This window comes from Lolium perenne, chromosome 3 (genome assembly GCF_019359855.2).
Source record: "Lolium perenne isolate Kyuss_39 chromosome 3, Kyuss_2.0, whole genome shotgun sequence".
Lineage (NCBI taxonomy): Eukaryota > Viridiplantae > Streptophyta > Magnoliopsida > Poales > Poaceae > Lolium > Lolium perenne.
In genome coordinates, this window is record NC_067246.2 from 192,143,612 (window position 1) to 192,215,218 (window position 71,607).

Here is a 71,607-nt window from a genome sequence, read left to right on the forward strand (position 1 = left end):
TAAGAATGCTCTTAGATATTATTTTTCCTAGATTTGGAGTACCTAGATACATTATGACTGATGGAGGTTCTCATTTTATTCATGGAGGTTTTAGAAAAACTCTTGCTAGGTATGGTATTAATCATAGAATTGCTTCTGCTTATCATCCTCAAACTAGTGGTCAAGTAGAATTATCAAATAGAGAGATTAAATCTATTTTGGGAAAGACCGTTAATAAAACTAGAAAGAATTGGGCTAGTAAATTGAAGGATGCACTTTGGGCTTATAGAACTGCTTATAAAAATCCCATGGGAATGTCACCTTATAAAATGGTTTATGGGAAAGCTTGTCATTTACCTTTAGAACTAGAGCACAAAGCTTATTGGGCTGTTAGAGAATTAAATAAAGATCCTAAACTTGCCGGTGATAAGAGGTTGTTGCAATTGAGTTCCCTAGATGAATGGAGAAGTGAAGCTTATGAAAATGCTAAACTCTTTAAAGAGAAAGTTAAAAAATGGCATGATAGGAGGATTATCAAAAGAGAATTTAATATTGGGGATAAAATCCTATTGTATCGGTCTCGTCTCAGATTCTTTGCAGGGAAATTACTCTCAAAATGGGAAGGACCATATGTTGTCGAGGAGGTGTATCGTTCAGGAGCAATCAAAATTAGCTCTCTCCAAGGCAATGCTACGCAAGTGGTGAATGGACAAAGACTCAAGCATTATATCTCAGGTGATTCCTATAATGTTGATGTTGATATTATTCAAGTGGAAACACCGGAGGATTTCATCAAAGGGCAAATTGACAGTCCGCGAACTTCGACTTTGAATAGGTAACGATCTTGGTAATGAAAAGTACGCAATTTACTTTCCGAACAATATTTTTGCTGTTTTTGGAAAATATGCGAAATTACGAGTTCGAAACGGAGTGGAAAAGGACGCACGAGGGGTGCCACCATAGGCGGCGCGGCCTGACCTGGGCCCGCGCCGGCCTATGGTTTGGCCGCCCGTCGCTCCTTTCCGACTACGGTTCGATCTGGTATTTTCCTTATTTCGCGAAAATATTTGCTATATAATCTCCGGACCCTGGAGGTCCGTATATCGTGTTTTCGACGTGTTTTGTTTCGAGCTGTTTCTGCCAGGGATCTGTTTCGGTTTAGAAGCACCATGGCCTCCAACAACAAGGGCAAGGGGCTTTCGGAGGAAGAGAAGGAGGTGCCATCCAGACACGATCAGCAAGCCGGAGGGAGCAAGCAAATCTTGCTGGGATCTGATGACACTCGACGTTATTTTTCTCATAACTTGCAGGGACCTCTACCACCCGCTCTCAGCCTCGACTCTTTCCCCATGATGGAAGAAGTTCTACGGGTTACCGATGAGTTTTGTGATCAATATCGGGCTATGAAAAGAGAAGTGGAGATACTCCGGAGGAGAACTCGCCGTCTCCGAAGATTGATTGAATACCACTCGATTCGCGTTACAAGGTCGTCATCGCCAACTTCGGATAACAATGAATCTCTTCGAATCTTAGTGCAGAATTATCAAGCTGAGAAACTGAAGACGAAGGAGCTTATTAAGAAGCTCGGGAGGAATTCATCACCACCATCTCCGCAGGAGTAATTCATCATCGGTATTGGCATCCCCTTGGTTTGTTCCAAGCTTGGGGAGTGCCGCGGTATCACATTATCACTACCTTTTACTTTTATTGTCAAGTAGTGTCATATCATGAGTAGGGAAGTTATCATATAAGATGGGTTGCGTTTGGAAGTATCTCTCCTTTAGTTGGTTGTCTATGTATCCCTTGGTGTGAGTTATCGTTATGGAATATTAATGAGAAGACTTATCATTTACATATTGCACATCTTATTTTAGTTTGCAATCTTTACTATATGATTCACCTTGTTGTTAGTATTGGTATCACTTTGGGAGCATTGAATAAATCTATTTGGTTTTGGCAAACTTAGCATGGGTCAATAGCAACAACACTTTAAGGTTTAAATAGAAAAGAGAAATACCTGTAAATGTTTCATTGTCTTTCTTGTTAGCTCATAGCTTACTATTCTGAAGTAAAATTGTTTGTGCTTACAAGGAAGATGCATGATTGTTTCTATCACATGTATATTAGTTTGTTTCCCTCGACTCTTATGCTTGCTAATTAACCTTGCTAGCCAAAGACCTGTACTGAGAGGGAATACTTCTCGTGCATCCAAACCTTAACCCAAACCTATGCCATTTGTGTCCACCATACCTACCTACTACATGGTATTTTCTGCCATTCCAAGTAAATACTTCATGTGCTACCTTTAAACAATTCAAAACTTAGTATCTCTTATTTGTGTTAATGTTTCATAGCTCATGAGGAAGTATGTGGTGTTTTATCTTTCAATCTTGTTGGGCAACTTTCACCAATGGACTAGTGGCTTCATCCGCTTATCCAATAATTCTGCAAAAAGAGCTGGCAATGGGATTCCCAGTCCCAAATTAATTAAACTAAATAGACACTCCTCCATGGTATGTGATTGATGGACGGCACCCGAAGGATTCGGTTAGCCATGGCTTGTGTAAGCAAAGGTTGGGGGGAGTGTCATCATCATAATAAAACTAAAATAAAAAGGCACTCCTTCATGGTATGAGATTGTTGGCAGGCACCCGAGGATTCGGTTAGCCATGGTTTGTGAAAGAAAGGTTGGAAGGAGTGCCACACAAAATGAAAATAATATGGGAGCCGCTCTTAGGAGGTTGTCTGGCAAGGGGTTAGAGTACCGCTACCAATGTCGTTGACAACAACAAACACCTCTCAAAATGTTACTTTTATTCTCTTTATATGATTGCAAAAACTGAAAAAGCTCTAGCACATGATTTAATCCCTGCTTCCCTCTGCGTAGGGCCTGTCTTTTACTTTATGTTGAGTCAGTAAACCTTTTTCCCTCCATCTCAAGCAAGCATTTGAGTAGTTGTGATCAAACCATTATATTGTGATTTGCTACATCATGTCTTTTATTCTTCTTTGTTTAGTACAAGTTTTATCTGAATGAATATAGCTTTGCAAGTTATCAATGATCATGAGAAGACCATTATGATTGAGTATGCAAGTTGTGCCTTATAAACTTTAACATGAGAGCGCTGCTCAATGAGATAAATATAATCTGTTAATTGTTCTCTGACCAAGAACGAAGTTTGCCATCACCAATTATGATTTCTCATGCACCTTTACTTGTGATTACCTTATACTTGTTTCAATATGAGTTATAAGAGGTTGTTTACTATAATGTCCTGTGTGAATGAATATGATGCTTCTTGTCCGTATTTTATTTATCGACTCTTCACTCCATAAACATGTGGTCATGTCTATCGAGCTCGCTCGCTTGGGGACAAGCGAAGTCTAAGCTTGGGGGGAGTTGATACGTCCAATTTGCATCACTATTTTATATCATAATTTGCTATTATTCATTGATATATTTCATATTGGGACACAATACTTATGTTATTTCATCTATTTTGCATGTTTCATCATTATTGGAGGATCGAACACCGGAGCCAGGATTCTGCTGGAAAAAGCACCGTCAGAACGCAATATTTCGGAAGATCAACTCTGGAAGGAAATTATACCAAAAATCCTATTTTTCAAGATGACGGAGGAAGCCAGAAGGAGGAGCCAGGAGGAGCCAGGGTGGGCCCACACCCTAGGGCGGCGCGGCCTAGGCCCTGGCCGCGCCGCCATGTGGTGTGGAGGGCCCACGGCCCCTTTCGCCTCCTTTTCTTCGCCAAACCCTTCGTCCCGAAGACCTAAGCCACAGAGGGTACCTCGCGAAGAGTTACAGCCGCCTCTGCGGGGCGGAGAACACCAGAGAGAAAAGAGCTCTCCGGCGGGCAGGAATCCGCCGGGGAAATTCCCTCCGGGAGGGGGAAATCGACGCCATCGTCACCGTCATCGAGCTGGACATCATCGCCATCACCATCATCATCATCTCCACCATCATCACCGTCGTCATCACCGCTGGACACCGTCACCACCATAGCAATTTGGGTTTGATCTTGATTGTTTGATAGGGGAAACTCTCCCGGTATCGATTTCTACTTGTTGTTGATGCTATTGAGTGAAACCATTGAACCAAGTTTATGTTCAGATTGTTATTCATCATCATATCACCTCTGATCATGTTCCGTATGATGTCTCGTGAGTAGTTCGTTTAGTTCTTGAGGACATGGGTGAAGTCTAAATGTTAGTAGTGAACTATGGATGAGTAATACTCAATGGTGTGATATTTATGTTGTGGTGTTATTCTTCTAGTGGTGTCATGTGAACGTCGACTACATGACACTTCACCATTTATGGGCCTAGGGGAATGCATCTTGTATTCGTTTGCCAATTGCGGGGTTGCCGGAGTGACAGAAACCTAAACCCCCGTTGGTATATCGATGCAGGAGGGATCGCAGGATCTCAGAGTTTAAGGCTGTGGTTAGATTTATTTCTTAATTACTTTCTTGTAGTTGTGGATGCTTGCAAGGGGTATAATCACAAGTATGTATTAGTCCTAGGAAGGGCGGTACATTAGCATAGGTTCACCCACACAACACTTATCACAACAATGAAGATTATTTAGCCGTATGTAGCGAAAGCACTAGACTAAAATCCCGTGTGTCCTCGAGAACGTTTGGTCATTATAAGTAAACAAACCGGCTTGTCCTTTGTGCTAAAAAGGATTGGGCCACTCGCTGCAATTATTACTCTCGCACTTTACATACTCGTACTTTATTCAACTGTTACATCAAACCCCCCTGAATACTTGTCTGTGAGCATTTACAGTGAATCCTTCATCGAAACTGCTTGTCAACACCTTCTGCTCCTCGTTGGGATCGACATTCTTACTTATCGAAGATACTACGATACACCCCCTATACTTGTGGGTCATCAGCTCGTCAAGGCCACCTTAGTATCCGCATGTGCAAAACTGGCTTGCACCCGTTGTATGCACTTGTTGATTCTATCACACCCGATCATCACGAGATGCTTCGAAACGACAAGTCTTGGCAACGGTGCTACTAAGGATGAACACTTTATTATCTTGAGATTTTAGTGATGGATCATCTTATAATGCTACCGTCGCGATCTAAGCAAAATAAGATGCATAAAAGGATTAACATCACATGCAGTTCATATGTGATATGATATGGCCCTTTTTGTCTTCGCGCCTTTGATCTTCATCTCCAAAGCACGGACATGATCTCCATCATCTTCGGGCATGCTCTCCATCATCGTCGGCGTAGCGTCAAGGTCAATGGCGCCGTCTTCATGATTGTCCTCCATGTAGCAACTATTACAACTACTTTATAATACTACTCAACATGAAATTTAAAGACAACCATAAGGCTCCTGCCAGTTGCCACAATACAATAATGATCATCTCATACATATTCATCATCGCATTATGGCCATATCACATCACCAAACCCTGCAAAAACAAGTTAGACGTCTCTAATTTGGTTTGCATATTTTACGTGGTTTAGGGTTTTCGAGAGAGATCTAATCTACCTACGAACATGAACCACAACGTTGATACTAATGTTGTCAATAGAAGAGTAAATTGAATCTTCACTATAGTAGGAGAGACAGACACCCGCAAAGCCTCTTATACAATACAAGTTGCATGTCGAACGAGGAACAAGTCTCATGAACGCGGTCATGTAAAGTTAGTCCGAGCCGCTTCATCCCACTATGCCACAAAGATGCAAAGTACTCAACTAAAGATAACAAGAGCATCAACACCCACAAAACCATTGTGTTCTACTCGTGCAACCATCTATGCATAGACACGGCTCTGATACCACTGTAGGGATTTGTTGCATAGAAAACAAAAATTTTCCTACCGCGAACACGCAATCCAAGACAAGATGCAATCTAGAAGACGGTAGCAACGAGGAGATTATCGAGTCTCACCCTTGAAGAGATTCCAAAGCCTACAAGATGAGGCTCTTGTTGCTGCGGTAGACGTTCACTTGCCGCTTGCAAAAGCGCGTAGAAGATCTTGATCACGGCGCCACGAACGGGCAGCACCTCCGTACTCGGTCACACGTTCGGTTGTTGATGAAGACGACGTCCACCTCCCCGTTCCAGCGGGCAGCGGAAGTAGTAGCTCCTCTTGAATCCGACAGCACGACGGCGTGGTGTCGGTGGTGGTGGAGAAACCCGGCGGAGCTTCGCTAAGCGTGCGGGAAGTGGAGGAGTGGGGCGGCTAGGCTTTGGGGAGAGGGGGGCGCCGGCCACTTGAGGTGGTACGGCCACCTTGTGCTTCTTGGGGTGGCCGGCCCCCTCCCCTTGGCCCTCATTATATAGGTGGAAGCCCCAAGTGTTGGACTACAAGTCTCCGAATAAGACCCGAACCCAAAACCTTCCATGTGATAGGGAAACCTACCCAAGGTGGGAATCCCACTTGGGGTGGGATTCCCCCCTTCCATGTGGGGGGGTGGCCGGCCCCCTTAGGGGAGTCCACTTGGGACTCCTCCCCCTCTAGGGTTGGCCGGCCATGGAGGTGGAGTCCCTTTGGGACTCGCCTTCCAAAGTGGTTTCTTCCGGACTTTTCTAGAACCTTCCATAGAACCTTCCGGATCATTTTAAATCTTATAAAATGACTTCCTATATATGAATCTTATTCTCCGAACCATTCCGGAACTCCTCGTGATGTCCGGGATCTCATCCGAGACTCCAAACAAATATTCGGACTCCATTCCATATTCAAGTTCTACCATTTCAACATCCAACTTTAAGTGTGTCACCCTACGGTTCGTGAACTATGCGGACATGGTTGAGTACTCACTCCGACCAATAACCAATAGCGGGATCTGGAGATCCATAATGGCTCCCACATATTCAACGATGACTTTAGTGATCGAATGAACCATTCACATACGATACCAATTCCCTTTGTCACGCGATATTTTACTTGTCCGAGGTTTGATCATCGGTATCACTCTATACCTTGTTCAACCTCGTCTCCTGACAAGTACTCTTTACTCGTACCGTGGTATGTGGTCTCTTATGAACTCATTCATATGCTTGCAAGACATTAGATGACATTCCACCGAGAGGGCCCAGAGTATATCTATCCGTCATCGGGATGGACAAATCCCACTGTTGATCCATATGCCTCAACTCATACTTTCCGGATACTTAATCCCACCTTTATAACCACCCATTTACGCAGTGGCGTTTGATGTAATCAAAGTACCTTTCCGGTATAAGTGATTTACATGATCTCATGGTCATAAGGACTAGGTAACTATGTATCGAAAGCTTATAGCAAATAACTTAATGACGTGATCTTATGCTACGCTTAATTGGGTGTGTCCATTACATCATTCATACAATGATATAACCTTGTTATTAATAACATCCAATGTTCATGATTATGAAACTAATCATCCATTAATCTACAAGCTAGATAAGAGGCATACTAGGGACTCTTTGTTGTTTACATATCACACATGTATCAATGTCTCGGTTAATACAATTATAGCATGGTATGTAAACATTTATCATAAACATAAAGATATATAATAACCACTTTTATTATTGCCTCTTGGGCATATCTCCTTCAATACCTGGGTCGCCCAACTTCTTTGGAACTTTGCCATTGAAAGAGTAAGTAGCAAGCATAGTGGAAATCTCCTCATTAGGAATTTTCCTTTTGTTAGAGACAATATCTTTCATATACTTTGAATAAGGAGGCAATTTAATAGCATCCGTCAAAGGGATTTGCAAGAATAAAGGTTTCATCCAATCGCAAAATTTATTATAGTGTTCTTTTTCCTTTGATTTTAGTTTCTTAGCAGGAAAATGCATTTGTTTTTGAACCCACGGTTCCCTTTCATTACCATGTTTCTTAGCAATAAAATCTTCTCTAGTATACTTTTTATTTTTAGCATGCTTTTCAGGTTCATCTTCAACCTCTTCTTTATCAGAAGCATCATTCTTATCATTATCTTTATGATGTTCATTACCACTTTTAGTTTCAGCATCAGAAATAGAAATACTATTAGGATCATTAACAGGCTTAGAGGATTCTACAACATTTTTATGTTTCTTCTTCTTTTTCTTAGAAGGAGCACTAGTTTCAATTCGTTGAGAATCTTGTTCAACTCTTTAGGGATGCCCCTCAGGATATAGAGGATCCTGGGTGGAAACACCGCCTCTAGTTGTTATTTCATAAGCATGTTTTTCTTTAGAACTATTTTTAATAAGTCATTTTGCACTTTAGTGAGTTGATCAATTTGAGTTTGAATCATATGAAAATGTTTAACAAGCATCTTAACATCATTGGAGGTTCTCCCCACAATATCATGCAAATTACTAATAGCTTGAGAATTTTCCATTAAATGATTCTCTACTCTCATATTAAAATTTTCTTGCTTAAAAATATAATTATCAAACTCATCTAAGCATTGAGCAGGAGGTTTTGAATACGGAATATCTTCCCTAGTAAAGCGTTGAAGAGAATTTACCTCAATCATGGATGAAGGGGGAATTATCTTGCATAAATCTTCTATGGGAGGTAAGTTCTTCACATCTTCAGATTTAATACCTTTCTCCTTAAGAGATTTCTTGGCTTCCCTCATATCTTCATCATTTAATTTAATCAAACCCCTCTTCTTCAATATCGGCGTCGGGGTTGGTTCATGTGTAGTCCAATCATCATGATTCCGGGCTATTTTAGCCAATAATTCTTCAGCTTCGTCTGGGGTTCTTTTCCTGAAAACACAACCAGCACAACTATCCAAATATGCTCTAGACTCAATGGTTAGTCCACTATAAAATATATCAAGTAAATCATGCTTTTCCAGATCATGTCCAGGTCGAGCTCTGATAAGAGAACAAAATCTTGCCCAAGCTTCAGGAAATTTCTCTCCATCTTCCTGGTCAAAGCTATAAATTTTCTGCAAAGCAATATGTTGAGCACTAGCAGGAAAATATTTCCGAAAGAAAACATCAAGCAAACCACTTGGACTATCAATAGAACCAGGAGGCAAACTATTATACCAAGTTTTAGCATCGTCCTTTAATGAGAAAGAAAAAATTTTAGCAACAAAATAAGTACGCATCTTGACATCATCAGAAAACAAGCTACTCAAAGTAGAAAGCTCATTCATGTGTTCTACAACACTTTCTTTTTCAGTACCACAAAAGGGTGTTTTCTCAACAATAGCTATATGAGATAGATCAAGAGAAAAATCATAATCCTTATCCTTAATGTTTATAGGAGATGTGGCAAATTTAGGATCAGGAGACAGCTTATATCTAACAGTATGTTGTGCAAGAAACTTTTTAATTTTTCTTGCATCAGTAGTAGCATTGCATCTATCAATAAAATCATCATCAAGTTCCACATAATCTTCATCAGGATCATCACTAGAGTATTCAACAGACTCAGGTGAATTAACAGGTGTAGCAGCATTTTCATTAGGAGTTTCAGTATTTTCAATTTGTCTAGACCTAGCAATTGTAGCATCTAGAAAAGATCCCAATTAACCACTATCATCAAGCACAGCAGAAACATCATCAATATTATAATAATTTTCAGATTCAGCAGAAGTACCAGCAAGTGAAGCTTGTGGTGGTGAAACAAGTTGACTTATCATAGATGGTGAATCAAAAGCAGCAGAGGTACTCAGAGTTGTACCTTTTCTTGTAGTGGATGGTAATATGGCGACTTTAGGATCGCGAGATTTACCCATGATGGAGAATTTACAGCGAACAATATCAATCCAAGTGAACTTCCAAATAAAGCTATGCTCCCCGGCAACGGCGCCAGAAAATAGTCTTAATGACCCACAAGTATAGGGGATCGCAACAGTCTTCGCGGGAAGTAAAACCTAATTTATTGATTCGACACAAGGGGAGCCAAAGAATACTTGAAAGCCTTAACAGCGGAGTTGTCAATTCAGCTGCACCTGGAAACAGACTTGCTCGCAAGAGTTTATCAGTAGTAACAGTTTTATAGCAGTAGCAGTAGTGAAATAATAGCAGCAGTGTAACAAAGACAGCACTAATGATTATAGCAAACAGCAGGATTAAAATACTGTAGGCACATGGATGGATGAACGTGCGTTGCATGGATGAGAGAAACTCATGTAACAATCAAAGCAGGGTATTTGCAGATAGTAATAAAACAGTATCCAAGTACTAAACAATCCATAGGCATGTGTTCCATATTTAGTCGTACGTGCTCGCAATGAGAAACATGCACAACATCTTTTGTCCTACCAGCCGGTGGCAGCCGGGCCTCTAGGGAATCTACTGGAAATTAAGGTACTCCTTTTAATAGAGTACCGGAGCAAAGCATTAACACTTCGTGAACACATGTGATCCTCACATCACTGCCTTCCCCTCCGGTTATCCCAATTTATGTCACTTTGGGGCCTCGGGTTCCGGACAGCGACATGCGTATACAACTTGCAGATAAGATCATAAAACAATGCATATCATCATGAAATAATAACATGTTAAGATCTGAGATCATGGCACTCGGGCCCTAGTGACAAGCTTTAAGCATAACAAGTTGCAACAATATCATCAAAGTACCAATTACGGACACTAGGCACTATGCCCTAACAATCTTATGCTATTACATGACCAATCTCATCCAATCCCTACCATCCCCTTCAAAGATACGGGGGAATTACTCACACATGGATGGGGGAAACATGGCTGGTCAATGGAGAGGCGTCGGTGGTGATGATGGCGATGATCTCCTCCAATTCCCCGTCCCGGCGGAGTGCCAGAACGGAGTTTCTGGTCCCGAGAGGGAGTTTCGCGATGGTGGCGGCGTTCTGGATGGTTTCTGGCGACTTCGACTTCTCGTCTCGCGTTTTTAGATCGAAACCATTAAATAGTCCAGAGGGGGGCGTCAGAGGATGGCCGAGGCGGCCTCACAGTAGGGCGGCGCGCCCCCCCTCCAGGCCGCGCCGGCCTAGTGTGTGGGGGGCCTGGGCCTCCCCCAGGCCTGCCCTTCTGGCTCCGTGAATCTTCTGGAAAAATAAGCCCTTTGACATAAATTCCGGGGATTTTCCTGAAAGTTGAATTTCTGCACAAAAACAAGACACCAGAGCAATTCTGCTGAAAACAACGTTAGTCCGTGTTAGTTGTATCCAAAATACACAAATTAGAGGCAAAACAATAGCAAAAGTGTTCGGGAAAGTAGATACGTTTTGGACGTATCAGGCCGCACCTCGCCGAGACGCTGTGCGCCTCCGCGCTGGCGGAGAAGGTCAGGAAGGCCCAGGAGAACGCCCAGGCGGAGGCGTGGGCCTTCCTCGAGATGGCGCGCCGGCAGGAGGAGGACACGCGCCAGGCGGTGCTCCGGGAGGAGGAGGAGGAGCGCCGTGCCGCGCTCCTGGCGGAGGAGGAGCGTCGGGCCGCGCTCCGGCAGGAGGCGAAGCTGCAGGCCGCAGCGGAGGAGCAGCTCCGCAAGGAGTCCGCGCGGAGGGCACGGCTGCGCAGGCCGGCGAGCCCGCTGAACCCGCACTCCGCCTGGGAAAGGGCGCAGTGGTCGCCCTGGCCAGAGTCCCCGGCGCCCTCCGGCGTTTCGAGCCGGAACAACGCCTCGCCGCTTGGGGGCGTCGTCGTCATCGACGGCAGACGGCACGGCAGTACTCTTTTGGGGAGTAATCTTGCCGGCGGCCACCGCGTGTTGGCAAACCCTGGCTAGGGTTTGCTTTTTTTTAGTTTAAAGCCCATATATGGCTAAGTTTAATTAACAACTAGTTTGAATTTATTTTTTGTTGTTTTTCTTTTTATTTTTCATTTCCATTTTTGTTTTTTCATTACATATGCACGTCCGCGCGTTGGGCGCAGCATGCGACCCAAACGGTCCAAAACAGACGGCCCAGCGCATCCTTTGGGTCGCTCGGTTGGAGATGCCCTCAAGACTGTTTCCATGTCGACATCCTATTGGCTAAGAAGGCTCACACTCGAAAATCGAGAAAATGAATTCTCCCACGCTTTAAAATATTTTTACGAAAACAAATGGTCAGATTTTTCAGCACGTTGGCCTCACTTAGATCAAAACCCAAAGCCAAAGTCCCGCAAAAAAAATCAAGAGAAGTATAGTTGCTGCCCTGTTCCAAAATATAAGACGTATAGTCAAAATTCGGCTTCCTCTATTTTTAACCGAACTTATAGATAAAAATATGAAATTCTAGGATAGAAAGTCCATATCAATAGGCTGACCAGTAAATATAATTATATGGTATACGTGTTAAATATTGTAGATTTCGCTATTTTTTTTCTTCTTATTTTTTATTAAACTTTGTAAATTGTAACTTTTAACTAAATTTATATGTCTTATATTCTAAAAATGAGCTAGTAAACAATAGTCCAATCTAGCCGTTTAACATAGCAGAGTCAGCGACTAGGTAATTTTCTTCTACTCCCTCCATCCTACATTATAGGATCAGGAAGCTCTCTAAAGCTTCTTGCATTTCGTATTGATGTTCCTAGCATTTACAAGTTGCTTGGAAAGTACGATAGTTACGAAGCTCGGAGTATACGGATTTAATTGAAATCTTCCTTTTTCTATAGGTTTTAGGCAGCAAAAAGTTCCTTTGTCCCACAATATAAAGCATATGTAACGTCTTATATGTGGCACAGAGGAAGTACTTTCAAAATAACACTTTTTGTACAACAACATCAAAGTGAATATTACAAATATCGAGCTCATTTCTACAAGGTAATATATGCTCCCTCACATTCAAATCATGACCACAATACTTGAAGGAACAAGATGATAATCCGGATGCGAGAGTCTTGATGTCAGCCACAAAATCACCATTGAGCCAACAACAGAAGAATTGTAGAATCCCTTCACAAAAAAAAACTAAATTGCCTTCTTATAGGGCGTGTTTGGTTGCCTGGGCCTAATTCGTGGCTCACTGGCGCAGCCATACAAGCATACCTACGCGTTCAGAACGAGCCAAATTGGCCTGTTGTTTGGTAGGTCAGGCTGCATCGGCTGGGCCAAAAAGGACTTTCTATTTTTTTGCCTGCAGCTAAACCCAAATCTGGATGGAGATGATATTAGGCATGTTTGGTACCATCCAGACATGTCTACGGTTACCTCTTATCTACTTTGGGTAGCCTTACCATGCTATCACCTCCCATCACACAGAAATCACAGTTCATGATAGTTGCAATGAGTTGACGAAATCATCCCTAGCTACTATGAATGGTAGTTCATAACACGAGGCTCCCTAGCTACTATGAATTGCAGTTTATCATAACGGGGTCGTTCAACAAACGGGGATCGAAAAGGGTTCGAGAAACAGGGGATCATAGGGGTTCTTCTTCTTCACATATTCTTCTTCACTTCTTCTTCTTCACTTCCACTTCTTCACTTCTTCACTTCTTCACTTCACTTCTTCTCAGATGGTGGTGTTGCCTCTGGCTTCTCACATTGTGTCTACCCACTCTTGTCTCTCACCTTCCAGGCATCATTGTCGCCTGCTTCCATGCCATGGTCGGTCTCTACTTCATCAAAAGTGACAACCTCTTCGAAGACCTCATCCTCGCCCCAACCTAGGATCCAGTTATGAAGAATGCATCAAGCAAGGACCTGCTTTACCTGAGTGTCAAACGTGTGGAATGGTTTCTGGTCATGGACCTTAAACCTGTTCTTCAATGCAGCAAAGGCCCTCTCAATGGTGACTCTAAGGCTTGATTGTCTGATATTGAACAACTCTCTCGCATTTAGAGGTCGGTGCTTCGCAGAGAACTCGTTGAGGTGGTACCTTGTTTTCCTGAAGAGAGGTAGAATTCCAGATCGGCATGCATATCCAGCATCTCCAAGGTAGAACTTACCGTCAGGGATTTGCAACCCATCAGGCCTTGACAAGCTGTCGGCCAGGATGCTCGCATCATGAGCTGAACCCTCCCACCCAGCAAGCACGTAGGTGAACCTCATATCGAGATCCACATCTGCTAGCACATTCTGGCTGGTGTAGTGCTTCCTCCCGCGGAATGCTGCAGACATTGATCTCGGTACCTTTGCAGTGACATGAGTACCATCAATATCCCCAATGCAATCCTGTAAAAAGATTAGCACACAATCATGTTTCTGAAAGTAGCACACATCTGATAGGTAGAAGGGCCATGATTTTGTACTCACCCAGAAATAGGGGAACCACCTGTAGCTGTTCTTGATCTTGGTTGGTGTGTTCATTGATGCTGGCTTGATCATTTCACCTCTAAGCTCCCCGATTGCGTACAACAACTGCTGGAAGTACCGAGAGATAGTCTCCGTGGATCACCCGGATGTGTTATGGATGACTCTGAACCTCTGGTTATGACCGACAACATGAAGAAACATTGCGACTTGTTCTTCGACAGAGGTGGATGCTACCAGTCAGTAGTCCTCTTTCCCTGAACGTTTTCACAAGTGCATAGAAAGGGGCTCTTCTCATCCATAGCATCTGGATGGCCTCTACGTCGTTGCAGTTGTAGATGTTATTTAGGTTGGCAATCATCTCCTGATCTCATTTTAACATAGGTCCGTAAGTCACACGAGGATAAACAGCATGCCTAACTGCTCTGAAAGTTCAGAGATGGTAAACCTAGAGGGGGGTGAATAGGTTTCTACAGATTTTAATTCTTTCTTTGCAATATTAGGCTTTGCGGAATATAAAGGTGAGCCTAATGCAAACTAGGTGAGACGACATATATGAGGATACAAGTAACTCAAGCACGAAGGCTCTCACAGGCAGTTATATCACAAGTAAGGAGTTCGGTTAGAGATAACCGATAGCACGTGGAGACGAGGGTTTATTCCCGTGTTCCCTTCCTTTGCAAGAAGGTACGTCACGTTTGGAGGGGTGGAGGTCCCACGAAGGATTCCCCACGCCACGAAGGCTCACCCTATTCTCCGGAGCCTATCCCACGAAGGAATAGCTCACTCACTTGTGGTAGACTTTGAGGTAGCCTCCAAACCTTCACAATCTTGTCAGGAGCAAATCCACAGCCCGGATGCTTCCGGACCACTCTTGCCCACCTAGGGTTTCCAAGGAACCCTAGAGAGCAAGCTTCTTGATGAATACAAGGGGGAATAAGATTTGGCTTGGTAGAACAGTAGATCGAGTCCTCTTTTATCGTTTCTCCGGAGGGATTTGAGTTTGGGTGGAGGAGGAGGGAGATCTGAGGCTTTTGGTGTTTCTAACAATGGAGTATGAGAGAGAGAGAGCTCAAGAACAGCTTGTAGTGTAGTGCCTACCCCTTCAGAGGTACAAGAAGGGGTATATATAGTGTCACTTGAAATGTGGTCGTTGTCAACTTGCCACCTCAGCTTTCTCCTCGAGAATCCTGGTCAACCGGGCCAGGGACCGAACCGTCCGGCACAGGGCCCGGTCCGACCGGGCCAGGGACCGGACCAGCCGGTCCAAACCGGGCGGCAGACCGGACCGAGACCGGAATGGTGAAGTGTCGCGCAGTACTCCTCCCGGATGGCATCAGCGCAGGAGCCGGTTGGCGCCGGGCGCCCGATCCTGCACCCGGTCCGACCGGGCGGCTGACCGGAAGTGCCCGGTCCAAACCGGACCGCTGACTGGGGCAGATCCGAGTCTTCTGGTAGCCTTCCCGGATAGCATCAGCGCAGGGGCCGGTTGGCGCCGGGGCGCCCGGCCCTGCACCCGGTCGACCGGGCGGCTGACCGGAACTTGTCGGCACAGGGGCCGGTCCGACTGGGTCTCTGACCGGCAGGATGCTGTAGACCCCTTTTTGATTGTTGTCGAAGTGGGGGGTCTCCTTTAGCCTTCTTGTTCCTTTGATACACCATTTATGCCTCTTTGGCTAATACCTGGGATTATCCTTACAAACATGTATTAGGCCAAATACTCTAGCACAGTGTCATTGTTACCAAAATAATGGATAAGGGTAAATACCCTTACATGCTCTCTTGTGCACCATCAGGATCCAGGATTGTACACAAATGATGAGTGTTGCGGCTTGATGCACAAGCTGGAGCTGGTCGGTCTACTCAAACAAGATCTATGCATTACGAACGGTCTTATCAAACCCAACTAGTTCTACGAACATGAATCGAACACTACAGTAGAGCAGAGGAGTTTCCCCTTACCTCCATCATGGCGGACGATGGACACGGCCGAAAGCCGCCGCAGATGTGCGCAGGCTCCGCCGCGGCTGGAGAAGAGGACCCTTGTCCGTCGCTGGAGACCGAACGTAGATGCGCGCTGCCAGATCTCGGTCGCCGCCGCCGCCGGTAAGGAAATTGGGGGAATGCAAAATTTGGGAGGGGGCTAATGTAGAGGGTAACCGAAGAGGGAGGTTACCCCTACCTTTGTCGCGCATTGCCACTGGGATTTCGGCTTCTCCCGCCATGCCGAGGCGGAGCTCCCGGGCGAACGGTGTTGTCGATTTTCGTCTCGCCAGGGCCTGGCCCTGGAGAAACTGTCAAATTGGGCGTTCCTCCGGGGCCTATCCCAGGAGTGCTTTAAAACCCGTGTTGTGCAAGAACGCGAGTGCGTCCAGGAAACCAAACAGCCCGAAATTTGTTGGACCGATGCGAGCCAAGGGACACCCAGGCTACCAAACGCGTCCATACCGACAGGTAATGGTTCAACGCATACAATGTTAAGCATACATATTTCGCCTTGGTGAGAAATAGTAGGAACAACCTGGGATTCAATACTGATAAGAGTGGGTACAATCATCTCCACCAATCATCCAAAGTTGAGGGATCTCGTCTAGTACTACATAGTTAAAAGGCAAATTATCAATGTTAACCGAAGTAAAATAAATAAAATTCTAAGCAACTAGCTATGGTCAACAAGTAGATGAGGAGCTAAAACTAAAAGTAAAGTCATGAAGGTCAAAAATAAAAATAAAAACACATACATGAGTTGGCTAGTGACTAGTCCAGCTCCAGCCTTCATTATGCATTGTCACGAGCTTCCTTACTTCACCACGGAGCATACGAGCTAGTTTTCCCTCCTCGTGCTTTGTCTCTCCCATTTGTCATTTTTTAGTGACCCATAGCCTACATGACACCAACACCCAATGGCATGTTGTCACACTTTCACTTGAATCAAACATAAGGGGATCAACCATGCCCCCTACAAGGGATTTGTAAGACTTGGTTGGGTATGGAAGTCTAGAGCCATGTAAGGCTCGGATTGGTTGGAGAAAGATAGTGTTGAGGTGGCATTGCCTTCTGATTCTAGTGTCTACTCGCGCACTCCTCTATTTGAAGGATCTTCGACTTGCTTCATACCCGAGCCACTTATCGAATGACTCAATCATCGCTCTCATGTAATGGAAGTAGGTTGCAGTCTAGGTGGGGACTCAACAAATTATGTTTAAAAATGCTGACATGCCAACCTTTTTGGTAGACCTTCACATAAGACCTCGATCGCACCACTATTTAAAAAAAAATAGTTCCACTATCTTCAAATACATCCAAATTTTGTATAGAGCATCCATAGTTCCAAACTGTATTTTTAGATTTATATGTTTTATGTTATATATACTTTAGCATGACATGGCATCTCTAACCTTATTTGGAAATAATTTTGGAAGACACGAATTGAAAACTTTGGGAGGCAACATAATGTATGAATTAAGGAAAACTCTATAATGTATGACATGGTTTGTGCTTTCTTCGCGTGCGTCTCCCTAGTGTCTCCTTTGTTGCTCGACCACTAGCCACTGCTCCATTGCAGCAGGCCGATATCCACCTCCTCTCTACACCCATCCGCCTCTCCCTCATAGGTCTCTCTCTCCCGCGCACGGCTCGAGTGCAGATCCTCATCATGTGAAGCGCTGCTACCGGAGGTCCTCTGCCCGTCCCTCGACGACGCCGCTGACCTGAAGGTGCACCCGTTGTAGCTTCTTTACGATCTCATGCCGTTGTTTCTTGTGGTCCTCCTCACGTGCTCCATTGTCATCTCCTCCCTGGCATCCTCTGTTCGCTGGCGGAGCCTCTTCCGGGCCACCGCTGTAACAAAACATCCACGTGGACGCCATGGTTGAGCTCGGCGTGGACATCATCGCTCTCGCGTGAGCAGATTGATCAAGACCTCGAGGGGTTCACTCGATCTAGCCCCGACTACCTCGGGTATGGCGTATTTCTCGTCGGCAAGCTTGAATCGCGCCTCCATGGTCAACGATGGGGAAGGTGGATTTGTGGGATTTTTGTCTATGTTGCGCACAGTGTTGCATTTTGCTACATGCAACCATCATTTTTATTGTGTTAGTATAGGCAAATCGCTACAATGATTTTGTACAAATTATACAGAGAGATTGCACCAGTGTTACATACACTACAAGAAAAAAGGCACGTAGAGACGTTCAATTTACATGATAACGACGGTTCATTTCATCTCTACACGGGCGTAGAGTCACTGCGGAAAAACGTCTCCTTATGCACCGTCTCAGGATATCTACAGAGGCTTTGTAAGCGTGTTTAGGAGAGACTAAGACGTATTATAAAGCATCATTTATCCCTGTAGAGACGTTTTAGTAGGTGCCCGTACTCATCGTCTCTACTCATGTTGAGCTGCTTTATTGCGTCTTAAATATTTGTTTCATATTTTATCTTTTTATTTGGTATTGCTGATAATTACTGATTAAAATCAAAAGTTATACGCTTTTTATTACAAACAACAAAACAGTATAAAAGTACAACTCACTGTTAGAAAAAATATATCTTTATTTCTCCAAAGCTACTGTATTTTACAATCGAACTATAGATTTATTACAAAAGGAAATCAGCCTAAACTGGACAAAATCCCTTGAATCCATCTACCTGTAAACGTTTTCATACAGTTAACCGTACATGAGCTCGCAGGCTGCAATCATAACGTCTCCTTAGACTTCCATGATATTTTTGTTGCCATTCAAGAGTCATCGGAAATGATACCCTGTACATAAAGCCAAATCAAATACAGATAGGTTAACTAGAAAACTTCACTAGTAAGTGTCACCAATAAGAGAAATTTATGATGTATATAAGCATATAAACATGAAGAGAAACCAGTGACTCGATAGAGCTATGCTTTGCTACCTTGTCAAGAAAAAAAACGGTCTCCTCACATATAGGAAAGTTTTAGGTCAATTGGCTCCTATAAAACCATCAAAATATCATGCTCTAGCTAAACAAGACAATTGGATCACTCATAACATAAATGGAACTGCAAGCACAAATATTTAGTTATTTCCACCCTCAATGACCAAGAATTAATACAGAGTAGCACAACCGACGTGTTTTACCATTAGGCGCAGTACCCATAGCAAAGGGAGTACCATCTCTTTGTTTTGAAGTGTATATGTGGATTGCCTAGCCCTTTCCATCAGTTCGGACTTTTGGTTCAAGTGGCTAGTGCATGAAGCTTAACATGGTATCAGAGCCCCAGGTCTCGAGTTCAAATCCTGGTTTTCGTAAGCCTAAAAATTGTTGTTGCCCCCCTCTTTAGCCACCGCTGTGTTTCGGTGTGCTCTTCTTCTTTCACGTGTTGACTCTCTTCTCACGTCACACGCGAGTGGGGGTGTTGTGAAGTGTATATGTGGATTGCCTAGCCCTTTCCATCAGTTCGGACTTTTGGTTCAAGTGGCTAGTGCATGAAGCTTAACACTCTTGACGTGATATTCTAGCTTCTTGTTTGCACAGTGCAGATCTAAAGAAAAAAATACGAAACAGCATGCAGACATTCTTTGAAATTTAGTGCTAATAATTATATTTCTTAACAAAAACAAAAGGGTGTAGTAGAACATGAGAGATTAAGTATGTGAAGTTAGTCCATCTACATAAAATACAATCCCGCATGGAGATGAGAGTTAGAAATCTTGCCGAGCATTGGTGTACTTCATCCACAGATAACAATCGATGCAGAACCAAATTTAATCAAGAACTTGTAAGACAGGCTGCAATACATGTGGCATAATCACAGTTCACAACAGGAGATAAATCTGGTGGAGGTTTGGTACCTTGTGCCATCATTTGTAATTTCGGACAGCAATAAAACTTCATAAAAATAGCAGTCTAACAGATACTAAGCCAAACTACCAAAAACCTATGCCATGTTGTGGCAGTTAACAGGAAACAAAAAGAAATTTCATCTTATTAAAATTATCAAACACCTTATCTGTATGTAGTATGTACACAGGATGGAAGGCAGCGGTGATCAACCTGTGGATGTCGCCCTGTGTGAACTAGCAATGCCGCAGGTGGTACAACGAGAACATATCTAGTGATACCACACCTTATTTGATGCCATGATACCATTCATCAAAATTTGAATTCTAAGTATCAAAAAATTCGGAAACAAAATTTTACATGTTCACAAGATGTGTGTTTGCATGTCCTGTAATTTGTATAACCAAATTCGAAACACCCTTAGAGAAACAAAAAAGAGAAATCCAACATGAATAGTGTCACATAAAGACAAAAGCACAAAATGGCACTATTCACATAGTATTTGTATTTTTTGTTTCTGTTTGTGTATTTTGAATTTGGGTCTGAAAATTCTGTAGAATGTAAACACACATCTTGTGAACAGCCACAAATTTATTTTCGATTTTTTGGACACATACAATTCAAATTTTGAAGTGTGGTATCATGGTATCATTTAAGGTGTGGTATCACTAGATATTTTCCCGTGGTACAATGTGAAGGAGAGGTTGGGTTTGTCGCTGGCAACCTCCGGATCGCAGTGACCGCTAGTGTGGGTGGAGAGAAAGAGTGCTGCCTTAGGGCATCTCCAGCGGCGCGACGCAAACGGACTCTGAGCGACCGTTTTCATCCGCCGTGACCGGAAATGCGTCTGGCACCACCTCCAGTGGGGCGACGCAAAGTGACCGGGCCGTCCGTGGAGACGCAAACCTAGCCCAAATATGCGCCTCGGATGCGTCTGTGCGGACGTCTGGAAAGTGTCCGCTCGCGTCTGGCGGACGTTTCGTCGGGCCCGCCTGACAGCGACCCTGCGTCGATACGTCTTCTCAAACGCGCCAGCGACAGCGCCGTTGCGTCGCTTCGGCACTCTGTGGCACGTTAATGGCGATGCCTCGGCTGCCAAGCGGCCGCCCACCTCCGCCAACCACGTTAATGGCGACGCCACGCGTCCCGCGGCCACCGCATGCCTCCGGCCTATATAAAGAGGGAGCGCGTTCTTCTTCCTCATCCACTCCTCCAAAGAAACCCTAGCCGCCACAAAGCTCGACCGTAGCGCCGCCTAGGTGTTCCTGCGACGCATCCAGGCCCGCGAGGAAGTCCATGTCCAGTCCTGGTGGCCGGCGAGGCGGTCGAGGCCGCGGCCCTGGGCGGCCCCGTGGCCGGGGCAGGGGCTGCCGTGGTGGAGCAGCTACGGCCCCACGCTCGCCATCGCCTGCGCCCTCCTCGTCCTCGCAGGAGGAGCGCTGCTTCGAGTTCCTCCTCCGCATCGACGACGACCCACTCGGCATCAAGCGGCTCCCGGACAAGTTCGCCGAGTTCGTCGACGGCATCGAGCCGGCGCAGTCGCAGCTACGGGAGGTCAGCTACAACTTCTACCGCTGGACCGTGGAGGTCCTGTTCGACGGGTAGGGCAAGATGTACCTGCACACGGGGTGGGACAAGTTCGCCCGTGACCTCGCGCTCGAGCCCGGCTGCCAGCTCACCTTCCTCTACGAGGGGGACGGCGAGATGATCATCAAGGTGTTCGACGACACAGCCTGCCGCAGGCACTACCACACCGGCGAATCCGGCTCAGACACCGATAGTTAGAACTTAGAGTGTTCTTTCTTTGCAGCGAATCTGGCTACGGGCCAGACGAAGCCAGTAGTCGAGGTTTCTGGATGTTCTTCCTCGGTAGAACCAACAAGGGCACCGTCTCCTCCCGCTGGATTTTCCAGTTTGGGTGATTGGGTGTGCCCTCGAATGTTCTTTCTTGGCAGCGAACATACGAAAATCAACAAAACTAGCTTCTTTAAAAAAAAAAAATATTTGTGTCCACCATGGTTCAAACTATGTGTTAGTTTGTGTAAACCATGTTCCAAACTATGTGTTAGTTTATGTAAAATCATGTTTCAAAATATAATATTTGAAACTATGTTTAAATGGAGAAGAGGAAAAAAAAGAAAAAAAATGTCGCCCCGCTGGAGCAGCCCCAGACGCAAACGGACGCGCAGACAAAAACGGTCATTTTAGCGTCCACGGTGCGACGCAAACGGACGCTCGCGAACATTAAAATGCGTCGCGCCGCTGGAGATGCCCTTATGACCTCACCTGGGCGTCCATGGAGAGAGAAGATGCAGATCGCAGAGGGTCGACCGAAGAACGCCGGCGGTGTGAACTGGCAATGCCAGTACATAGTATGGCAGCGAGAGGAGCAGTAGGAGGAGGGGGTACAGGGAGATTCTCTGTAGATCGGCGGTGTTGGGATGGGAACCGGCGGCGGCAGAGTAAGTTTTTCCAATCTAAGATCCAATCGGGGATAGATGAGGCCTTAGTTTTTTTCTAACTCATGGGATGGGGCGATGAGTCGCATATCATATTCAGTTTCTAAGCCTGATGCAGAAACACGTGCGACGATATGTGCACCGTCTCAAGAAACGTCTCTACATGCTAATTGGCAAACGTCTCTACGTGATCATTTTCTTGTAGTTGATATGTCGTTAAGTAATGTTGGATAAATTAGGCAAAAATGTTGCGTGTATTGTATAAAAATGTTGCAAACTATGTCACATTTTGAAAATTTTACATACGGGAGCACCATTGGCGGATTTTTTGCACCATAATTTCGTGACTTTACTGACTATAGGAAAAATGCTAGGAACTAATGTTACATACTTTTAAAAAATGAGGCATATAAACCGTTTTGGTGACCTGATCACACACGTGGGATTTGATCACTTAAGCGCATTGGACGGCTCCAATGGTGGCTTATGGTTGACCTTTTTACAGCCGGATGTAGGCTAGGTGTTGGCCGTTAATTATATAGTTGTTGATCATACTTCTACTTGGAAACACAGGAATAAAAAGTACAAATAGTTTGATGTTACCACATAAAATAGATAGTATTTGGCTGGCTTGCGGAAATTCAATTCGGCTCATGGGTGCGTATGCTCCATCTACCAAAAAAATTATATTTCAAAATGTTGGAAAATATTGACAAGAAATTCTACATGTACATCTCCACAATATATGTGAGTTCGTCAAGTTTCACGACGAACCAATAATTTTGTGGTCTATGCAAAAAGAGAAAATTTATCTTCTGAAAGGCTTGTTTTTTAGCATTGAATTTTGTCTTTTTTACACACGCCACATGCCAAGTCGATTTTTCATGAAACGACTTTGTGAGCATGTAACACATGAAGATGTACGTGCGAATTTTTCGTTCCAATTTTTTTTTTTTAAATGTCTAACGTGCGTTTCAAAATACAGAGAGTATATGCTCTCATGTGCCAAAACACCACTCTGAGTGAGTTGCACATCATCAAGCATTCAAGCCTATGTACCCAACTAACCGTTTTACACAAAGCAACATGCATCGACGACATGTCCTTTTCGACGAGTGCGCACACAGCTTAATCTCCATTTCCCTAGGATAACTTTTGACCTGCATAGGCATGTACCGTAATCCGGGCTGCAATGTTCGATCTGAAGCACCCATAATTGTGTGGGAATCGGATATACACGGTAAAGAAAAGGAACCGGCCAATGGGATCGTCGAGTATGATGATGATGAAGTAGGCATGCGTACTTTTCCATTGTTGCATCATTGCTCACTTAGATCACATGAACATACTACCACCAGTCCACCACAATACCTCACTCGAGAGCACCGATTGGATGTGCGAATTAGCGGAGGCCAATCGCTGAACTCGGATCGACTCGGGTGCCCAACACACACATTTCACAATCTATCCCCACCCTGGCGCCGCCGCGCCGCCGCCGACCTGCGGTGCGCGTATGCATGCATGCACGCACATGCCGACCTGATTTGCCTATGCGCAGCACGCCTCGTAGTGGCGGACACCGGCCGCCGCAAAGCTGCCTATCCAACACCGTCGGTCGAGGACTCATTCTCCGAGAGGGACGGCGATCGATCGAAATATCTCGCTCGTACATCCAGATTCAGTGATGGAAGCACCCAATGGCTGCCTAGCTTTGTCACTGGCGCCAGGAGTAGGAGACGAAATGGGCTGTGAACGGCCGGCCACTCGGTCGCTCCGGTCTCCGGATCTCCTGCCGACTCCGGTGATGGCTACTTTTCGTCAAAAACGACTGGCGCAGTGGCACTGACATGGAGCGTCTTTCTTCAAGTGCGCGGAGGCAAGGATAAAAGTAACCAGTAGGGCATCTCAGAGCCAGCCCGATCCTAATCTTGTCAGTAAATCGATCATGCCTTTGATCATGCATCAGCTTTTGTTCAACCGAACCAGTACGATGGTATATATCCTATTCTATATGTACACTACTGTACTAATTGGAGGAGTATGTAGAGTACTAGAAAAGAACATTCAATTTTGCAGGAAAAATAATAAGGACCTATTATTAGAAACAAACAACAGAAGAGCGTAGGAATTTTGGAGAATTGAACTCCTGAGAAAAAAATTCTATTTGGTGCCATTTGGAGTAAATATATGTGCTAGTTTCACAATAATTTTGGAGGAACACCGAGATCGATCCTACCTCTCTTCTCTTGTGAGCGGAGAAGAGGCAGTGGAGAAAGGAGGTGCACTGCAGATTCTTGTGTTTGCTTGCATAGCAAGCACACTCCACAATTCATTCAACCCGGGTGTTCCAGGCCAGCAGCAGCTCAAAGCCGGTTCAGAATGACCAACCATACAAAAAAAAAAGCTTCCATTTAGGAGGCGCCCAAGCATCCCACGATAGGGGCTTCATCGAAACGATGTTAACCCAAAGAACTGTGCGTAGTATGCAGGAGTGAAGGAAGCCATGTCCATAGGTCTACAAACTATGAAACCTTTATTTCCTCTCACACTTCCTTTTGTAGCGCGAAATATTCTTTCTTTTTTCTAGGTGTGAGATAGTAGAAACTTCCGCTAAGGGACCAATAGTGAGCACCATCAAGATTTTTCTTGAGGCATTGATACATAGGTTTGGTACTAAAGCTTCAACTTTTGCCAAGGGACCAATAAACAGTATCAGACTAATCAGATAGACTAACATTTGTCGAGATATTACTATATTAGTAACCTAATTCTATTGCTGAGGCACCCACCAAATTTCATCTAAAATCAAGCACAAATTTTTTCTACACTGCAATTTTCAGAGTACTCATTTTCATGGAAAATCTAAAAAAGCTCAGGAAACATCACATAAAGGAACAATCTCTGCAATAGGATCTTTCCCTACACCCCACATTCACTTGTCTACCAGCTAGATAATGCTCTCTCACACCTAGGATAGCTTTCCAACTAGGTGAATCAGACATTCTAAGTTTAACATAAGTAATTGTCTTAGTTCTGAGGTATTTAGCATTTACAATATCTTGCAATAAACTTTTTTGTGTCTCCAATTTCCATGTCCATTTACACAAGGGACTGATATTTTGCCTTCTCAGATTTTTAATACCCAAATCTCCTTTGTTTTTGTCAAAGGGTGCAAAAGCTTTGCTCCATTCATTCATTAATAAGAAAGTTTAAAGTTTGTTACAATCCCGAGCAAAGCTCGGCAGCTAAAAAATAATCACTCTCCCTGCATGATTGAACCCAAGTGATTAGCACCCACCATCCATGCTTTTCGAGGCAGTCATCCGTCCAAACATGGTTTTGGAGAATAAGCCAAGCGAAGTGCTTGCACTTTGGCAGAGCCCAAACTGAGCCTTAAGCCGACGGGTAAGATCCCAAATCGGTGAATTTCCATGTGATTTCTTTCTCAATGCCCTTGATGAGTTGCACCACATTAACTCTTGTCCAACTCAGTAAGGTCGTTAATTGGGATGCTTTCATTGGTCTTGATTTTGGCTATCCAAAAATCTTGGTTGATGTTCTTGTGCACTGCGAAGTTTCCGCGCTCAGAGATTGCGAAGATAGATGGCGCAATGTCCTTCGGTTTTCTCCCTTGGAGCCAAGCCGCATGTCAAAAGCTTCAATACGCGTATCGATTGGTGATGGTAGCGGTGGCATAGAAACGATCCACAAGGGTGATCATCACCAATCAATCAGAAATGTCTTGGTTACCGTTCGATTTACTTTGTTTCATGCGCTGTGATCTGTGTTACAAATAACATTAAGTTTTATTGTGTTTCCAAAATTTAAAAGGTAATGATTTGCAACGAGATGTAATGTTTTTGTGCACGGCACGTCATGTGCAAGGGAGAATCACCACTCTCACCAATCCATTCCTTGATCTACACACTATAGCCCGTCTCACCATATTATACCCTTTTTTGACATTTTTTAATCATTTGGATGGGCAAAAACTCTAAACGAATCTTTTTTCATTTTTTTTTTAAAAAAATTGCGTGAACAGAGACTTAAATTTGAGATATCTTGGCTCTGATATCATGAAAGATTGCTACACTAGCCAATTAAACCAAAGTCTGAACTGATAGAAACAGACTAGGCATTGTATTTATATATTCAACAAACTATTTTTCATGTTCTTATTACGGAGTAACCGATCCTAATTCAACGTGAGAAATCGGTAGGAGTAAAATACCATTATTTGGAGAGATGAGTCCGGTTTATTTTCGTGTCTGTCGCCTTCGCTGAGCGAACAAACTACCAACGAAATTGGACTCCTGTCAATTAACATCTGGACATTTGATCGAACAGTTTTCTCGCCAAGACAGATATAGATTAGGCATGTTCCCGACCTGCTGCCCGTACTTTTCATCACGGTCTCACCTCATATGACTGGCGATTTGGTCTTGCTTTTCTCAGCTACCTCTTGGCCACAAGCAAAAGATTTCCCTCAGAGTTGGGAAGAAACACGGCCAAAAAGGTAACCACTTTTTAAAACACAAACAATAAGTGACAGGAACTTCCTGATCATCATTTTTTTTCTTCAGAAAATGATCACCGACTTTATTTCTATATGTTAGCATAATCCATGGATTTCATTGTTGATACACCAGAATAACATCAACTGGAATATGAACTTGATCAATATCTTGCCCAATGTATATGTATACATATAATAATCTGATGGACCTAATCGAATCCAAGACTAAAATGTCTCAGAAAAATCACAGCAAAAAAATTGAAAAAAGATGGAATTTGGATAACCAATTACAGTTTGCATGCATGCAAATGCCAAACGGCAATGGCAATGGCATGCTTTGCCGTCTCATCACGCGCCTCCTCACCTCCTCATGCGGTGGCACCTGTACCAGAGGAAGACGAAGCAGAGCACCCTGTAGCCGACGACGAAGCCGAGCATGACTCCGAGGTTGCTCCACCTCATGCCCTCCCGCATCCCCTGCTGCCGCAGCAGCATCGTGCCATCCAGGACGCAGATGCCGCCGCCGGGGGCCTCGGCGAGGCACTTCTGGCCGCCGCGGGCGCCGCCGTACTCGTTGACGACGAGCGCCTCGAAGGGGTACTTGAAGAGGCTGATGTAATGCATGAACACCCAGTACTGCGGGATGTCCTTGCTGGCCACGAAGTAGCCGGAGAAGAGGAAGAAGCAGCCGATGAAGCCGGCGATGAGGGAGTTGCCGACGATGTAGTTGGGCGCCAGCGCGCTGAGGCATGCGGTGAAGGAGTTTGCGGTGAGCATGACGAGCCAGATGACGAGGGCGAAGTAGGCGAAGCTGGCTGGGTCGCGCGCGAGGCCGACGAGCCAGTAGACCGGCGTCGCGTAGAGGATCGCGGCGGCGAGGAGGAACGGGAGGAAGACGGCGGCGTTGGAGGCGACGTAGGAGGAGACGCGGTAGGCTCCCCGGGAGGTCTCCCGCTCCAGGATGCGGCGCTCCTGGAGGAAGACCGGGAGGCCCTCGGTGGTGGAGGAGAGCACGAAGGTGAGGTTGAATGCGAAGAAGCCCAGGCGGGACTGCAGGTCGGTGGTGCCCAGGAAGATGGTGCCGAGGAACACGCCGACGACCGCCGACTGCACCATCCGCGCCGCGAAGAGCTGCGGCGTCCGCAGCACCGTCTTGACGAACCGCCCCGAGAGGATGCACACCTCGGCCGCCGCCGAGTTGGCGTACGCGGCGCGGCGCGCGGACGAGCAGGACGACGCGGGCGCCGGCCCGGCGGCCTCCTGGTACGTGATGGCGGTGGCGACGACGACGTCCGGCTTGAGGGTGTCGATGGTCTCCATGGCGTACTCGAGGATGTTGACGTGGGCGGGGATGGAGTGGCCGGAGGCGGCGAGGCGGGCGTCGAGGAAGGGCAGGGAGCCGTGGTGCCGGACGACGCCGTCGGCGAGGAGGACGACGCGGTCGAGCAGCTCGAGGATGCGGAATCCGGGCTGGTGGATGGTGAGCACGACGGTCTTGCCGTGCACGGTGGCCATGTCCCTGAGCATCCTCACAATGTGGAGCGCGGAGCCGGAGTCGAGGCCGGAGGTGGGCTCGTCGAGCAGCAGCACGGCGGGGTCGTGCACGAGGTCGACGCCGATGGAGACCCGCCTCCGCTCCCCTCCCGACACGCTGGCGACCCTCGACCCCGCGACGTGGCTGAGCCCGAGCTCGGCCATGAGCTCCCGCGCCCGCGCCACGGCGGCGCCCGGCGCGGCGCGCAGCCTGAGGCGCGCGCTGTAGGTGAGCGACTCCTCGACGGTGAGCATGGGGAAGAGCGCGTCGTCCTGCGGCACGTGTCCGGAGGCCCGGCGGAAGCGCGCGGCGTCCATGGGGCAGCCGTTGACGAGCACGGCGCCGGAGACCACCCTGGCCGGGTCCGCCGACCCGGCCAGCACGGAGAGCAGCGTGGTCTTGCCCGCGCCGCTCGGCCCCACGATCGCCACCACCTCCCCCGGGGGCGCCTCGCAGGTGACGCTCCGGAGCAGCAGCCGCTCCCCAGACCCTCCTCCTCCCTTGCCGCCCAGCAGGAAGGACGACACCCCGACGCGGCGCGCGGGGAGGACGTAGGACAGCGCCCTGGTCTCGATCCGGTACCTGGGCCTCCGTCGGCCGCTGCCGTTCTTCTCCAGCGACATCGCCGGCGTCACCACCGTCTCCCTCGGAGACGCCATCGATCCCTAGCTATAAGGGTTTCCAAGATCGTCGACCCAGCAAGTAGTAGGAGAGAATCAGTGTTACAACTCGCAGGACAGTCAGGAGCGGTGAGAAGAGTTGAGCTAACCACACCAACCTCTCCCCTCTTATGTAGTCACCCTTTGTAGTATTTGTATTGATCTTGCTTGCTCTGTGGTTTCGCGCGCTCTCTTAACAACAAGAGGATTGCGATTGCGACGGCGTCAGTTTGGTGCCACCGCACGGGAGTTTTTGAGGGTTTTGTTTGCTCCGGTGCGGTGCGCGCTTGTGTTGCACTGACAGGCTTGCTTGTGGATGCGGCGGTCGTGCCGGTTCTGGGCTTAACGCCCAAGCTTGCAAGCTTGGCGAACCGGGACTGTTCAACTCATCTCACTATTTTTCTCTCTCTGTTCCTCGCTCACTGCTCACATGTTCAAATGCCGTACGTGAGGGGAGTTTGTTTGCCGGGTCTCAAATCATAGGAATAGGGAAAATACAGAAATTTGGATACCATATACCTTGAATTCCTGCATAAACAAAAATCATGAAAAATTTAAAATTGGGTTTTGTTAGTTCTCATCAGAACTAACTTAGTTCTCACTTGAGCCTACACCATCATATTTGCATCATGATTCATGTACTTGAGTCGTAAGTTAGATTGCAATTGAGATTTTTTTCGGTTGCAAGTTAGGCTGCAACCGAACTTTTTCAGTTCCAAGTAAGGTTGCAACTAGGGGAAAAATGCATCTAGACTGTTAGATTTGTTTCGCAGTTCGTGATAATGGTGAGTTTCAACTAAAATTTGATGACGTCATGTCACTGAGAACTAAACTAACTTTGTTCTCAGTCGACTGAAAACTAGTTACACACTTAAAAGTGTCATTTAGACTTCAGGCACAAAAAACACAGAAATTGTAGGCACGAGGAGATTAAAACATGAGGTGAGCTCACCTCATGTTAGTTTCCTCCAATTTTTCTATCAAATAGCTCATCCATAGGAATTTAAAAGGAATGTAGGATTCCTATCATTTGTTATAAATGACACCATAGAAAAATTTCTATATAAATATTATCCATTCAAAATTCATATTCCCTCTGATCCATATTAGTTGTGCCACATAATATTGATTGGAGTGGGTACGATTTTACTCTGTTTCAAACGGGGCCTAAGTTTATCAATACTGGTATGAATATAAGAAGCGAGTCTATCTCATTTGGTCAGGGAAGTGGATGTACAACCCAGCCACCCAGGTTTAAATCCTTAGGGACGAAGATTTTGGTTATCGTTATTTTGACCATTTTGCGAGATCTATATGGTCAGTCATCCAAGTAGCGTCTACCCTGTATCCCCCGACTAGTGTGGCCAATGTCTTTGGCAATTGGCTTCACGATATCATTCAAGGTTTAAGTTGCTTCTTAGGGTGGGGGCGCTAGCAGTCATCTGGGCGCTTTGGTTAAGTAGAAACGACAAGATTTTTAACGATAAAAATTGTTCTTTGTTGCAGATCATCTACAGATGTACAGGTATTCTCCGTTTCGTGGTTACCTCTTCAGCGAGTGGAGAACCGAGACCTATTTACGGAGGTTTGTACACGGTTGGAGGCTACGGTGAGGGATACTTTTTCCCTACATGGGTGGCAGCATAGTCTACGGATTGCAGCCCCACCCACACCTTAGGCGTTATATGATTCATCGCTTCGATATGTATTTCGCCTAGTCTTTTTTATCTTGTGACTTCAGATATTTAAACGGCTGTGTACATCATGGTTATGCAGAGGCTGGATGTAATTGCTTCTCAAAGTAATAAAGCATCTTTTATCGATTTTTTTTTAAAAAAATCACCATATGGGCTTCCCTTATAATATTCCTTTCAAAGAAAATACTTATACAAATACACCGTAACATGTTTCTGTCAAGTCCTTTGAAAACCCTAGACTCGCATTTGTGGGTTGATCTAATGGCGACCGAGAAATACTACTACCAATTTGAACCATTTATAACTGAGGATGGCTAGAAAATTACATTTTCGGAGGATAAGCGGCTGGGAAATATTGCACTCCAGTAACAATAATCTCCAATGCTCTATACAATATTGTCCCTCACAAAATTGATATCATTGCTACAGTATTAAAGTCATCACTGGGACATTGGCCACACACTTGCATCATTGAATGCTTTGCTACATTGGTTGAAAATAGTCCAACTATCGCAAGGGGGCGACGAATTTTGGTGGAATCTACACAAGAGTGGTACATTCTTTGTGGACTCCATGTATGTGCTTATAGAGCATTGGTTTAAAAGGTGCCGGTTGATTTTTTTTTTGAAAGAGGAAGAAACCACTAAGGATAAAAAAAATATTTGCGTGTGGTCTTCATAGAGGAGTAATCCCCCTCCCCTCCCACCAAAGAATACCTTATAAAACATAATTGACACAGAAGTACAAAATACACAATTTGTCATCATGATAAGACAACCAACAAACGCTTATTCTTTCTTTGGAAATTTTCTTGATGTACATGGTGAGTCACCCAAGTAGCTTCTGGATTGTATTCATCACATAGTGTGGAATATATTTGGCAATTGGTTACATGGTATTGATCACAAGTTTATAATTTTTATTAGGGTGTGAGTATTTGTTATTATTTGTTCGCGTTGTCTACGTAGAAATGATTAGATTTTAAAGGATTTTTCTCTAATAATGCAGGTTATCTATCGGTGCACCAGTTTGCTCCATTCACGGTCGTTTCTACAACTTGTGCAGAATTAAGACCTATTTACGGAGGTGGCTAAATTGTTGAAGGGCACGGCGAGGGATTTGTTTAATCAAATATGGTCGACAGCGTGATCTACAGATTGGTCCTCCATCACCATAGGCAATATTTTTTTTTCATGACTACATGTATTTCACTTTTTTTTTACTTTAGCCGACTGTTTCTTTTCTAGTTATGCAGGGGCCGGATGTAATAATTACATTTTAGTATGGCTGATGGTAACACTCATCTTCTATTTATATTTGTGTGGGTTCCTATAGTCCTTGTATAACAGTTCGACCGATTTCCCACAGATCACCATCATGCAATGTTCTAAACTAGCAGCACAAAGTTTAGATTATGTACTGACGAACGAATTCAGAAACGCCACTCAGCATATATTGACACTACATCTCATCCTTTGACTCGGTTTGAAAATGTTCTGGCCGTCAAAAGTTTACTAAATGTACATTCCTCTGGTGTACTCGATCGGGTGCAATGGTTAAACAATGCATGGGTCTCTGAATCCGACTGTTGGTTGATTTCCTCCTGGGTATGTCACCGTCAGCTCCCAACATACATTTCATATGGAGTATATTGAAGAAGGAAAACATTTCACATGGCGCGCAGGCAAATGTCACTCTGACCAAGGTCGTAGATGCCCAGGAAGGTGACGCGGGTTTCCATTGGTGACCTAATTAACGCCCGGCCGGTCGGATTTGATCTACTCTACCTGGGGTTGTTGGTCTTTGGCTTGCGATGCAGGCACAGGGTGAGGCAGCAGCCCGGTGCACGAAACCTCCTCCCCTCCGTGCAGTGCAGAGGTGTGAGGAGGAGGAGGAGTGCGGCGCGGTGCAGAGATTTTCTGATGAGCGGCACCATTGACCGCGCAGGGCACATCCGGTTGGTCGGAGTTGGCTCGCCTCTCGCTCACACTGCCATGGCTCCATCTGCCTAGCCACAGCCAGCCGTACAGGTTCAGGGCTAAATTACAAGTGAAAGGTGTAGCTACTGCTCCTAGATTGCCAGCAAATCATATACCCTCTGAAAATCACCACATCATATGGCCACTAAGTACTACTGACTGGTACAAAGTACTCCGTAGTAGGCAGCTATTGTACTTAGAGCATCTCCAACGGTCAGACGTAAACAGATCAAACGTATTCATTTTGGTCCGCGCGTGCAAAGTGACATGCTTGTTCACATCAATGCATATATTCACGGCTTAAATTTGCATTCACTAATTAAATTTAGACATGAAATATCTCGGCGCGGGACACAAGCCCGCATGTGTACCCCTCAACTAACCAAGGAGCCCGCCCGCCAGGGACACCGAATGTAATAGACACCAAATCGTGCCCCTCCATCCCTTGCAACCCTAGAGTGACGCTCTCACCTGCCTCGCCCCCTCGCCATTGTCGGAAATGTATGTCAGGCAGCAGCTCGTTGGAGGCCGTGATTGGTGCCAGCGCCCTGGAGAGCACTTGTCGGCATCGTTTCCGGACCCTGCCTGTCACCCGTCTGCTCGGACTCCCGCGCCGGCATCGACGCCCAAGACATGTTCAACCAATTGCGATGCTGATCTTGAGATCTGAAAACCTAGACCATTTGCCTTACCGTTTGAGGATTGGCCATTGATTCATCCTTGTTGGTCGCAGATGGACCTCAACAAGTCAATCGAGGTTTTGTTCAACACCGTTATGGACAACTTGTCGGATAAGGAGTCGGATGGCTCTTTTGAGTTCATGAATGTCGCGACCTCCCTCAGCCATGACCGCACTAAGCGGCAGAAGCCGGCGAGCACGGGTTCGATGAGGACTTGCATGGCCAATGCGGCGCACAATCGAGAGTTGGCCACTACCGACTCCAGTGGGACTACTTCCTCCCCACGAAGCCGGTCTGCACGGTGAACCTGTTCCGGAGCCCTTTTCAGATGTTAAGAGACTTGTTCATGACTATTCTATGAGGCATCAGGGACTATAAACCCTACTTTAGATGCAAACCCGGTGCCACTGGTAAGCTAGGCTTCACCTCTTTCCAAAAGTGTTCCGCAACTATTCCTATGCTTGCATATTGAGTATCGGTCATCGATGAGTACTTGCGAATGAGTGAGACCACCTGCCTTACGAATGAGTGAGACCACCTTCCTTGACGCGATGTACAAGTTATACTGAGTCGTGGTTGCGGTGTTCGGCGAGGTTTATTTGAGAGAGCCAAATGTTGTCGACACTGCCCGACTATTGTCGATTAACGAGGTAAGAGGATTTCTGGGGATGATCGGTAGCATATATTGCATGCACTGAGAGTGGAAGAACTGTCCATTTGCATGGCAGGTGGAGGCAGTTGCATCACATGATCTGTGGATTTGACACTCTTTCTTCTTTGGCATGACCGGTTCCCACTACGACATCAACGTGCTCCATCGCTCTTCGGTATTCTCCAAGCTTGTTGAAGGCAATGCTCTAGTGGGTTACTACGGGATCAATGGTAATGCATGCGATAAACCATATTATCTAGCTGGTGGCATATATCCTAGCTGGGCAATAATAGTGAGACGATTCATGATCCTCAAACAAAGAAAACTAAGAGGATCCAGGAAAGATGTAGAATGGGCATTTGATGTGCTCCAAACTCTGTGGGCTATTATTCGTCACCTTGCTAGAACATGGAACCTTCAGACCATGTGAAACCATGTGAGAGGTGATGATATGTTGTGTGATCATGCACAATACGATCATTGAGCAAGAGTGTATTGATAACCTCCATTACCAAGGATGGCAACTTTAGGGCGAGCTGGTTGAGCTGCAGCCTAGGGCTTCAATCGTTTAAAGAGTTCTTTCATATTCACGTTGAGCTCCGTGATATCCACATTCACGATCTCTTGAGGCGAATATGCATCGGTGAGCATTGGTAGGCCATGAGGAGAATGTGGAGTAGTCATTCCATCTTATTTTTATCTGTTTAATTGTAAACTATGTTCTTTATCTTCTTGCACTACATTGCATGTGAACTATGTCGTTTATTTGGATGTAATGAAACTATAAAGTTACTTAAATTTATTTGATTGCAACAATATTGTTTCTTATACATATAAGGAGGTTGTGTTGAAAGTAAGCTGAAATAAATCTAAATGGGCTGTCCGGACCAAAATGCGTCGGGATGCTGGACTACCTCGACTCAAACAAATAAATGTGGCCAGACACCTATTTTCGTGTTTGCAGCCGACGCAAATAAATCAAAACAAACACATTTTGGATTCGAAATGTGTCGGGCTGGTGGAGATGGCCTTATATCTGAATATTGGGGGTTTTCCGAAGATACGCATAGTTTGGCCTTTGACGTCCTTTGCTAACAGCGTCATGAGAGTCGGGGCCACCGGCCACGGGCAAATGATTTCGCTTTTGCATGGGCAGTACTCGTTGCTTTAGCTGGTCTCGGCAGATCGTCACGAGAGACCAGACCGTAGCCATGATTTCTCTTCCAAAAAGAATATCATGGCAATCGGCAGCACAACGCATCGAGCAGGCCTTGTCTCCCAGTTTTACATGGAAAACGGGTCATCCGCCCATCAGAGAGTGGCACAAGTACAGGACATTGGCCATGATGATAAAATGGCCAAAGAATGACATGAGCATGTTGGCCCCACTATCCAGACACGTATACCTTTGCTAGTCAACACCAAACGCACACTGATCATGCAAATGTACTGCGCCCTGAAGATCCTGAATCCTGACCAGCATTGGCATGACAAAAGAAACCTGCCCAAAAATAAAAATGCATTGCAGTAGGATGTAGAGGCAGACTGACAGTAGCAGGAGCATATTATGAGTAGTACACACATGCAGGAACCATGGTCTCTTTCCACACAGAAAAAAAATCCTGACCACCGGTGGCATGACAAAAAAATAAAACCTCTGTCCACAAGTAGGATGTAGTGTAGCAGGAGCACCGGTGCAGCTGCATAAACCATTGCCTGCAAGTTTGTAACTGTGACGAGCAGCTGCAGTTAGTTGCACAGTCGCAATTGGTCAGAACCGGCGTTTAGACAAGCTCCGGATCGAACTGTGGTTTCACAGCTAGCGGGGCTTCTCACAAGAACCACCGACCACGTCGGCATTATTTCTCATCACCTCTCAAGCTTAATGGGAAGACGGGTTCTGAAAAGATAAGAGGCATTTCGTGTGCGAGAGATGTTAGAAGAAAGACTAACAAGGTACACCGTACACCTTAATTCATTCAAGGAGAACGGCCCAAACAGGGAGCTGGCTAGGCTCTCGCAAGTTGAGGACTTGAGGTGTTGCTTACACGCATTCTTACAAGCCATGGCAGCCAGGTCAGGAGGTGATGTACATTCCAGCCTTCAGTTGCATGAAGTACAAACTTGCAGGCAAGGGTTTATGCAGCTGCACTGGGTGAGAGGATAATGCATGCAGGTGAGGTGAGATAGACTGAATAGCTCCTCCGACCACACGATAAGGAAAGGCGCCTAAGCATTGTTTAGTACAATTAAGAGTGACTTAACGATTAAAACAGAGATTACAGATAGCGATTGTCTTGACTCAGTCCATACACACTTCTGGCCGTCCGATGCTTCTCCTCTGGTCCTCTTCCATCCTAGCCGCTGGTTCCAGTAGAGTGCTGCTTGTAGTTGTCCAGACTAGCTGGAGGATCCTGACAACCTGCAAGCAAAATATGGAAATATGCACCAAATTAGCTAAAAACCGGAACCCTATCAATATTTTTACCCAAGCCTTCTCTGCTAACCTGGAAAAGGAGAAATTCAAGGAAGTTCAGCAGATTTCATAGATCAACCCTTTTGCATGAACATAGATCATGAACCGCCGATATTTTCTAGCCAGGCCCTATGAATTTGAAGAGGGGGAATTGAAGTTCATATGATTTTTTTAAGGAACGGCTGGAACTGTGCTCATGAATTCATGATGAATCATATTTACCTAATCTTTAGTCATATATTCACTCTTGTTCAGACAACAAGAGTAGGTTAAAGTGATGGAAGCTCAATGGCATGTTAACTAACTAATACTGATACAGATATAAGAACAGTTGGCTAATTCAACTTTTGGTACTATAAGGTAAGAAGCAACTTTGTAAAATATAGCTCTACCTATCTGTATGTTATGACGTTCACTAGGACCTTACCATCTTTTTTGTTTTTCTTAGTTAAGGCGGAAAGACTAATCTTACCACACAGGCACGGAGCATGTTAGACAAGTAAGCTGTTGACAGGTAGGCTTAACACTGATACAAGTGGTCAATTTCACACAATGTTCTTTCTTATGAAGGAATGAAACACACAGCAACACATTACCACTGCACTTCTATCTGAAGATTTGTCTGAGTCAGGACTACCATTTGTTGATGGTTCTCCCCGATTGCCAAGACAGTAGAAGTTCAAGTAATCTTGAAGCTTTGCATTCTCAATATTCATGGCCTTGAGCTCTTGTGCAATTACTCTATACATCATCTCCATTGTCTGAGCCTGTGAGATAAAAGAATAAACCATTAATATTTTGGCTTTTCCATGAAGGTGAAAATACTTTATTCAAGTGTACAAGTAAGCTGTCACACAATCCACGTCACACTTCACAAACACAATGACAAACCTACCAAATACATCCGAAATATAAATAATCCTCGTTCATTGCTCTGAAACCTCTTGCAAAATCAAGCATCAAAACTATCAAGTATCAACAGCCATCAGGCAGACAACTACGAGTTTATTTGATGAATCATGGGTGAAACGTTCCTAGTTGAAGAACAGAGGAGTGTTGGAAGGGTGATGAAAAGCATAGATATGAACATGGCCTCCCTGTCTCATAAAGAGGCCGCCAAGGGATCCAGGCTCCTATAGGATATTTCAGGTGCTGCTAGTTAATGAAAAGTATATGAAGCCTTAGTGCTGTTGTAACCCCTGGTTTCATATTGAACTTAGGTGTGCTTTATTCTCGCATTTTGAGATGTGCCAGATTGTGTCTTTCTTTTCTGATAAGACCTTTCAAACTGCTTCTGTGAGCAGCAGTTTGAGTTCTGTAGTCCGATATCATAAATAGTGGGATCCCAGAGGTACCCCTCCCTTAAAAAATATGTAGAAGTGTTCCCCGGTGTAGCATTCCCAGGCCCCAAATCCTGATTCAGTATATGTGCATGTAAAATTTAAATTTACTGTATCATCTTCCTTTGATTTTAGTACAAATATTATCTGCTTTCAGTGGCACGGACAATGAAAGTTTACAAAGGGGCAAGTCAGAAGCTCTTTATGGTATGGTAGGCCTGTATGGATATTATTATTTGAGTACAATTAGCATTATTACATTTCTGCGACTTTCAGGCTGTAAGGACATTTGTGAGCATAGGAAGAGTATTTTTGTATTAAAAACAAACAAAAAAGTGTACATCAGGGAATATGCCAATGTGCACTCGAGTGGAAGATCTGCTCAAAGAGCAGAGATTGAAGTTGCAAGGCAGAATAAGATTTCCATGTATCAATAAATCTTAGATTGGATATCCATTTCTTGATAAACCCCAGATTTGGGGTTTCCTAATAGCCGTTATAATGGTTTTACCGTTTTACATAATAGAGCTTACCTAAAAGTAAAGAATTTCTTGCATAGAGGCTGTGATAGGGACTCCTTCAGGACACATTGGTATGACTACATAAACTGTAAATTGTTCGCCAACTCTAATCTTGCTTGCAATTTTGAGGGCCAATTCCATCGGTATCAGATTGTTAGCACCTGAAGCATCCCAAGGGATCAAAATTCCAGCTTGTGTAAAGCATGTCATAACATTAAACGTCAATGTTTAATTTACACAACAGAAAAATCAGCAACAAAAGCATGAAAGCAGAAAGAGAAAATTAAATCTATGTTCTCTCTGGTTTCTCTGCATTATGTGTGTGTGCCTGTTCCGCTCCAAGTGACTAGAATTCACAATTGTTACCATAAGCAGAACTTACAAGAATAGTGCTAAGACCTGAACATGTCAATTTTCAGAATCTTGTTCTTTTGAAACCCGCAAACTAACATGATCATTTGGAACATTAGCCGAAGGGCTGAGTATCCATGAGATATGCTCCAGCTTTAATAGAGCATCATCTTTTCAACGAGATACTTTCCTAAATCGATCGTGGAACTTGGATACCTTTCTCTAGCGATGCTAAAAAAAAAGACATCATAGGCAGCTGGTCCATCATTCTTACAGTGCAAATCATACCAAAGTTGTCTTGGTCCATTCGCACTTGCCTGCATCAAGGGAACACACATGATGCTAGAAAATTAAAACTCAATGAGATTAACATGCTACAAGAACACACATGATGCTAGAATACGAAGGATATTCATAATAATGGGATAATGCTTATTTTTTTCTCAACATAACTGTCGTGTCCTGATTTTATTTGAATAAAGCTATCTGTCAGCTTAGGTGCACATTTACTATCCATATGGCACCAACATATCATGGTAAATATTTACTTGCTAAAAGGGGAAACATGAGTAATTCTTAATTAGCTAAGCACTGCTTGCAGTTTATTAAAAAATTAAACAAAATACCTTAGGAATCCTACTGCCAGAACTTGCCTGTTGTTTGAAAATACTCAGCTTACTGCTGGCATATCAAGGTGAAAAAACACAAATGACTGAAGAATGCTTGAAAAACTTTCTAGTTTCTTCATCACACCATCCTGCAAAAGCATAGGCAGGGGGCTTATTCTTAAATGTCATCACAAACACACCAAAATGAACAGGGTGTACAAATAATGATGGGGATGATAAACTGTACACCCCATTTAGTAGATTCAGAGAACATGGCATGATTTGTTTACTAGATTCAGAGAACATGGCATGATTTATAAGCAGTTATAGAATCTGTGTCAATTATTATACAATATCAAATTGATATTACTACAATTGTCATGAAATAAATTCCATATTATATAACTACTTTTATGAAACAACATATGTTTTGAAAAATTACCACCGAAGTGTTACTTTGAAGACGTGTCAATGTCCTAAGCTATTTATATTGTGAACTGAGTATGTATAATTCAATGTTTTCAACCAATTTCCTATCATAATACATATAAATAGACTTGTCAGTTATTAGTAAACGGGGACAGAGAAAACAAGAGGGAAAAGCTTATAGGTAAAGAGCATCGCTAAAACAAGTGATGAAAAGAATAAGTTAAAAGGATTTGACTTTATATAATTCTTACCCTATAGTATGATCTAGAGTAGAAAAATATGCACGCTAGAAATGCAGTAAGTGAAACTGAGAAAAGAAATGCCAAATAGTAAGTCATAAGCACATTCTGAGGGCACCATCGCACATAGTAGTTTAAAGCTCGCATCGCAGTGCAATGTTCCACCTTCTAAAAATCAGAAAGCCTGTTTGTCTAACATTTAACAACTTGGCGCACATGTTCAGTGGGAGCTTCAGCAAAATGTCAATACAAGCCAAGCCACTTAAGAGGAGCTCGCTATTGGAAAAATGGGATAAAAGTGCAGCACCAACTGTATACTTGTAGGTGATCTAAGATAACCAATTCCGTCGGAAGTGTCTCAGCTCCCGTTGGCCGTAGTGTTCCTCTTCCCCTGCACAAGTTGATAATTGGGGATGCTCTGTGGTTAACTTTAGAAGTGCTCATAGAATCTCACTCTCATGTCAACCCAATCCATCTCTTGAAATGTAATGCTGCTTCTCTCCTTATCAATTGAGCTTCTGTTTGCACCTTGGGAGCTTTACCTTTGTACAATGTTCTGTGATATTTAAGCCACAGGGACTTGTACTTGTATTTATCTATAAACATCTTGCATTTTTCCATCAATTCTATAACTTCCATTGCTCGAAGAAAGAAACCACCTCTCACAAAGCAATACAACAGAGAGTCCAATAGTTCTTGATCAAATTTCATTGAGTTGGAGTTCGCCAGAACTTTCATTTCACCCCACAAGTCCGTCACCTCCACATATTTTCCACCAACAGCAGCATAACCAGTTACTAAAGAATGGAAAGTTTGTGCATTTGGCATGTGGCCTAAAACACGCATCTTGCTCAGTGCTTTGTGAGCATCATGCATTAATCTCTTCTTACAGAAGAAATGTATAACATTATTCCAGTCATGAATAGCATGATTAACCGTATGGCCACTTCTGACTTCTTCTACTAGCTTAGTCGTCAAAGCAGCTTCACTGTTATCACAGCTTTGTACTAACATCTCAAACTCCCTGTGACCAGATCTTTGAATGTTTGAGTTCTTCATCTCATTAAAAAGATGGAGAGCACCTGTGGTGTTATTGCGATGTGCCCTGGATTGTATCAAATGTTCATAGCAGCTTGAGTCCAACTGAATTCCTGCTTGATCAGCATCCTTCAGAAGTGCAGTTATATCATCTTCATGATGGCCCTCCTTGCAGTAGGCTTTTAGGAGCGACGAATAAATGGAAGAACCAACCCTAATTCCAGAAAATCTCATCTCGTCAAGAAGATCATGTGCTTGCTCTAATAACCCAACAGAAATACATGCACTTATTACTTGGACAACAAAAGAGCTCTCAACAGACACTGGATAGTCTTCTTTGCTTGCTTTCACAATAAATGATGCCAACGCACTGATCTTATCTGCTTCCAGAAAAGCTTTGACAAGTTTCGCATACATTGTTTCAGTTGGATGGAGGATACCATGTTCAGATTTAACTAGTCCAACCTGTTCCTGGAGCTTATCTGATAATAGCTTGTGTAATTCTCTCGCCTCTAATTCAAGCTTTGCAAAGCTCTTGTCTTTGAAGAATGAAACATAGTTCAGCATTTGGCTATCAGTAGACACAGATTTATTTGGGGAACCCGGATTTTCAGTACCTGCTATGTCATAAGGAAGATAAATTTTGTTATTCTCAACTGCTTCGAGGACTGCTTTAGCTGCTTCTAGTGACCGTTTAGCATTTTTACCCTTTTTAAGCATATCCAACACCATATCCACAGCAGAATCCAAATCCCCAAATTTTAAATGACAGGAGAGCAGGCAATCATAGTACTGCCTGAATTCTGATTCACTTAGACCACATGCCTCATCAACATGCCTCTTCAACTTCTGAATCTCATCCTTGTGTCCATTCTTTTCATATATACGGGCCATGACAATCAGCAAGCTGGCTTCCGGTTTCACCCCTATCCTGAGCATTAATTCAAGAAGCTGTTCCGCCTTTTTAGTGGTACCAAACAAGAGGGATGCTGTCAGAACTATGCTGAAGGTAAATGAATTGGGTTTCATTGCTAGCAACGGACGATTGCTCTTCTTGCGCGGATCAACTCTATTATTCTGGAAAAGGTATCCAATCTCCATTACCATGTCGGCAGCAAGAAATGAACCGGTTGCAGTTTGACACATGTGTGCTACGATTGCAGACCATGCAGCGACGGGTGGGTATGTTTCCATCTTTACTAACTTCCTCACAACATTGACTGCAAGATGAGGAAGAGTGCAACGTGCTAGAATAAGAGATAGGTAGATTAGGGGCTCCCTCTCCAACAATTCAACCTTGTCTCGAGACACATGATGGACCACATTGTATGACTGGTTAAGCCTGTGAGCATCACAGGTGACCGCGAAGCCAGTGATGAGCTTACCCAAAACAGACTTCCTTGGGAACCCGTCCATGTGAAGATGCTTCTCATATGCCCTCCACGCATCATCAAACCTCTTCTGATCGATCGCATTCTCTATCTCCAACGCTAGCTGAGACGAGTCACGGGCTTGGACCAGAACTGTTTCGGTAGCAGTGGAAAAGCACGCGCCGCAACTACCAACACGAGGTTTCTGGGTCAGGAATCCTATATGTTCATCGCCGGTGCACTTAGTCCCAAGAAGCTTACTGCCCAAGCGATACGTGGTGTCGCGACTAGCAAAAGGTTGAGAACCCGCAAGGAATGCAAATACAGCACGGGCTGAATTCGATCTCGTACAGATTCTTCCAACACGAAGCATTTGCCTGCCATGGACAAAGAAGCGGAAGTTGATAAAATCAACGCATGTGGAGAAGAGGAAATGATAGCTGCTGCAACCTAAATAAAATGCAAGGATACAGATACGGAGTACTTAAATTCGCCATTTTGGGAATGCGCCAATGGCACCAGGAGAGTACCTTGGGTGGGTGCCTGCGAGTGCGAAGTGGGGGTTTAAACCGGCGAGCTTCCGCCGGCCTGCTTGCCTCCGTGCCTCGCTGGCTGTGCTTGAGAGGGCCAGAGGGCTGAGGGTGCGGTTGTCTTGTGGAGGGCAGCGGTAGCCTGGTGGAGGGAGACGGAGGGGGGAGCGGCGCGCAGTGATCTGGTGGGGGCCGACGGAGGGGAGCGGCGCGGCGGCGGTCCCTGGAACTGGAAGTGGAAGAGCTCTGATCTCCGGCCCGGTTAGCTGGATATGCACTAGTGGGCCGCATCTTGACATCTGGGCCAAGCCCATGAGAGATTCCTGCTGCTGCTGCTGAGTACTGTCGCCCGGCCCGAAGCTGTACAGACACACTGCTCCTCTTCATCTCTTCCCCCGCGGCCGCGGCCGATCCACACAAATCGGAGAGAACGCCCGCCGGGCGCCGGCGCAGCAGTCCCTCTCCTCCGTCGCGGCCTCCATCCCGAGAAACATCTCACCGTGGCTCCTCCGCGGAGAATCTGTACACGTGGACGCAGATTCCGCCTTTCAAATACCCAAACAAGCTGACTGAATCTTTCAACAGTGATGATAATAGGAGCATCTGCATTGGCCTGCTCCGGCAGAAAGAAATCTGGAGCCAACTTACACCCGCATCCTCGCCGTCCCATTTTAATCTGGAAAAAAAATGACAATGTAGAGAAAACCACAGCATAATCTGGTTTCCGCAGCAGACTCAAACGGAAATCTGAGGCGTATGACCGAATAAACATCCTACAAAATTCTGTCTTTTCAACAGGGGCATGTCTAAGTCTCCCCCCCCCCCCCCCTTGGTGTGGCGGCGATGTTGCCACGCCAATTTGAGGATGCTTCCGGATCTACTCCCTCCGTTTTAATACAGTATGGCAACTTTTTTGAAATACAGACAGTGACGTTGTGACATTTATTTAAAATTGAGGTAGTATTTATCTATGGTGGAGTGTTTATTTAATGTGGAGTGTTCATCGCAGCTCAGGGTTATGGTGGAGTGTTCATCGCAGCTCAGGGTTCTGGAAGCTGCTCGCTCGTGTCACCGTTCATGTGTATCGACGTGTGTGCCGGTGGTAAATCCATGACGCGTCCTTCCTTGTACGCCAGGGCCCAGGGTATCTGGGTGCCAACCGCCAAACTCCTTCTCTTGGGCACTACTATACTTTTACACTCCACTAGGCATTTGAGCCCAAGTGCACAAAAAACGTGCCAAAGCCCAATTCGCCCCAGCTAAACACACAAGCTCATCGTTCTAACTTCAAGACTTCAGGAGAGAAATGACTTGCTTCTATCAGCAAGGACCACTGAATAAAAGCTATTGCTCAAGCTATACCAGTTTTTGCTATGATGGTTTTCAAAGTTCCGAAAAATATATGTAAAGGAATATCTGACGCCATCTCTCAATTCTGGTGGGGTGATGAGGAAGAGCAAAAACATTTGCATTGGAAAGCGTGGTGGAAACTTTGTATACCAAAAGATAGTGGAGGCATGGGTTTTCGAGACTTACATTGTTTTAATTTATCAATGTTGGCTAAACAGGTTTGGAGGTTGCTTAGTGAACCAGAGTCTCTGTGTGCAAGAGTCTTGAGAGCAAAGTACTTCCCTGATGGCCGATTATTGAATGCAAAATTGAAAAGTGGGAGCTCCTTTACTTGGCAAAGCATTATGGCAGGATTGGAATGTTTTAAGAAAGGTTATATTTGGAGAGTTGGAGATGGTACCCAGATTAATATTTGGGAAGATTCTTGGATACCTTCAAGCCACAATTTGAAGGTTATGACACCAAAAGGACACAGCCTGGTACAACATGTGAATGATCTGATAAACCCTATTGATGGACAGTGGGATGCGGAGTTGATTGATTCAATTTTTTGGCCGATTGATGCGCATAGGATCCTACAAATTCCGCTGACTCCTGAGCGAGAAGACCTAGTAGCATGGCACTATAACAAAAACGGGCTCTTCACTGTCAGGTCAGCTTATTACTGTCAATGGGATTATCGTTTTGGTAGAAAAGTGAGGAACCAAAATATTGCTCAGAGTGCAAGCAACCCTGTCTGGAAGAAACTTTGGAATCTCGAAGTCCCTAGTAAAATTAAAATCTTTGGATGGAGAGTACTACACGGTATTATTCCTTGTCGAGGTGTGCTTGCTAATAAACATATTGGGAATCAAGGGGGATGTCCTCTTTGCAGTATACAATGTGAAGACATAAAGCATATGTTGTTTACCTGTACTAGGGCGGATGAAATCTGGAGAATTCTTGGTATAAAAGATCAGTTAATTGATTTTATGAAGGCTGACCGGTCTGGCTCGGTTGTGATTCAGGATATTATTTTGCGAGGAGGTCGGATACAAGATCTAAACACAATTGGTTTTGTTGAACTAGTCTTGACAGCTGGATGGTATATTTGGTGGGAGAAGGCAAATTACCCATGGTGAAAATGTACAAGTCCCCCACAGATCAGGGTTATCTATAATAGCTATTACTACAAACTATATGAAAACCATTAGAAAAGCTGATCCAGTGAAGAAGGAAGGATGGAAGAAGCCTTTGGAAGGGAAGCTTATGATTAATATTGATGGAGCCTTTGATAATGAAAGTGGTAGAGGGGCAGCCGGTATTATTATTAGAGATTATATGGGTCAGTTTGTGGCTGCAGCGCAGGTGTTCTTACCGCATATAGTTGATGCACACATGGCGGAAGCCTATGCTTTTCGGGAGGGACTCAGCCTGGCGCAAAGGATAGGAGCAAATAATTTCATTATTCAAACCGATTGTGCCCAAGTGGTTGATACTATGAAGCAGGGGGGTTTTTCAGCTACTTCCTCAGCCGCCATTTATGATGATTGCATGATTATGTGGAGTGGTTTTGGAGCGGTTTCGGTTGAATTTTGTAATAGGGAAGCAAATCTTGCAGCACACGAGCTTGCTAAGGACTCTGTTAATTCTAGTAGTACTTGTACTTGGGTCGATGAACCCCCTAGGTTCATCCTTAGCAAGCTTGTGAATGATGTAACCGTTTTGTGATTTTGGTGGCAAGTTCCAGACGCACTCTTTTCCTTACCAGGGTACCTACGGGGACTGGAAGGTTTTTAATGAGGCGGCTTGCTAGCCTAATATATATTTGTTTCAAAAAAAAAGCAAGGACCACTGAATCGTTGCTCTACCGGAAAAAATTTACACAAATCAACAACTCTTGGGGGAGAAAGTTGCATCTCGAATTTATTTTCAGAAACAAATGACTTGCGGGGCAATTTGTTGCAAGTAGCTCTAGTGACCATTTAACAACATACTCCATCCATTTCAAAAAATGTTTCATATAATTTTTAGTCCAAGCCAGACTTTGTGAAGTTAGTGCTAGGCCTAAAATTGCATGAGATCGCACAAGATCGCAAAAGCAGACACTAGAACACCTAATGATCATAAACAGGGAGGTTTAGGGATGCATTACGCATTGCAGGAGTTGCCATCGTCGCCTGCTCGTTGCAGGCGTGAAGCAGAGAGGTCGTTGATGATCTGGGGATCCTCCTGATCCCCTCAGGTCTCCAGCGGCACTGCCCTGGCACCGCCGGGTGTAGGCTGGTCTTCCTGCTGCTCGCGCCTCCCTAGATCGGTAGGGCTTTAGGAGTTGTGGGGAAAGCAGCGAGCTGATCGTAAAACTGGCTTGATCGATAGCAGCCAGGCTTCCCCCCTTTTATATGGCGCAGGCGACAGGGGACCAAACCATCGAGTTGGTTTTGGTGCCCCCGATCAGGGCGCGTGAGATGCGAACGAGGTGGTCACGAACGTTGGTTCGTGGGCCTCCTCCTTAACGTTATTTGACTAGAACGTTTTTGTCAATGTTTATCTCTTAAACCTGACGTTATTTGACTAGAACGTTTTTGTCTCTTAAACCTGACACGTCAACCAACATTCTCCCCCTTGATCGTTAGGTTTAACATCATTTGCCCATTCTCCATAGGAATAATAAACCAAAGTGAGGTGTTACAACAACCAATGAAATGCTATTGAACCTCAACACTTATGGCATACCAGCCTATCTTGAAATGGATAACATAATACTTATTGGGAGTGGTTCTTATTATGGTCCCTTTATTCCAGAATCATAAGGCTTCCAGTAATCCCATGCCGGCAACATGCTCACGAAAAATTCTGGGTGGTAAGCCTTTCGTTAGCGGATCCGCAAGCATACGAGTCGTACTTATATGCTTAACAATAGTTGTTTGATCATGGATCCTATGCATCACAACATGATACTTAATGTCAATGTGTTTGGCAGCATCACTTGACTTGTTGTTATTCGCATAGAAAACTGCGGGTTCATTATCGCAAAGACAATAGAAGTGGTTTTGAAATGTCATTCGACCACTTTAAGTCCGGGAATGAAATTCTTTAGCCATACAAACCTGCCCAAAGGTGGCCTCATAACATGCTATAAACTCGCTTGCATCGTAGATGAAGCAACTATAGTTTGTTTGGAGCTTTTCCACGATATAGCTCCTCCCAAGTGTGAATATATAACCCGACGTGGATTTCTTACTATCCACACAACCGGCATGATCAGAATCTGAATAACCAACAACTTGTAGGTTATCGCACCATCCGTACGTAAGCATGTACCCTTTTGTCTCTTGCATATAACGCAAGACTTTCTTTGCGGCCTTCCAAAGTGGTCTAGTCCTGGATTTGATTGGAATCGCCAAGCATCCCGGTTATAAAAGCCAAATCGGGCGTGTACAAACTTGTGCATACATGATGCTTCCGACAAATCGAAGCATAAGGAACCGACTTCATCTCGATCGCTTCAATTTGGTTCCTCGGACATTGAAATGTCCCAAACTTATCGCCCATGACTACTGGGGCAGGTGAGCCAGAGCACTTATGCATATTGAATTTCTTTAGTACTCGCTCAAAGTATGCCTTTTGTGATAGTCCCAACACACCTTTAGACCTATCTCGATGAATCTCAATGCCGAGGACATATGAAGCTTCACCGAGATCTTTCATATCAAAATTGGAAGACAGAAAATTCTTGGTCTCGTGCAAAGATATCCTTATCACCGCATGCCAATAATATGTCATCCACATACAGGACTAATATTGTGAACCTATTGCCCTTAAACTTAACATAAATGCGCTTGTCCTTAACATTTTCAAGAAAAACCAAAAGTTCTAATAATCTTATCGAACTTGAGGTACCACTGTCTTGAAGCTTGCTTCAAGCCATAGATGGATTTCTTCAGACGACATGCTAAATGTTCCTTTCCTTCCACAACAAAACCTTCCGGCTGAGTCATGTATACGTCTTCATCAAGGTCACCATTTAGAAATGCCGTCTTAACGTCCATTTGATGCAATTCTAGGTCGAAATGAGCTACCAGAGCCATGACGATCCTAAAAGAATCTTTAGATGACACAGGAGAGAAAGTCTCATTATAATCGATTCATTCTCTCTGTGTGAAACCTTTTGCCACAAGTCTAGCTTTGAACCTTTCGATGTTCCCTTTGGGATCGTACTTAGTTTTGTAGATCCATTTGCAGCCTACTCTTTTGGCGTCATTGGGAACTTCTACTAGGTCCCAAACATCATTTAAGCTCATAGATTTCAACTCGTCTTCCATGGCGATTTGCCACTTAGACGAATTCAAACTCTTAATGGCCTCCTTGTATGAGGTTGGATCCTCCACCTTTCCTATATCATCTACATCCTCACTCATGTAGGTGATATAATCATCTCAGATGGCTTTTCTTCTTTCTCGATGTGATCTTCTCACAGGCGATGGTGGTGGAGGGGCATTATTATTATGAGGATCTTCTTCATTATGCGACTGGTGATTTTCTTCACCTTCTGGATTTGCGTTATCATTAGTTTCAGGATCACCATCAGGTTGAGGACCAGAACTGTGAGGTTCAGTCTCAACATTAGAAGTGATTCTCCTCTGCATTGGTAGAACGACCTTTTGGATAATCGGGGATGGAGCACACACCCGCTTTTCCTCAAGATCGATCTTCCTTATTTCATTAACTTCATTATCCTCAAAAAATACCGCTTGCCGGGTCTCCACGTACTTAGTGGTATGATCGGGGCAATAGAAACGATATCCCTTTCCCCTGTGCGGGTATCCGACGAAGAAACAACTAACCGTTTTTGGGTCTAACTTCTTAAGTTGTGGATTGAAAATTCTAGCTTCAGCAGGACAGTCCCACACATGTAAATAGTTCAAGCTCGGTTTCTTTCCCGTCCACATCTCGTGAGGTGTGTTCGGTGCTGACTTAGTGGGAGCAAGATTTAAAATATGTGCAGACGTCTTCAATGCCTCCATCCATAGGCTTACCGGAAAGTTGCATGACTGAGCATGCTACGCACCATATCCAAAAGCGTGCGATTGCAGCGCTCAGCCACACCATTTTGTTGAGGTTCACCAGGCATTGAATAATGGGCAACAATTCCATTCTCAGCTAGGAACTTAGCAAAAGGTCCTGGAATTTGCCCATAAGGAGCGTGCCTACCGTAATACTCTCCCCCGCGATCAGATCGTACAACTTTAATTTTTGCATTCAGTTGGTTCTCAACTTCGGCTTTGAACACTTTAAATTTGTCCAAAGCTTCCGATCGATCACGTATAGGGTAAATGTACCCATAACGGAAAAAGTCGTCTGTGAAGGTGATGAACGAATCAAAACCATCTATAGACTTAACATTAAGAGGTCCGCATATGTCAGTATGTATGAGTTCGAGGACACTCGTGGCTCTTACCGCTCCTTTCTTAATTGTTTTTGCATATTTACCTTTGATGCAATCAACATATTTGTCCGCATCGGAGAAGTCTAATGGGAGGAGTACATCATTTTTAATAAGTCTTTCCATTCTCCCCCTCGAAATGTGGCCCAAACGACAGTGCCACAATTTCGAAGAAGTACTAGTACCCTTCCATTTCTTCTCAACATTCGAAACATTACTCACATGCAAAACATAATCATTCATAGATAACATATATAGTTTGCCTCGTCTGACACCGAGGCCAACACCATTATTACAATAATTTAAAACAAATTGTTTGTTACCAAACTTGCACTCAAACATGTTATCATCGAGACAAGAAACTGAAATCAAATTCCTACTTAAAGTAGGTACATAAAGAACATTATTTAAATGAAGGTGAAAGCCGGTGTGGAGCTCCAAGGTGAGTGACCCAACAGCTTCAACATCAACTTCAACTCCATTTGCAACTCTAAGTCGTCTTGCCCCGCTTGTTATGGTTTGGATCAAATTTAATCCCTGCATAGAATTAGCAACGTGAGCAGTTGCACCTGAATCAATCCACCATGATATACAAGAGAAATCAGTATATAACATTTCATCAACAAAAGTGATTTCATCTGTACCTTTCTTCATCATCCACTTGAGGTATTCATGACAGTCCTTCCTGTAATGGCCTTCCTTCTTACAAAAGAAACACACATTATCAGTAGGCGCTGAAGACTGTCCATTATCCTTTTCCTTTTCCTTTCCTTTAAACTTTGGCATTTCCTTCTTGAAGGTTTTCTTTGGCGACTTTGAAGGGCCTGACCCGTCATGCTTTCTCTTTGAGGAGCCAACATGAAAAGCCTGATCCTTGTTCTGCCTCATCATTCTTTCTTCTTCCTGGACAATCCGAGGGGATATCTCAGCAAGTGTCCACTTCTCCTTCATGGAATCGTAGTTGATCTTGAACTGATCGAACTCTTCATGGAGGGACTCCAAGATCATGATGATAAGGAGGTTGTCACTGAGCTCACACTTTAGGTGCTTCAGTTTATTTGAAGCATTTATCATTCTCAGTATGTGTCCCCTAACATCACCATCATTTTTATACTTGCCAAGTAGCTTGTGAAAAAGCTCATGAGCATAAACCTTTTCAGAGCCTTTGAATTGCTCCTCCAAGGCTTCCATAAATTCCTTAGCAGTATCTTTCTTGGGGAGAGCCCCAATAATCTCAGGTGAAATGGAAGAATTCATCACGAGCATTGCAACGTGATTGGATTTGTCCCACTTCTCCATCTTGGAGTCATAAGTTTTCTTTAGTTCATCATACCCCGTAGCACCAGCAACTGGCGCCACGGGCTTATCTTCCCTTAAGGCATAATCAAACTCGTTGAAAGCCAAACATAGCTCAATGGAGTTCTTCCAACGAGGAAAGTTGCTGCCGGTTAACAGCTCGACAGCATCATAATGCATCGCAGCGGAAGCTGAAAATTGACATGGACATTCATAAGTAAAATTGCATGAATATAAAATAGACATGCCATAAAATTCGGATTCTATGTCAAACACCGTTGGGCAGAAATGACACGAAATAGAACAACATTAGGGGTTGACATGCAGAAATAATACAACGTTGGTCAGAATTATTTTGCAGCCATAACATTCTCAAAATAAACATCAACTTTAAATCATTTAAGGAACAACATATGTGATGCTTAATTTGATAATTCAACATTAAAACATATTAAATATTCTAGACAAGAAAATCTCGTTGGTTCATTTCTTTCCAGAACAATAACATGTTTTCTGATCATATTTTATAGGCAATGATTTTTCTGTATACAATAGTGCAAAAAACATAAGGAATGACATTTAGAATGCACTAAAAACACAGAAAATGGACAAAGAAAATCGGCAGCCCAGAAAAATTACTGGACTACCGACAACCTGGGCCGAAGCCCATCCTCAGATTTAGCCCAAAAGGACCCCCGGCCCGGCTTCCCCTTCCCGCAGCAATCTGGACCGTCCGATCGATCGGACGGCCGAGATCCCCCGCGGCCAGAACAAAACAGCGGCCGAGCCCTAACCCTAAATCATTTCTCGCCTCCTCCCCCCGATTATTCCGCGACAAAGAGAGTGAGGCGGAGAAACCACCGTCCGGCGGCGCGGGCGCGCGAGGCGGCCCCGGCCCCGGCGGGCGCGAGGGCGCCAGGAGGCCACGGCGAGCGTGCGAGGCGACCACGTCCCCGGCGGCCCGAGCGCGCGAGGCAGCCACGGCCCGGCGGCCCGCGTTCCCCTTCCTCTGCTTCATCCCGGCGCGGTGGCGGCGCTCGCCGGAGCAGCGTGCGACGGACCATGTCCGCGCGCTCCTCCGTCGAGCGTGGCTACTGGCGCCGTCTCCTTGAGGGTAGGCGAGGGGTGGTGCTGACCGGCGAGGCCGGCAGCCGTTATGTGACGACAGGGGCAGGCGGCACGCGGCCACCCGCGTCTGCGTCCATTCCACGCCTCGCGACGCGTCTACCCGCACGCCCCTCCGTCGGGAGGAAACGGCGGCGCGGGATCTCTGCCCTCGCCGGAGCAGCGGCTGCTCCGACGGCCCCCGGAGGGATAGGCAGCGACCCGGCGGCGTAAGGTGACACTCCAAATCTTGCAATTTCGTTTTCAGAAATTGGGGAACATAAATTAGGGTTCATACATCATCTAATCTGAGGCTTAAAAACATGATAGCATTATGAGATCGCTTGCAGATGGAATAATCTGAGAGCCTAAACATGAACATAAACTGCCTAAAAACATGATCTTTATACAAAAAAACGTGATCTCAGATCACTACTAGGGTTCTAGTGCTAGCAGTACTAGGCATCTGATACCATTGTTAGGCCTAAAATTGCATGAGATCGCACAAGATCGCAAAAGCAGACACTAGAACACCTAATGATCATAAACAGAGAGGTTTAGGGATGCATTACGCATTGCAGGAGTTGCCATCGTCGCCTGCTCGTTGCAGGCGTGAAGCAGAGAGGTCGTTGATGATCTGGGGATCCTCCTGATCCCCTCAGGTCTCCAGCGGCACTGCCCTGGCACCGCCGGGGTGTAGGCTGGTCTTCCCGTCGTTCTGCGCCTCCCTAGATCGGTAGGGCTTTAGGAGTTGTGGGGAAAGCAGCGAGCTGATCGTAAAACTGGCTTGATCGATAGCAGCCAGGCTTCCCCCTTTTATATGGCGCAGGCGACAGGGGACCAAACCTGAAAGGATACGGATGTCGCCTAGAGGGGGGGGGGGGTGAATAGGCGGTTTAAAACTTTTACGAGATGGGCTTAACAAATGCGGAATAAAACTAGCGTTTACTTTGTCAAGCCCAAAGCCTATATACTATGGTTCACCTATGTGCACCAACAACTTATTCTAAGCAAAGGTTCACCTAAGTGCACCAACAACTTATGCTAAGCAATACAAGCAAGTATGTGATAGCAAGATATATATAACTTCAAGCACGATGGCTATCACAAGGTAAAGTGCATAAGTAAAGAGCTCGGGTATAGAGATAACCGAGGCACGCTGGAGACGAAGATTTATCCCGAAGTTCACACTCTTGCGAGTGCTAATCTCCGTTGGAGAGGTGCGGTGGCTTAGTGCTCCCGAACGCCACAAGAGGCTCACCTTGAGGTGTGGCTGCTCGATGCACAACAACGCCACAAAGGCCTCACCCCAAGATGCGGTACTCACACCACACACCGAACGCCACGAAGGCGCCTCACCTAAATCTCCGGTGACCCTCGCCACAAAGGCCTAGGTCACGGTTCCACTAAGGGATTTCCTTCGAGGCGGAAACCGGGCCTTACACAAAGATTGGGGCACACATCCACAACTTAATTGGAGGCTCCCAACAAACCGCCACAAAGGCCTAGAATCCGTCTAGGGTTCCAAGAACCCAAGAGTAACAACCTTCTTGCTTTCACCACCACGAATCACCGTGGAGAACTCAAACCGATGCACCAAATGCAATGGCAAGAACACCACAAAGATGCTCAAGTCCTTCTCTCTCAAATTCCAACAAAGCTACAAAAGCTATTGGGGGAATAAGAGAGGAAGAACAAATGAATTCACAAAGAACACCAAGATCAAGATCTAGAGAGTTCCACTCACAAAGAGATGGATTTGATTGGTAGAAATGTAGATCTAGATCTCCTCTCTCTTTTCCCTCAAGAATATGCAAGAATCGTGGGAGGAATCAAGAACTAGGGCAAGCTTTGAAGTACAACAATGGAGGGGAGAGAGAGAAAGTGAACCAACCAGCCCAAGGAGGAAGAAGGGGGTCTTATATACCCCCTCCCAACGAAATATGACCGTTTGGGACCTCCCAGGCCGGAAAATCCGCCCCCGGGCCGGATTATCCGCCCCCCGAAATCGCCCCTGGCTCGGGCCGGATATTTGGCCGGATATTGTCCCAGTTTTGGTCATTCGGGCCGGATTATCCGCCCCCCCAGAAAACTGCAGAAACACCAAAACTAAAACGGGCATAACTTTAGCATCCGGATTCCGATTTTGATGATCTTGGGCTTGTTTTAAAGCTAGGAACAAGCTCTACAAGATCATGCAGGAAACCATCATAGTCCAACAAGGGAGGATAGAAACAAATGATGAAAGGTTTGACCTATCTAAAAAAGACATACCGGTAAAACCTCCAATCTTGAAAATGCAACAAGTTGCCCGTGCAAAAACCATTCTTGATGAACTAGAGCTTGTCATGAGAATAAGCACAAGCTCTAAATCATCACATGGATAAGATCCAAATAATAACCAAGAAAGATGATGCAAGGATGCAAAGGTTTGAGCTCTCTCCGAACGATACGATCGAGTTACTCACTCGAGAGCCCTCTTGATAGTACGGCAACTAAACTATAAACCGGTCTCCAACTACACTATGAGACCGGTGAGAAAGAAACCCTATCAAGAGCAAACCTTATACTTGCGCATTCTACTTGAGCTCGATGACGACGATCTTGACCTCAACAAGATGGAACGCCTTTCCTGCTTGTGCTTGCTTGACGAAGTCTTGTGGATTGCTCCCCCATAATCCACCATGGGAGAGCTTCTTCTTCGGCACATCTTCACATAACCATGACCACCATGTGGATTGCTCCCCCATAATCCACCATGGGAGAGCTTCTTCTTCGGCGCATCTTCACATATCCATGATCACCATATGGATGGCAAGACTCAAGCAAAGGATCTCTTCGAGATGGCTCATCTTGAACTTGCACTTTATTTCTTCATTCTTCATCATGTTGATGTCTTGAAGTAACTTGAGGGCTCACTTCATCTTCATCTTCAAGACATACTTGATACTTGATATCCTTCATCAATTTCTTCTTATTGCAACCTTGAAGCCAACATATGGTTCAAGAATTGCCTATGGACAACTCCTACAAATATAACTCAATGCAAACATTAGTCCATAGGGATTGTCATTAATTACCAAAACCACACATGGGGGCTCCATGCACTTTCAATCTCCCCCATTTTGGTAATTGATGACAATCTCTTTGAGAGGGTTTATATAAGGAATTGAAGTAACAAATAAGTTGAATATATAGAGCAAACTCCCCCATAATATATGCATGTGTGAATGATCTTGACTTTCATTGCATATATTGGCATTCAAAGCCTAGTGGAGTTTCCTCTAAATATTCAACTATGCAAAGCAACAAGATGCAATGCAATAAAGGCACATGCTTAAGCACAAAGCAAAGACATAACCAAATTCCCTTAAACCCTCCAAACTTCTCCCCCATTGGCACCAATTTCCGAAATGGGTGAAAAATTTAGAAGGCCAATATAGTGAGATTTCCTCCATAGCGTGTGCATTTCTCATAATTTGAGTGGAATCAAATGCACATATCCAATGACGAATATTCGGAAGGAATCACACTATAGATAGGATCAAAGATTGCAAAAAGATAACAAAGTCAAGAAGCTTCAACAAATGAAGCAAGCAACCAAATGAACCACAAGGAAGATACCAAAAGAAAGATAGATATTATGATAAGATCAAGAAGATTGCTCTAAATAATATGAGGAAGCTCCCCAAGGTTTGTACACAAAACTAGACAATTTGCATTGGAGTATAAAGTGCACAAACATGGAATCATCACTCCCTTAATATCATTCAACAACAAAAGATACCAAGTGAATCAAACTCTAATGATCACCACAAGATAGTGTTCTAAATCAAATGAGGAAGCTCCCCAAGGTACATGCATAAAATAAAATGTTGCATTTGAATACAATATGCATAACATGGAATCCTCACTCCCTCATTTAAAACACAAACATTTGTGATAGATCATAGATAGAAAAGTAAGCTAAACACTTGCAACAAACAAATAGTTGAGCAACAAGTAAGAGGCACCATAATAAAAAGGCTCAACCAAGAGGATATGTGAAAGGCATGATAAAGCATATTATAAGACTATTACAAGGATGAGCAAAAAGCATCATCATAGTCTTCAAAGAATTATATTGCTTAGCATGACCAATCAACACGCAATAATAAATAAGATATCAAACGGAGATGTATCATCTCTTATGTGTACAAGTTTCTCTAAGTGGGCAATATCACAAAGATATTTATCCACAAAGAAACATACACAAATAAAATAGATACGCAATAAAAATAGTATGATATCCAAGACGAAGTCATGCAATATACCAATAAGAATTTTTGCTTAATAGCATGGCCAAAGGCTCAATTTTATCTTATTGTACATTCATGAACTTCAACCACAAACAACTAAAATACATCACAAATATCAACAAGGGATAGAAGATAGTTGGGATGCATTTGAGAAAGGCAACAAGTATCACAAACGGGGATACCAAAAGAAGTAACTAAATTTGCACTTTCATTTATATTGCACATGTGAGAGCCTTGAGGAATTGATATGCAACAAAATTGCTAGATAGGCATAGTTGGGATGGATGAATTATGAGCATGATTTAAAATACTTCCCAACAAATGCACTCATCTCAAATTACTCACATTCACAATAAAGAGGTTTCATTAAGACTTTTGCAAGAAGCACAACATTTGCAAATCAAGAGATTCATGCCAAGATGCAACCATAAGGTTGGATACAAGAAAAGTATGCATGAGAAGATACTTGTTACCAAGATAGCATTGGTGTGGATATAGTAGATATGTGTTCGTTGACCATCCTAGCTTGCCTCAAGTTACCATTGAGTCACCACTTCTTTCCAAGAGTGAGACAAGCATTCAATGCATATCCATTGTACCTAACACAAAGGTAAGTACAAAATGGTCCCCAAACTAATTGGGTCCGAAGTAGTTAGACACACTACAACATATAGGACAAACTCCACAATTCTATGTGCATATAGATATGAAATTGAATTTCATGCACATCTTAGCCAAATTAGGATTTGATGGAGTTTACCCTATATATTGGATCAAAGAAAGTGACACATGCCATAAGATATACATATATTAAATATACATGCACAATACTTTCAAGAACCAAAGGAAGATACAATTTGGACAAAACACCAAATAAACCAAGAGACAATGGTTTTCCAAATTATATCAAAGAATCAAATCAACACAAGATTGACTCCAAAGACTTATCTCATTATAAGAAGCTAATTAAACCTAAACACAAAGGAATGAGATAACCAACTCCCAAGAGAGCAAGGTTCCAACAAATAAACCAAACCCTCGAAACTTTTTATGATGGCACAAAGTACCAAAAAGAAAATTTTATGTCTCCCAAAACCAAATTTTTGATAAAGATCAAGAGATGTTAAGCATTCTAATTGAAGAGCTCCCCCAAGTTTGGTGCATTATCTAGGATTTTTTATATGAATACAAAATGCACAAAACTAGGATCATCACGCTACCTATATCTTCTAACAATGCTAAGAAAGTTTGAATAGACAACTTAGATCCATAAGATGCAAGGAAGACACATGGGAGTCAAAGCACAACAAATTCATGGCAATAAATAAGGCAATATAAATACAATAGCCAATGTAGATATGATCAATAAATATCTACCTCATAATTGATTACCAATTGTCCTAGGACAAGAGGTATTAGGAAATATTTCCCGGTGGTAGTTTGTAAGTATACATAAGATCATATTTACAACGAACAAAGCATATGGTAAAAGATAAGAGTTAACCATCATGCAAAGATAGTTTCTTGATAGCTTCATTTAGTCATACCAACATGCAAGGCAATTAATAGTATTCATACCAACATGCAAAGCAATTAATAGTATTCATACCAACATGCAAAGCAATTAATAGTATGACTTGAAGCACATGGTTTTCCAAAAATGTATTGAGGGACACGTTGGGAAAAACCATGCCAAGAAAAACTTTCACAAATAAGATCCACAAAGATATTAGCAATGAAGCCATTTAAGCAAATTGGAGCTTGTTTGAGCAAACATGCCACATAGGAGAGAGATAATTTACGGTATCAATTCTATGTGACACAACCTCAAATGTTCACATTTTCTAGGCTTGTAATATGCACAAAGCTTATTACTCCCCCATAATGTGATAAGGAATTTATTTTCACAAGAGGCAAATAAGATCCAACTAGAGATATTAATGAACATTAGAATTTGAATTTCTCATGAAGATGACATACCACATAGAGACTAGATAATCTTGCAATATCAATTCTATGTGATATTCCTCATGTACACACATTGTTAGGATTGTGAAATTCCTAAAGGAATATCACTCCCCCAAAATGTTATAGTCCATTAATCTCTCATAAGAGCCATATAAGATACAACAAGATGCAAAGAGGCTCCAACACAAACACAAATACATGGTGTGCAACCCAACATGCATAGACTTGATTTCTCAAGAAAAAACAAGTAGGAAGCACAACATATACAAACACATGTTAGGAACAAAACTAACACATGCAAAGGGGCGAGTAACTTTCAATATAAATGAGTTGAGCACATGTTACCGCAAGGAGGAACATTGAATATATGATAGAAGCAAGATAACCAAGACTTGGCTTGAGATAATATAAATGATGAAGATCCCTTAATTCTTCATGATGTAGCCAAGTCTCCAATGCCCTCCAAAAAGCACCTATTGATCAAGTTTTGGATAGTTGGTCCCCAACTAAGTTGGGTCCTAAGAGGTTAGTCACAATAGGCTTGGCAACCCAAATGGTTCTTTTCTTGACACCACTTTGAGCACCAACATATTTGGCAAACACATTGCCACCCTCATCCTTACAAAGAGAATAAACATCATCAATGGAGATAGAGTTGGATGAGGTACCAATAGTGCAAAAAGAGGAGATGTGGCCCTTCTCACGGCATATGTAGCAAGTTCTTTTCTTCTCCTTCTTCTCACTAGATTTCTCCACAATGGGAGCATTGGCTTGATTCTTCTTGGGAAGTGGAATTTCTTCAACTTGAGGTTGAATATGAGTTTGAGCTTGAGGCCGCTTCCCTTTTTGCTTCTTCTTCAAAGGGCAAGATCTAACATGGTGCCCTTCAATTTTGCACTTGAAGCAAACAATCTTGGCCGGGTCTTTGACTTGTACTTGGCCCTTCTTGTTGTTGTTGTTCTTGGACTTGTTCTTGTTGTTGGATTTGAATCCAAGTCCACTCTTGTCATTGGGGGATTGTTGCATACTCAACATCGTGTCAAGTTTGCATTTCCCTTCATGACCCTTTACCAAGTCATTCTTCAAAGAAGTGACTTGGGCCTTGAGCTCTTTTGATTTCCTCTACATGGTTAGTAACAACACAAGTACTAGAGGAAGTAGAACCTTCATTGTTAGAGCAACAAGGCAAGGAAGATAATTCATCACAAGATTTAGCAATACTATGAGTGGATGAATTACAAGGACTAGCACATGGCAATATAGCATTTTGAGTAGTAGTGCTAGTATCCACATGAGGCTCACAAGGTGTTGCCTTAGATATGACAGCCTCATGAGCTAACTTTAGCCTATCATGAGAGGCTAGAAGATCCTCATGGGAGCTAGAAAGCTTTCCATGATTTTCTTCCAATTTCCCATAATTGCAAGTTAGCAAATCAAGTTGAGCCCTTAGCTCAACATTCTCCTTCATGATAGATGCTTCACAAGAAGTAGAGTTAGTAGCACAAGCATCATCACAAGACATATCAAGAAGAGAGGGTAACATAGCATGCTCTTTTAAATATGAAGCTTGTAGTTGCTCATATGACTTGGTGAGGATAGAGTGTTCGCTCTCCAAGGCCTTGTGGGCCTTGTCTAGATCATCTAGATCCTTAACAAGTTTATCATGGCCAACACCAACTTTGAACTTTTCATTTTTAAGCAATTTTAATTTAGCTTTAGCATGGTCTCTTTCTTTAGTGAGTTTAGCAAATATTTCATTTTGAGACACCTCAAGGGTTTGAAGTTGCTCCTCAAGAGAGGCTACGGTCTCTTGTTCTTCTTCAAGATCATTCTTTAAAGATGCTACATCATCGGCATACTCTCGTTCAAGAGCACCCTTTTTATCAATGGTGTTCTCATGCATCCAAATAAGTTTTTGGCTCTCAATAGCGGTAGTCAAGATTTCAAAGAAGTGAGAGCTAGCAATTTTATCTTTGTAAAGAACCTTGAATACACTCTCACCTTTATCGCGTAGAGAGACAACCCAATCCTCTTCTTCATATTCATCCTCATTCTTATCACCACGAGACATATTAGGTTCCATGGTAGGAGGTACCGTGGAACCCTTGGCCATAAGGCATATATGAGGACCGTGAAATAAAGATGAGGAGTTACTTGAGGCTCCTTTCAAGATCTTGTCTTGACCAATAGAATCTTTGGTTTCCTCTACATTGTTAGACACACAACAACTAGAGGAAATAGAATCATTTTTATCATGGCCACAAGACAATGCAAGCATATCATCATTAGATTTTTTCAAGCAACTTACACATGATATGCAAGGACTATCAACACAAGCATGTAAATCATTTCTAGTGCTAGATGTGTTTAAGTCCAAAGATGAACCATTGCAATGAGATATAGATGAAGGATCATCAATAGTAAGCTCAATACCAACATTGCAATTTCCATCACCACCCACCATATCATTACCTTGTGTCTTGAAACACTTTGGTGAAGTGGATGAAGATGAGAACTCATCACGGCCGGAAGTGGAAGCAATACAATCATCCTCAATGATATTGGACACATCATATTTATCTCGAAGCTTTGTCCATAATTCATGAGCGCTCCCAAAAGGCATGATTGAAGAAGTAACTACATTGCTCACAACAATGGAAAACACATGAGAAGCAAGAGCATCGAGACAAGAGTTTTTCTTCTCCTCATAAGATAAATTTTGGGGATCCTTAGGAGAAGAAAAACCCATGTCAAGAAATCGCTCCATGTTCGGGGAAATACCCCGCAAAATATTAAGCACATAAATTTTCCATAGATCATAATTTGTGCCATCAAATATAAACAAGTTATTGTGATCTAATCCCCTAACCGACATCTTTACTCTCAAGGCGGTGAAGCCTAAGAATGAGAGACCTTGCTCTGATACCAATTGAAAGGATACGAATGTCGCCTAGAGGGGGGGGGGGGGTGAATAGGCGGTTTAAAACTTTTACGAGATGGGCTTAACAAATGCGGAATAAAACTAGCGTTTACTTTGTCAAGCCCAAAGCCTATATACTATGGTTCACCTATGTGCACCAACAACTTATTCTAAGCAAAGGTTCACCTAAGTGCACCAACAACTTATGCTAAGCAATACAAGCAAGTATGTGATAGCAAGATATATATAACTTCAAGCACGATGGCTATCACAAGGTAAAGTGCATAAGTAAAGAGCTCGGGTATAGAGATAACCGAGGCACGCCGGAGACGAAGATTTATCCCGAAGTTCACACTCTTGCGAGTGCTAATCTCCGTTGGAGAGGTGCAGTGGCTTAGTGCTCCCGAACGCCACAAGAGGCTCACCTTGAGGTGTGGCTGCTCGATGCACACCAACGCCACAAAGGCCTCACCCCAAGATGCGGTACTCACACCACACACCGAACGCCACGAAGGCGCCTCACCTAAATCTCCGGTGACCCTCGCCACAAAGGCCTAGGTCACGGTTCCACTAAGGGATTTCCTTCGAGGCGGAAACCGGGCCTTACACAAAGATTGGGGCACACATCCACAACTTAATTGGAGGCTCCCAACAAACCGCCACAAAGGCCTAGAATCCGTCTAGGGTTCCAAGAACCCAAGAGTAACAACCTTCTTGCTTTCACCACCACGAATCACCGTGGAGAACTCAAACCGATGCACCAAATGCAATGGCAAGAACACCACAAAGATGCTCAAGTCCTTCTCTCTCAAATTCCAACAAAGCTACAAAAGCTATTGGGGGAATAAGAGAGGAAGAACAAATGAATTCACAAAGAACACCAAAATCAAGATCTAGAGAGTTCCACTCACAAAGAGATGGATTTGATTGGTAGAAATGTAGATCTAGATCTCCTCTCTCTTTTCCCTCAAGAATATGCAAGAATCGTGGGAGGAATCAAGAACTAGGGCAAGCTTTGAAGTACAACAATGGAGGGGAGAGAGAGAAAGTGAACCAACCAGCCCAAGGAGGAAGAAGGGGGTCTTATATACCCCCTCCCAACGAAATATGACCGTTTGGGACCTCCCAGGCCGGAAAATCCGCCCCCGGGCCGGATTATCCGCCCCCCGAAATCGCCCCTGGCTCGGGCCGGATATTTGGCCGGATATTGTCCCAGTTTTGGTCATTCGGGCCGGATTATCCGCCCCCGTAAAACCGCTAAACACCAAAACTAAAACGGGCATAACTTTAGCATCCGGACTCCGATTTTGATGATCTTGGGCTTGTTTTAAAGCTAGGAACAAGCTCTACAAGATCATGCAGGAAACCATCATAGTCCAACAAGGGAGGATAGAAACAAATGATGAAAGGTTTGACCTATCTAAAAAAGACATACCGGTAAAACCTCCAATCTTGAAAATGCAACAAGTTGCCCGTGCAAAAACCATTCTTGATGAACTAGAGCTTGTCATGAGAATAAGCACAAGCTCTAAATCATCACATGGATAAGATCCAAATAATAACCAAGAAAGATGATTGCAAGGATGCAAAGGTTTGAGCTCTCTCCGAACGATACGATCGAGTTACTCACTCGAGAGCCCTCTTGATAGTACGGCAACTAAACTATAAACCGGTCTCCAACTACACTATGAGACCGGTGAGAAAGAAACCCTATCAAGAGCAAACCTTATACTTGCGCATTCCACTTGAGCTCGATGACGACGATCTTGACCTCAACAAGATGGAACGCCTTTCCTGCTTGTGCTTGCTTGACGAAGTCTTGTGGATTGCTCCCCCATAATCCACCATGGGAGAGCTTCTTCTTCGGCACATCTTCACATAACCATGACCACCATGTGGATTGCTCCCCCATAATCCACCATGGGAGAGCTTCTTCTTCGGCGCATCTTCACATATCCATGATCACCATATGGATGGCAAGACTCAAGCAAAGGATCTCTTCGAGATGACTCATCTTGAACTTGCACTTTATTTCTTCATTCTTCATCATGTTGATGTCTTGAAGTAACTTGAGGGCTCACTTCATCTTCATCTTCAAGACATACTTGACACTTGATATCCTTCATCAATTTCTTCTTATTGCAACCTTGAAGCCAACATATGGTTCAAGAATTGCCTATGGACAACTCCTACAAATATAACTCAATGCAAACATTAGTCCATAGGGATTGTCATTAATTACCAAAACCACACATGGGGGCTCCATGCACTTTCAAAACCATCGAGTTGGTTTTGGTGCCCCCGATCAGGGCGCGTGAGATGCGAACGAGGTGGTCACGAACGTTGGTTCGTGGGCCTCCTCCTTAACGTTATTTGACTAGAACGTTTTTGTCAATGTTTATCTCTTAAACCTGACGTTATTTGACTAGAACGTTTTTGTCTCTTAAACCTGACAGGTCAACCAACAGTTAGATCAATTATATAGCAAAAGAATATGATTATCTATGATATGAAATGTATATAATATAGAAATATAATTGTATTTTATAAAATCGATATATTTTGTTATATAATTGGTCAAACATTACAAAGTTTGAATTTCATGTAAAATTACACGCAACATAAATTGAGATGGAGGGAGTATCTGACAAATGGGGCTCGCGTTTTGAGGCAGGCGCTGTGGCTTTGGATGTTCCTCCATTGCCTAGTAAGGGCATGAACAATGGTTGATAAGACCGTTTTATCTTAACTCCGCCACGTAGTCTAGATATAACAACAAAATATGATATACAATGGGTCATTTTTTAGTCTTATCTCTAGTAATAAGACATCCCTAAATATGTGGTGAGAGAGATTGTTGCTAAGAGATGATCTCTTAGCTAAGAGAAGATAAACCTCTTTTTCTATTTCTCTCTCCTCCATGTCATCAATTATCCTACGTGGCATCCCTAAGATATAACCATTATACATGCCCTAAGAAATATCAGATTAGAGTAAACCAGGAGCCGAACTAGTTTGTCCCCACCCCTTTGTTCCTAGGCGACGACAACCTGATGCGATCTCCTGGAGGTGATGATGGCTGCGGCGACTCATGATCGATGATCGAAGCAGTTCCAAGTGGTTTAGCAAAGTCGGGCTAATCCGAATTTGCCCCCTCCCTGCCGCCCCTTGGCTCCAGGCAGCGGCAACGACCAGCTAGGACCAACTGGAGATGGTGGCGAAAGCGGCTACAACGTGCATACGACGATGGAGCGGCTCCAAGCTCGATCAGGGGCGAAACATGCTTGTTTTCTATCTCCTTCCTTTCTTCGAGGGCGACATCGGCAATTGATGGCCGACGTGCTGGTGGCTTCCAGGTCACCCCATAAGGTGGGACCCTAGTTGTGTGATCAACAAATCTCTTCACACTAAATTACTCCCAGAGTTAGTTTAGTGGCTTGTGCAACCAAAAGTTAGAGTCGTTAGCCTGTGCTTTTGCTCTCCAAATTATGAACAGATTGTTATAGGGAGTAGCAAGGCCCCTGGAAGGAAAATAAATCCATTTCGAGTTCCTGGGTTCAATATTCGACCAATCTCCAAAGGACATGCAAATATGAATCTCCGGGGGACCGAGAAAGATTTGTGCACTAGAAATTTGGAGTCATTTCACGATCATCACTCCCGAGACAGGTCTTGGTCTGTTCATTTTGAGAACACCAGTTTCTCGCAAAGACGGCAACAGAAAACATCGTTATTTGGATTTGGATCAGGAGTAGGTGCTTTTAGCTTTTCAGCGTGGCTTACATAGCACTACACACTGAGAACCAATATGTGGTTGAATGATTAGAATAATAGTGGCACACTCAGCCCACCAGAATTTAAATCCCTAGATTTGACACCTTGATAGCGAAATATTTTTTTCATTGGGAGGCGATGTTTTTGTCGACAACGAGACATCAGTGGTGACTTCGTTACTTTCAAGACCCGCCAGATCAATTTGTTGAATTCAAACTGTCGAAAATGCTCATATATAGGAGTAGGGTTTAAAAAAATAAAAAATATAGGAGTAGGGTGTTCATGGGTGCGTTTCATATGTGCGCGAGTGTTTGTACTTATGTGAGCGTCTACATTGTATCTTGTTTCGCAAAATGACATAGCACTACACAGATACGTCTTCTGTCAACCATGTCTAATTAATCAAAAATAGTTTTAGGGGTAGTAATTGAACAATGTTTACGTGCACCTGTAACTAGGGTTGGAATTGGAGCCGAGCCGAGCCACTGGCTCGACTCGCTAAAGCTCGGTTAATAATTGAGATAGCTCGACTCGACTCGTTTAACAATCGAGTTTAGATTTGAAACTCGACTCGACTCGCAAAGCTCGCGAGTAACTCACGAGTAGCTCGTTTAAAACTATCAAATAGAACATGTAAAATGTACAATGCATTTTTCTCAAATATTTGGGCATGAATGATGAACAACAACAAGCATTAAAATTATGGTACCAGAACAATATAAACCACAACGATCAATATATCATTAGAATAAGATTGCCAAGTTGAGAAATCACAACTATATATAGTTGCCCATTTTGGTGGGCTCGGACCAACTTCATTTTTACCGAGCTAAACGAGCTACTCGCGAGTTCGGTGAGAACTCGACTCGTTTAGCTTGAACTTGTTTAACGATAAAATATGAAACTTGGCTTGACTCGTTATACACCGAGTTCGAGTCGAGTCACGAGTTACTCATTTAGCTCGCGAGTTTCGAGTTTTAATTCAAAGCCTATAATTATGGTGTTCGTAATTAATTAACCCACCCAAGACCTGGCCACAACAGCAGTGTGAGTGTGACCAACCCACTGAATCCCAGCCCTCCAATCTCCACATCTGCCAAAGACGAAACCAACGGTCAGGATCAGACCAACATTTCCCCATCCACTCCTCCCCTTCGCGACGAAGCATCCTCCTCGCGGTTTCTCCCACACTCACATGGATGAGTCGCCTCCCCCCGCACCAAAAAATCGATCGAAATTAGAAACAGCAGCAACAATTAAAGAATACCCGCAAATCACCAAACACGCGGTGCCACCGACCGATCGACCCCCCCACCCCCAGGAATTTCAACCAGAATTCCCCGGCGACAACAGCAGCGGCCGGGGCGGGCCTCCCAGTCCCAGATCCCGCCGCCACCGGCGATGTCGCTCAACATGAAGACGTTCCAGCAGGCGCTGGCCAAGGCGTCGGCGGTGATCGAGAAGACGGTCACCACCACGGTGCAGGAGGTCACGGGCCCGCGCCCGCTGCAGGACTACGAGCTGCTCGACCAGGCCGCCTCGGGCGGGCCCGGCCTCGCCTGGCGGATCTACACCGCGCGGCCCCGCGACGCCGCCGCCTCCACGCCCTACCCCGTCGTCTCCGTCTGGGTGCTCGACAAGCGCGCGCTCTCCGAGGCAAGGGCCAGGGCGGGCCTCTCCAGGGCCGCCGAGGACGCCTTCCTCGACCTCGCGCGCGCCGACGCCGCCAGGCTCGTGCGCCTGCGCCACCCCGGCGTGCTCCACGTCGTCCAGGCACTCGACGAGACCAAGGCCGCCATGGCCATGGTCACGGAGCCGCTCTTCGCATCCGTATCCAACGCGCTCGGATGCCTCGACAACGTCGGAAAGGTGCCCAAGGAGCTCAAGGGCATGGTACATAACACTCACGCTCTTATACTCTAGTTAATTTTTATCAAGCCTGTTAAGCTATGGACCTGCGAAATGAAGTAGTATAAGATATGGAGGCTAGAAATTGGTGTTTCGATTGATAGTAGTACCAGTGTGGGCGCTAGTAGTTACTACTGACCACTCACCACCTGTAACTGAGTTGAGGTGATCAGTGTTTGTCTTCATACTGGTGAGAGTTTCAGTTTGCCCAGTTTGGTGGTTCATTAATTAGCATCATGGTGAATGTCCAGTAGAAACCCTGATCTGCGAGCTGTTTCTAATAATGTACCATTTCACAGTTTGGTATCCACAAAGTTCACCGAGTGGGATCACTTTAGTTTAGAAGTTCACGATAAGCTTTCCTTAACATGAACTTCCTTTGAATGGGTTCATTCTACTACAATTGCAAAGTCCTCTGGCAGTTACCTGATCTCGTTACTATTTATACAATTGGTTAATTTCACTTCAACTGTTGTTTGCTTACTATTTTTGTTTGTGTTCCAGGAAATGGGTATACTGGAGGTTAAACATGGATTGCTACAAGTTGCAGAGACATTGGATTTTCTTCATAACAATGCCCATCTTGCCCATCGAGCTATATCACCTGAGGTTGTAATGTAGCAGATTTCCTATGTTCACAGATACACATGGCTGTTTCCTGCAATTGTTATGCGCCCATTAGCATGTTTCATGATTTAACTGGTTTTGTTTTACATAAATTTCTTTTGGATGAATACTAAGTCAAGTTCATTCATGTGATACTGGATCGAGGCTGGTCCGGCATAACATTTCTGCTTTGTAGTTGCAGTTAGTTTTACCCCACAATATCAATTCAAACCTTCTATAATTGGTCTTAGATATTATTGTTTTCATATTGGAATGCATGGTAATTCATTGTTTCTGATCTGAGGACCTTCTATAATTTCTGCTGCAGTTTTAATAGTAAAAATCTGCAAATAATCATGTAGAAACCTTAATTAGTCCCTCCCTTTCACTATTATTGTCCCCCAATGCACGCTTCCACTTCCACCCCTACTTTAATGCTTCGGAAGAGGTTAAGTGGTTGTACCTTGCCATATATAGGGGCATTCTTATTTCTTAGTCATTTCTAATCGAGTCATTCATGGTTAGTGTTCCATTAGTCTGTGCACGTGTTAATATGGTGAGGACAGTTATAGGAAATAGTTGGAGCAGCTCAGTTTATATTATCCTGCTCCTACATGAATTTGATGTTGATGCTTATGACTGTCAGTAAGTCTTCAATTCTGTACCATAATAATTTTGTCTCTTTTGCAGACGGTCTTTATCACTTCAAGTGGATCTTGGAAGCTTGGGGGCTTTGGTTTTGCTCTTTCTGTTGACCAAGCCACTGGTGGTTTGGCATCATCACAGCAATTCCACTATTCGGTCGGTTCTTAAGATATTGTTCTTTTGTCCTTGTTTGTTTACCATTTTGATGTGTTAACCAGTTAGGATCTTCTTTTTTAATGCTATAGAAGAATTATTTTTCTTGAATGGTTAAGTATTCTCTTAAATCTCGGCTATGTAGATTACAATGGAGTACATCACAGCATACTGAATTGGCCATTTATTGTCTACATACATATTTATCTGCCATTATAATTTTCCTAGCCATGAATATATGTTTTCCACATTACTCGTCAAACATATGGTTCCACTTTCGCAGTGTTGCATAAGGTATTTGAGCATAACACAGTTGACTTAGCTAACCGCTTATATGCTGCAAACTGCAGAGCTGTGATTTTATTTGATTACAACGGTCTAGTGAACAGTCAAATATCCTTTCTGCATTTACTATTTTCTGCTGACATTGTCGTTGTGACTTGTTTTAGCATTTCCAGGTTTTGAATCATAACCTTGTTTATCTGCTGGATTAATCTGTAGGATTATGATGTTGAAGACACAGCTTTACCTCTTCAACCATCTCTCAATTATACTGCACCAGAACTGGTCCGGAGTGGTGATTCTAAACTAGGCTCTACATGTGACATATTCAGTTTTGGGTGTCTGGCTTTCCACCTAGTTGCTCGTAGACAACTCCTGGACTGCCATAACAATGTGAAAATGGTATGTCATTAATCTGGGCACATGCTTAATCAAACTGTTATGTATTTAATCTTGACATATCAAAGTTGGCTCTACACGTGGCATATGCTAGGGTTGCAGATGCACAAAATATACTGACATTTCCCTCTGTTATTGCAGTATATGAATTCCCTCACATATTTGACAAGTGAAGCCTTCTCTGGTATTCCTACTGATCTGGTGGCAGATTTACAAAGGATGCTATCAGTTGATGCAGCATCACGCCCTAGTGCTATGGCGTTCACAGGTAAAGTATTAGTTGATATTTTTCTTATTTGGTCCATAAGAGCTTCTAGAATGGAGTTCTGGATGATGTCAGTAATGGTGTTAGTCAATCGCTAACAACACTAATAGTGGGCTGAAATGCTGTTGATACATTACCTTTTTCTTCTTATAGGCTCTTCTTTCTTCCGGCATGATACAAGGTTGCGCGCTCTTCGTTTCCTTGACCATTTGCTTGTATGTGTTTATAATTCCTTCAATTTCTCTTAATTCGGTTCAAACTTTTTAGTTTCACTGCTATCTGTATCATGCTTGCTGCTTTGCAACCTGAGAATCACAATTCAACCAATTTAAGCTTCAGTTATTCTTGCTAGACTTCAGCAGGGGCATTAACTCCTAATCTGCTACTAATTTTAGCACAATATATTTTCAGGAGAGAGATAATATGCAGAAGTCAGAGTTTTTGAAAGCATTATCGGATATGTGGAAAGATTTTGATTCCCGAGTTCTTCGCTATAAAGTATGTGCAAGTCATTCTCTTTACTTTGTTCTAGTTAGAACTACTTTCAGAGAAGGCACAACTAGCACTTGCATCCAGTCAAGTGCTTAGTGTTCATTTGCCTTATTCTCATCTACATGATATAACTTTATTGTGTACAGAACCATAAACTACTCAAACTCTATAAAGTTTTCATGTCAATCAAGTATCCAAGTTCTCACTTCATGTCGCTTGAAGCTCTGATCAAAACCAAATAGCTGATGTTGAGGGTGTAGTTCTATTTTAAATTTTAAATGTTGAGTGGCTGGCAACTAAAAGGTTGTAGTAGGGAAAGAAACAAGGACGAAAGGTCCACTCCTCTATGCTGACTCATTTCCTTATTACAGTGATTGTTTGAATTTGAATTTTCTGGTGTACAGTTTCAGTTAATCTGTTGATGCTGTGTGATCAACTTACATTTGCTCATGATTTTCATCTGAACCCTACTTTTTAGATTTAAGATAGGTGTGTTGCAATGTTCAGATGGTAACTCTCATTTTTCTACCAGGTTCTTCCACCTCTTTGTGCTGAGCTACGCAACATGGTTATGCAGCCTATGATTTTGCCCATGGTTCTGACTATAGCAGAATCACAGGTTATTTTCCTTCTTTTGTTGCATAGTTTGTTAAATACGTTAGTTTATTTGTTAAAGAGCAGTACATACTATCATCATCTTTTCCCTCCGTAGATTCTTCTTTGTATATTTTGGCTCGTTATTAATATAAAATCACACAGTAGGGGCTTCCCCTATGGTAAAGTGGTAAAAAAACATACTATCATCTTTTCTTTATTGATATTACAACCTCTGTTCCTAAAAAAAAACATGTTTTAAGAGTTCCAACTGAACTCCCAAAACATCCTATATTTAGGAATGGAGGGAGTAGCTAACAGCAAATTCTTGTGGTCAATTAGCCATCACAATTTGCACCTAGCAAAATCTAGGTATCAGCTTATATTGCTTGCTCTTTGGATTTAAGTGTATGTCCTTGCAAAGAAGTTCTTTAGATTTAAGTATATGTGCTGTACCTGAGTAAGATCGCCTTTTGTGCTGTTTAGATCACTCTTGTTCCAACTCCAACTAAGCTACCAGCACTGGATTATCACCTTATGACACCTCAATTTACTATAGTTCTTAGAGTTATTGAAAGCGCCATAATTTTAAGCTATGTTATGTGTTGTTAATTTCTTGCAATGCCAACTTCTGAAGATCATCATTTTATGCTTTGCTTGGTTGCAGGATAAAGATGATTTTGAGCTTTCAACATTGCCTGCTCTTGTTCCAGTATTTACTTCAGCATCAGGTGAAACCCTTCTTCTGCTTGTCAAGCATGCCGATCTCATTATTAACAAGGTAATTATGGATATTTATGAAGTAAACTTATTCTTGTTTTTGCCCTTCAGGTTTTCCTTATGATTGAATGCAATGTTGATTTTATCTTAACAAACTAAAGTTCAGTGGAATCTGTCATTTTGTCCTTGGGATTCGACACCATTAGTAATTGTGTTGCTGTGTCTTTCCTTGCAGGCCTCACATGAACATTTGATATCACATGTCCTGCCTATGCTGGTACGGGCTTATGATGATACTGATCCCCGTCTGCAGGAAGAAGTTTTGCGACGAACAGTGCCATTATCTCGACAACTTGACATGAAGGTAAATCTTTTTTTT

At 43.8% G+C, this 71,607-nt stretch overlaps 5 protein-coding genes across 26 annotated transcripts in view; 1 reads left to right on the forward strand and 4 right to left on the reverse strand.

Moving 5' to 3' along the window:
• Window positions 1-13,573: 13,573 nt before the first annotated feature.
• LOC139838070 (protein ALP1-like) lies at window positions 13,574-14,191 on the reverse strand. The gene is made up of 2 exons (XM_071827424.1): window positions 14,138-14,191; window positions 13,574-14,056 (listed from the first exon to the last, which is right to left on the reverse strand). Exons 1-2 carry the CDS (start codon window positions 14,189-14,191, stop codon window positions 13,574-13,576), a joined length of 537 nt encoding a protein of 178 aa, XP_071683525.1.
• Window positions 14,192-27,007: 12,816 nt separating this feature from the next.
• LOC127342943 (ABC transporter G family member 10) lies at window positions 27,008-29,265 on the reverse strand. The gene has a single exon (XM_051368964.2). The coding sequence runs from the start codon at window positions 29,117-29,119 to the stop codon at window positions 27,287-27,289; it is 1,833 nt and encodes a 610-aa protein (XP_051224924.1). The 5' UTR covers window positions 29,120-29,265; the 3' UTR covers window positions 27,008-27,286.
• Window positions 29,266-36,113: 6,848 nt separating this feature from the next.
• LOC127342945 (pentatricopeptide repeat-containing protein At1g03100, mitochondrial) lies at window positions 36,114-42,874 on the reverse strand. 21 transcript variants are annotated; one of them, XM_071828271.1, is made up of 6 exons: window positions 40,257-42,874; window positions 39,469-39,572; window positions 38,847-39,132; window positions 38,477-38,625; window positions 37,200-37,370; window positions 36,114-36,549 (listed from the first exon to the last, which is right to left on the reverse strand). In XM_071828271.1, the coding sequence occupies exon 1, from the start codon at window positions 42,870-42,872 to the stop codon at window positions 40,548-40,550; it is 2,325 nt and encodes a 774-aa protein (XP_071684372.1). In that variant the 5' UTR covers window positions 42,873-42,874; the 3' UTR covers window positions 36,114-36,549; window positions 37,200-37,370; window positions 38,477-38,625; window positions 38,847-39,132; window positions 39,469-39,572; window positions 40,257-40,547. The 21 variants fall into 21 exon arrangements, with proteins under 21 accessions (XP_071684372.1, XP_051224931.1, XP_071684371.1 ...); XM_051368971.2 differs by having other exon boundaries at window positions 39,442-39,572; XM_071828270.1 differs by having other exon boundaries at window positions 40,218-42,874.
• A 7,193-nt stretch (window positions 42,875-50,067) lies between these two features.
• LOC139837613 (uncharacterized) lies at window positions 50,068-51,165 on the reverse strand. Its single transcript, XM_071826974.1, has 2 exons — window positions 50,449-51,165; window positions 50,068-50,341 (listed from the first exon to the last, which is right to left on the reverse strand). Exons 1-2 carry the CDS (start codon window positions 51,101-51,103, stop codon window positions 50,295-50,297), a joined length of 702 nt encoding a protein of 233 aa, XP_071683075.1. The 5' UTR covers window positions 51,104-51,165; the 3' UTR covers window positions 50,068-50,294.
• Window positions 51,166-66,349: 15,184 nt separating this feature from the next.
• The window catches only part of LOC127342946 (SCY1-like protein 2 A), an 8,307-nt gene continuing 3,049 nt past the window's right edge, over window positions 66,350-71,607 (forward strand). For both annotated transcript variants that reach the window (XR_007876978.2, XM_051368978.2), the window contains exons 1-10: window positions 66,350-67,057; window positions 67,577-67,681; window positions 68,369-68,479; window positions 68,978-69,160; window positions 69,299-69,425; window positions 69,576-69,637; window positions 69,834-69,920; window positions 70,447-70,533; window positions 71,176-71,289; window positions 71,464-71,592. Coding sequence is in view for 1 of the 2 variants with exons in the window: in XM_051368978.2 (XP_051224938.1) it covers window positions 66,566-67,057; window positions 67,577-67,681; window positions 68,369-68,479; window positions 68,978-69,160; window positions 69,299-69,425; window positions 69,576-69,637; window positions 69,834-69,920; window positions 70,447-70,533; window positions 71,176-71,289; window positions 71,464-71,592 (1,497 nt within the window). In the remaining variant the exon portion in view is untranslated. The remainder of the gene's footprint in view (window positions 67,058-67,576; window positions 67,682-68,368; window positions 68,480-68,977; window positions 69,161-69,298; window positions 69,426-69,575; window positions 69,638-69,833; window positions 69,921-70,446; window positions 70,534-71,175; window positions 71,290-71,463; window positions 71,593-71,607) is intronic.

What these genes read in the sequence shown, in the direction of transcription:
- LOC127342943 (XM_051368964.2), bottom strand. Translation starts at nt 29,119, where the DNA reads ATGGCGTCTCCGAGGGAGACGGTGGTGACGCCGGCGATGTCGCTGGAG.
- LOC127342945 (XM_071828271.1), bottom strand. Translation starts at nt 42,872, where the DNA reads ATGCTTCGTGTTGGAAGAATCTGTACGAGATCGAATTCAGCCCGTGCT.
- LOC139837613 (XM_071826974.1), bottom strand. Translation starts at nt 51,103, where the DNA reads ATGGAGAAGTGGGACAAATCCAATCACGTTGCAATGCTCGTGATGAAT. An exon ending in CAAGTGGATGATGAAGAAAG is followed by an intron (nt 50,342 to 50,448) that starts GTACAGATGAAA and finishes AATTCTATGCAG; the next exon opens with GGATTAAATTTGATCCAAAC.
- LOC139838070 (XM_071827424.1), bottom strand. Translation starts at nt 14,191, where the DNA reads ATGAACACACCAACCAAGATCAAGAACAGCTACAGGTGGTTCCCCTAT. An exon ending in GGTGGTTCCCCTATTTCTGG is followed by an intron (nt 14,057 to 14,137) that starts GTGAGTACAAAA and finishes ATCTTTTTACAG; the next exon opens with GATTGCATTGGGGATATTGA.